This window comes from Drosophila subpulchrella, chromosome 3L (assembly GCF_014743375.2).
Source record: "Drosophila subpulchrella strain 33 F10 #4 breed RU33 chromosome 3L, RU_Dsub_v1.1 Primary Assembly, whole genome shotgun sequence".
Classification (NCBI taxonomy): Eukaryota; Metazoa; Arthropoda; class Insecta; order Diptera; family Drosophilidae; genus Drosophila; species Drosophila subpulchrella.
The window spans coordinates 2,262,274-2,334,362 of record NC_050612.1 but is presented as its reverse complement, the minus strand read 5'-3'; the positions used below and the strand labels follow the sequence as shown (position 1 = coordinate 2,334,362).

At 39.8% G+C, this 72,089-nt stretch overlaps 1 protein-coding gene and 1 long non-coding RNA gene across 2 annotated transcripts; one reads left to right on the top strand and one right to left on the bottom strand.

Annotated features, from left to right (window-relative positions):
- Positions 1 to 20,415: 20,415 nt before the first annotated feature.
- On the bottom strand, positions 20,416 to 62,393 carry LOC119553605. The gene is made up of 2 exons (XM_037864064.1): positions 61,907 to 62,393; positions 20,416 to 20,527 (listed from the first exon to the last, which is right to left on the bottom strand). The coding sequence occupies exons 1-2, from the start codon at positions 62,367 to 62,369 to the stop codon at positions 20,451 to 20,453; spliced, it is 540 nt and encodes a 179-aa protein (XP_037719992.1). The 5' UTR covers positions 62,370 to 62,393; the 3' UTR covers positions 20,416 to 20,450.
- LOC119553606 lies at positions 43,095 to 44,400 on the top strand. Its single transcript, XR_005219774.1, has 3 exons — positions 43,095 to 43,206; positions 43,755 to 43,914; positions 44,021 to 44,400. It is a non-coding gene; the product is annotated as an uncharacterized LOC119553606 (long non-coding RNA).
- Positions 62,394 to 72,089: the final 9,696 nt, after the last annotated feature.

The window sequence follows — 72,089 nt, the reverse complement described above, 5'->3', positions numbered from 1 at the left end:
AATCAAATAATTTACTTTTATAAATCAATATAAGTTGTATATTTTCGATACACAATAATGCTCCTAAAATATTAGGGCATTCACATGTCGCTGCTCCACGAAAATTTTTCCGCCAAAATATTAGTCGCTAGCCGAACATAACGGAGAGACGCGAAAAAAAATAACGGACCGGCCGAAATTTGTCTCTGCGAGCACGGAGTGCAGGCAGATTATAAGACAAGAAAGAGAGGGAAATATCCGAGTATCTGCCTCTCTTTGTTGCACCATCGTTTTCGTGGGCAGTCTTCTACGCTGCGCCGACTGCTCTGCTGACGTCAACAGCGGCACAGCGTTTTAGGCACAAAAAAAAAACAAAAAAAGCTTTTTGCCTTGAGCCATGTCACCGCGTCCCTACTGCAGAACTGAAGGGTTATGATGGCATGTGTGTGCCGACCACTGGATTAAAGCTTTACTGTTCAAAGATCCCCAGATATTTATTTATTTATGACGAAGTATATTTAGCTTATTGCTACTTTTACAATGTTTGTACAGCAAAACTTTAATCAATTTATCTAACATTAGCATTTTATGTGAATAGCACTCATGATTATCATTAATTGTTTAAAAAAAAACCGATTGCATAAAAAAAACAAGGAAGAACGCTATAGTCGAGTACCTCGACTATCAGATACCCGTTACTCAGCTAAATGGACCAAAGGGAAATGGAGATATGCAAGCAGCAAAGCGAGATTGAAATGCGCCACCTATCGGCGGTAGACAGATTTAAGCGTTATGGGCGTTAGAGTGGGCGTGGCAAATTTTTTGTTGGGTCAATCGATAGGCATTGACGAGACCAATACAGTTCAGTTAAACTTTTGTATCTAGCATGAAAATTGTGGGTGCCACAGGCTTGGGCGGTTTGTGGGCGTTAGAGTGGGCGTGGCATATTGGCGTAACAAACTTGCGCTGCGCACAAGGCTACGGAATCTAAATCTGAGATCCCAATTCTCTATCTTTGATAGTTTCCGAGATATCCACGTTCATATTAACGATTTTTTGAAGTTTGTGGGCGGTTTGTGGGCGTAAAAGTGGGCGTGGCAAACTTTTTTTATTATCAATCGATAGGTATTGATGAGAACAATACATTTCAGTTAAAATTTATATTCTAGCATCAAAACTGTAGGAGCCACAGTCTTGGGCGGTTTGTGGGCGTTAGAGTGGGCGTGGCACTCTACTGAAACAAACTTGCGCTGCGTAAGAAGCTCAGAAATCTGCACGCCAATTCTCAATAGTCTAGCTCTCATAGTTTCCGAGATCTCAGCGTTCATCCGGACAGACAGACGGACAGACAGACAGACGGACAGACGGTCACGGCTAGATCGACTCGGCTAGTGATCCTGATCAAGAATATATATACTTTATGGGGTCGGAAACGCTTCCTTTTGCCTGTTACATACTTTTCGATGAATCTAGTATACCCTTTTACTCTACGAGTAACGGGTATAAAAAGTTGTTCCCAGTCGGAGTTGAACTCTGACCTGCAATTCCCGCGGTTGAGCGACTAGACCCGTGGCCTACAGGCCATTGACACCTCACGTTAGTCAAATGCGACATTGAGCCCTTATTGCAGCAGACCACACAAAATGATACACCAACACAACCAAAGAGCTTTACACGGACAACGCACACAAGCAAGATCTAAAATCCACATCGAAAATCCACACCAAAAATTTTGCCGTACATTCCGTTGTATGGCTGTTACTCATCTTGTAGTTTATATTATCTTTGGTATGTTGATGCTGAAATAAAAAAATGCTCTCGGATAGTTCCAAGGTATAAGGCGCAAGAAAGTTTTCTTGCATTACGTTTTCAAGCGACATTTCAGCCATCAGACTATATTAAAGAATCCCCCAATAGTGGAGGACGGCCACGACCAAGCTATGATGAAGGGCATTCTCGATTAAAGCGTAGATTAGCTTGCGCAGTTTCAGCAGAAAATGATAATGATGTCAATCTCCTTGCTCAAGCAACTGCAATCGCTGTCAAGAAAGCGTGCTTGAAGCCCGTGGAGGAAGCAACAACGAAAGCTGAGCTTGTACCATTAACTCCAGAAGAAGCTTTAGATTTTTTCATGGAGAATGGCTTTACCAAAAAACAGTACATGAGCATTAGACTGGAAAGTTAAAAGAGAAATTGTGATAATTACCCAAGCTACAAGCAAATTACACCGGTTTACAAAAAAAAATCGATGAAACCTTTGTTTTCCGGTAAGGTACATCTCCCTGATTTAGAAAAGGGCACTAAAATTTTGGCTATGGTACCAATTTTTTTTTAAAGTTTAAAAAACTCTAACTCGAGTTCTGATGAACCGAATTCGGTCATCAAAGACTCATTTTACAGGTAATAGAATGCCCTTTAACGTTCTTATACTTATCATTAAGTTCCATTCATTAGTTTAGAAGCTACAATTCGCCAAAGTTGGAAAAAATGCGAAAACGCTGGCAAAATGGCTTCTTTAAAAATACACGCCTAAAAACCGAAATTAGTTTTATGTTGCTTTCTTGAAGGCTGAACCTTAACGGAAAATATGCGCCATTGATCACGACAATCCGTTGGTAAATCGATTTTTTACAGAATTTTAAAGGTATATACCCAAGTTCAGTATTCCGGTGCAGCGGCCGTTAAACATTATTTTAAACTTTCAGTGTTGGGGAACGTAAGAATTTGGTGCAAGTTGTAATGCATAACGTCAGTTTCCTTGCTATTAGTGCTGGGCAAGCTAAAAAGTATGCGATTGCAATTTCGAGGAAATCATTTTTATATATTTTTAGCAAGGAAATAGCGAGGAAACTGACGTTATGCATTACAAATTCTTACGTTCCCCAACACTGAAAATTTAAAATAATGTTTAACCGCCGCTGCACCCGAATACTGAACTTGGGTATATACTTTTAAAAATCTGTAAAAAATCGATTTACAATAAAAAATGGTACCATATAAAAAATTTTAAGTGCCCCTTTCTTAATCAGGGAGATGTACCTTACCGCGGAAAACAAAGGTTTCCTTGAAGGTGTATTTTATCAATTTGTATACCCGTTACTCGTAGAGTAAAAGGGTATACTAGATTCGTCGGAAAGTATGTAACAGGCAGAAGGAAGCGTTTCCGACCCCATAAAGTATATATATTCTTGATCAGGATCACTAGCCGAGTCGATCTAGCCATGTTCGTCTGTCCGTCTGTCTGTCCGTCCGGATGAACGCTGAGATCTCGGAAACAATAAGAGCTAGGCTCTTGAGATTAGGCGTGCAGATTCCTGAGCTTCTTACGCAGCGCCAGGTTGTTTCAACAGAGTGCCACGCCCACTCCAACGCCCACAAACCGCCCGAAGCCGTGGCTCCTACAGTTTTCATGCTATAATAAAAATTTTAACTGAAATGTATTGTTGTCATCAATACCTACCGATTGACCCACAAAAAAGTTAACCACGCCCACTTGAACGCCCACAAACCGCCCACAAACTTCGAAAAATCGTAAGTATGAACGCGGATATCTCGGAATATATCAAAGATAGAGAAATGGGATTTCAGATTTAGATTCCGTAGGCTTGAGCACAGTGCGAGTTTGTTACGCAAATATGCCACGCCCACTCTAACGCCCACAAGCCGCCCAAGCCTGTGGCGCCCACAATTTTCATGCTAGATAAAAAATTTTAACTGAAATGTATTGGTCTTGACAATACCTATCGATTGATCCTAAAAAATCTTTGCCGCGCCCACTCTAACGCCCAACGCTTAAATCTGTCTACCGCCGATAGGTGGCGCATTTCAATCTCGCTTTGCTGCTTGCATATCTCCATTTCCCTTTGGTCCCTTTAGCTGAGTAACGGGTATCTGATAGTCGAGGTACTCGACTATAGCGTTCTTCCTTGTTTTTTGTAAACTGGTGTTATCGGTGCAAAAGATAAATGGAGACCTAAAGGTCTATATATTACAGAATCTGTCGCGTCTGTCTCATTACAGATCTTGTTAAACCACCCAGTCGAGCGTATTATGCTGTTATAAAGATATTTCCGGTTTGACATTAATTGCTAGTTATGGATTTGACGGTTCAACTGGACAAAGCCCTTACAAGCAAAATTTCGCACTGGAAGCTAAAGACACATTCGATCAGTCTCTGTTTGTAACAACACTAATTCCGCTTATGTTAGTGGATTCGATAGGTCGAGTTATTTGGATGAATCGATCTCCGCAGTCTGTTCGATTTTGCAGGCCTCTAAAAATTGAAATCATAAAAGAAACACAAAGTCATATCAGAGCAGAAAAAAAACGACTGGACTCGGAAATTAAAAATTTAGCTCCGTTTGGTTTCACAGATGAGAACAACAGCGTTTTACCTATACATTTTGAACTGAAAATGACTAAATGATTAATTGATGGAAAAGTTCTTAATATTTTGACAGAAACCAATTCGACCCATTCGCGCCCAATCTGTGGAGCGAAGCCCCTGGAATTCATGACTGTCGCTGATGTTCAATCGGACAAATTTACGCCGAAGAACTCCCATGTGCTCGAGTATGGAGTAAGTCCTCTACATGCGTAGATTTGTATTATCGATTTTGTTTTAAAAGTGTCATACAGAATTGGTATTGACAAGCCGAAGCTAGAATTTGTTTCATATTATTTTTCCACCAATTTTCCGATCGTTCCTGTGGCAGCTATATGATATAGTCGTCCGATTTTGATAAAATTTGATTCGAAATTCAAAACTAATTAAAAAATGTTATTTCCAAGCTTAGGAGGTTATACGTTAAAAAACACCAAAGATATAATTTTTTTTCTCGATTATTCCTATAGGAGCTATAAGATATAGTTGTCCGATCCGGCTGGTTCCGACTTATATACTACCTGCAAAAGATATACGACTTTTGGGAAAGACTCAGCCCGATAGCTTTAAAACTGAGAGACTAGTTTGCGTAGAAACGGACGGACAGACGGACAGACGGGCAGACGGACATGGCTAGATCGACTCGTCTAGTAATGCTGATCAAGAACATATATACTTTATGGGGTCGGAAACGTCTCCTTCACTGCCTTGCAAACTTCTGACTGAAATCAATATACCCTCTGCATGGGTATAAAAACGCAGCAGTTACCCATTAGAAGTTATTGGTCTTTTAACACCACCAAATATCGATTTCCTAAATAGTTATCCTACTACTGATAACGATGATGAGGATGACTTGGATACATTTGAATGTATCGATGCCTATTCCTTTAATTTAGATGTTGAAATTGATTAAAAATTAATTATGTAAATATATTATAGTTGTTCAAGATGCATTATTTAGCTTGGAAGTTGAAGATTGGCAGGGCGGGAGGGGATATTTACTAAAGTTATTTTATATATATTTAAAATTTATTGGATATATTGGCCCAATTTTCATGGATATTTTGTAAGTTTTTGTCCCAGAGTTCATTGGTTTCTATGGGGCGGAAAGGAAGGCGTGGCCCGATCGGCACAAAATTCAGACTTTGCATATATTATAACTATATAGTGTGCCAAGTTTCAAGTCTGTAGCTTCATTTTTCTAGCTTATGCAAAAATATTGGGCATTGGGACCAGTGTACATTGTCAGAATGCTGGTCGACTTCCTGCAGAATCAAGCGGAACAACCCCGTTCCCAATCCGGCTCCTACTTTCTCAAGGTCCAATATGCCTATTGGGATTCGAAGTTGGACTGCAGATAGCGCGGGATAGATGGCGAAGCATCCGTGGGACGAGAAGGAAGTTTAATACTACTAATTTGCATGAATAAAAACATTCGTTGAACATTCCATTCCATTCTTATTTTAATTTCTTTGTGCACCAGCAGACTCTAATAATTATACCCGTTACTCGTAGAGTCAAAGTAGAGTAACAGGCAGAAGGCGTTTCCGACCCCATAAAGTATATATATTCATGATCAGGATCTCTAGCCGAGTCGATCTAGACATGTCCGTCTGTCCGGATGAACGCTGAGATCTCGGAAACTATGAGAGCTAGGCTATTGAGATTGGGCGTGCAGATTCCTTAGCTTCTTACGCAGCGCAAGTTTGTTTCAGTAGAGTGCCACGCCCACTCTAACGCCCACAAACCGCCCAAAACGGTTACTCCTACAATTTTGATGATAGAATAAAAATTTTAATTTAAATGTATTGTTCTCATCAATACCTATCGATTGCTAAAAAAAAAGTTTTGCACGCCCGGTTTTACGCCCACAAACTTCAAAAAATCGTAGATATGAACGTAAATATCTCGGAAACTATCAAGGATAGAGAATTGGGATCTCAGATTTAGATTCCATAGCCTTGTGCGCAGCGCAAGTTTGTTTCGCAAATATGCCACGCCCACTCTAACGCCCACAAACCGCCAAAGGCTGTGGCGCCCACAATTTCCATGCTAGATACAAAATTTTAACTGAACTGTATTGGTCTCGTCAATACCTATCGATTGACCGAAATTTGCCACGCCCACTCTAACGTCCATAACGCTTAAATCAATTTTAATCTCGCTTTGCTGCTTGCATATCTTCATTTCCTTTTGGTCCCTTTAGCTGAGTAACGGGTATCTAATAGTCGAGGTACTCGACTATAGCGTTCTTCCTTGTTTTTAATTGCTCCAATTGATTTGTTTTCCGTTTGGCAACAAACCCATCTGCTTGACAGTAAGACCATGCTACTTAACTTTGAAAACTTCGGTTACACTATAAAGAATAAGATTGTTCGACTAGTGAAACTTTTAGCCAATCTGAGTACTAGGCTTTATTCTTTGGGCCGCGGTAAACGGCGTTCTTTGAAATTCACTCGGTAAATCTGGTATTTTTTCGGGTATTTCAGTAGCTCATCTAAGTACCGCGCTGAAAAACAGACCCGACGAAAAGCGTAAGCCGCCTATTTGCCTGTTGGTTTCCGTCGCGGTTTTCGTCGATGGGAGTACTAGGCTTAGACGTTGAATTGCTTAATTGTTGAAAATTAAACACAAAATTTCGGCACTTACGTGAACGATACTAAATTATTCCTGTTGAGTTTTTAAAACATGTAATAGTAGAGTAAAAGGATATACTAGATTCATTGGAAAGTATATAACAGGTATTCGGCCAAAGAGCTAGTGGGATGGATTGAAGGGCGCCGAGCTGAAGGGTACCGAACGGGATGCAGGTTGCGGATAGCGAGCGCCCTGGTCCTCCAGGGAAGCTACGAATAAGCGTGGATGTTGGTTCGAGCCGGGAGACGGGCTGTGGCACTGAAAGTTCTGGACAAAAACGCAGTTCCGCCCCCCGACTGCACAGAAGCGGGGTGGTACCAGGGCAACGTAAAGCTGATCGCCTGTTAGGACGAGAGATTGGCAGCACTCTACAAGGCTATCATCGCGAAAGTTGGCGGGGTCTATCCCGAATGCGAGCGCGTCACAAAAACGTGGTTATATTCCTTAACCAGGCATGTCTGGAACCCCTCGAAGCGCAACAGAACCGTTTGAACTATGGGTTCGACAAGGTGCAACTACGCATCTACGACACGGACAAGCAAGCGGCAGACAACCTGGCTGCTTGCGCGTCCTCCGATAACCTGAGGCAATTGTGCACACAGGACACGAGCCGACCGGGGCGCACTGTGCTCCAGGACATAGTGGAGAAATCTACAGATTAATCTGCATCACAGCAAGGCAGCATCTGCTGCCCTCCTCACCCTAGACGTAGTCCTCATCCAAGAGCCATGGATTGTTGGTAGCAACAACCCCCTATACAAGCTATTCCACACCAAGGGTAAGGGTAAGCCCAGGACCTGCATTCTTACTAAAGCACACATTAACGCATTTCTAATTCCACAGTTTAACGAAGACGACCTCACCACGGTCAGGCTGGAGTCAACCTTAACCACTGAAGAGCGGCGCAGGACCTGCTAGCACAGACGGTCATCGAGCAGCAGGCTGAGGTGGCAATACTCAGCGAGCCTGACAAGGACAAGCATGAAGGCGTATGGCAACATAGCTCGGACGGCAGAGCAGTAATATGGAGCTGCGGGCAGCCCCCTGAACACCTATCGCAAAGGGCTTCCAGGACGGGATACAGCAGAGCGAAGATTAAAGGGATAACATTCTACATAGCCCCGAGCGTACACATTAGCGAGTTCAGAACAATAATGCAGGAGATCGCTCACGACGCACGCGGTAGGTCCCCTATCCTCATCGCGGGTGATTTCAACGCATGGTCCACAACTTGGCCAGCGCTAGTACGACGCAGCGGGGAACCATCCTCCTTGAGGCAGTGGCTTCGTTAAACGTATGCCTACTCAACGAAGGTAATAGACCAACCTTCAGCAAGTCAGGTCGGGAGTCAATTATCGACCTGACCTTCGCTAGTGCTGAACTGGCACGTAACTGCGGATGGAGGGTGTCAGACATATACACCCACAGCGACCACGCCCTGGTCATCACCCAGACAAGCCCCAGACTGGCCGCCCCAAGCAGCCGCCAAATGACCTACAAAGCGCATACCCTTAACACAGTGTCCCTCCCAGCACACATGGAAGGCGTCTGCGTTACAGGAGACGCTAACACATGCGCGAGGAACATAGCCGATAGAGTGAAGGAGGCGTGCGGTGCATTTATGGAGAAGGCCACGAAAGGTGGTAACGGGCGAAGACCAGTACTATTGTGGAACGACGAGATAGGCAGCGCGAGGAGAGACTGCCTAGTGGCCCGGCGCAGGTGTCAGAGAAGCAGAGGACGCGGAAACCAGGAGCTAAGGGAAACAACCTATAGAGCCAAGAGAAAGGTGCTGAAGAACTCGATCAAAGCTAGCAAGGCCAGATGCTTCCAGGAGCTGTGCGAAGCGGCGGATGCAGAACCATTCGGGTCAGCATACAGGATGGTCATGGGTAAGTTCAACAGACTGCCGATTCAGCTTGGCCAAGTAGTGTCCACCCTATTCCCCACCCAGCCGCCCCTTACTTGGCAAGCTACCGGGAAGGCGATACTGTTCTTACCAGCGAAACCGAAGTCCTGGCTGCGCTAAGGAAAACCGAAAAAGCACCTGGCCCCGACGGCGTTTCAAGAAACTTACACACTCCACAGACGAACGTACTCAACAGTCAATAATTAGATAGCCTAGTAAATACTTTCACTGACATCTGCAGTGAATCCATAAAAAAGGCTTGACCAAGCAGAACAGTCAAAACAAAGCACAAACCGCCTTGGTGGAACACAACCCTGGCGAATCTTAAAAGCGAGTACTGAATTTACTTCAAAAGAGCTAAGTACAACAACATCGAAGCTTACTGGAACATATACCATACGAAGCTAAGCTTATAAAAAAGGAAATTAGACTATCGAAACGATCTCCTCCAGTAGCAAAGGATCTACCGCGGAGGCATCCAGACTCAGAAGGATCTTAGCGAACTCTCCAAGAAACATTGGCTTCCTTAAAACCACTGCTGACACCTGGGCGGAAAACAGCCAGGAAACCCTTTGACTCCTGCTAAACAACCATTTCCCTAAAAATATCCAAACAGTAGAGGGCCTCTACATAGTGGAGAACCCCGACGATCAGAGCATAGCCAATATCACAAGCACTGACCGTATTAAGTGGGCTATCAACTCTTTTAAGCCCTTAAAATCCCCCGGCCCTGACGGGTTCTTCCCAGCCAAACTATAACGGATAACAACATAACCCTCCCTTGGCTGATAGCCTTCTTCCACAGCTGTCTATCACTAAGCCACCTACCACCCAGATGGCTGGACGTTAAAGTAATACATACCAAAGGCCGGCAAACCCTGGGTTTGGGTATGGGATATATTAGTTAATAAATTCGTATCACTTCTAGAGGAGGCGGGCACCAAAGTGGTAGCCCGGGGACGACGTAGTTATCCTACTACACGGAAATTTCCTCAAACTCTCTGCAACCTGATGGAGTCAGCCCCATCCTCCCTCTCTACAGCGGGATGTGGACTGGGTGATAACCCGGAAAAGACCGAACTAGTTCTATTTATAAGGAAGTATAAGATACCAAGTCTAACTCTCCCAAAACTACACCAAACGCGCCTAACCCTTATCAACCAGGCAAAGTACTTAGGTAAAATAAGAAGCTCAACTGGTCAGACAACATCACAGACCGCACACGGAAAGCGGCCATGCAAAAACTATAGAGAGAAAGTGGGGTTCACTGGCTATACACTGCAAAAGTCAGGCCCATTCTTCTCTACGGAGACATCGTCTGGTGGCTTTCTTTAGAAAAGAATTGCAACCTTACGATTCTGCTCAAGATACAAAGAACCGCAGAGCTCTGCATCAGTGGAGCTCCCCGCACCACCGCCACTGAAGCATTAAATACAATCCTCGACCTTGAACCTCTGGACCAGCTTGCCAAAAGCTGGGCATCAGCAACAGCGCTAGTCAATGCGAAAGATAATCGTTCACACAGAGCCCCACAGGTAAACGTGAAACAAATCCTTCATGATTATTACTTTTCAAAATTATCCAACAAAGTCTTACTGCAAAGTGTGTGCGAAGACCAAATACGAAAGGCACCAAGAAAAAAACAAGAACTAAGGAAAACGCCGATACCCTCTTACCCCGGGGAAATGTTATACACTGACATATTTTCCACCGACAAATATTTTTTTCTAGCCTACATTGACAAATTTTCCAGATTTGCCATGGTGCAACCATAAGCATCTCGAGCTAGAATTGATATAAAAACCCCTCTTCTTCAGTTAGTCAATTTATTTCCCAACGTTAAAACTAAGTATTGCGATAACGAACCTTCATTGAATTCGGAAACAGTCATCTCAGTGTTGAAAAGTCAATTTGACATAGACATTGTATATGAACAACCGCTTCATAGCAGCTTTAATGGTCAGGTGGAGCGCTTCCACAGCACCCTGGCAGTGATTGCTAGGTGCCTAAAAATCGACAAAAACAAGAAAGGAAGTTAACTTCGGCATGCCGAATTTTGTATACCCTTGCAGCTATAATTATTAAATTTTAAGATACAATAAATGATATGCCCAATAGTATAAGATAATATGTCAAAAAACACAGAAGCTATAATTTGTTTCATATTATTATCCCCCCAATTTTCCGATCGTTCCTATGGCAGCTATATGATATAGTCGTCCGATTTTGATAAAATTAAATTAAAAATTCAGAACTAATTAAAAAATGTCATTTCTAAGCGTAGGAGGTTATATGTTGAAAAACACCGAAGTTATAATTTGTTTCATATTATTTTCCCACCGATTTTACGATCGTTCATATCGTTCGTCGTCCGATTTTGATCAAATTAAATTCGAAATTCAGATCTAATTAAAAAATGTTATTTTCAAGCGTAGGAGGTTATATGTTAAGGAACACCGAAGCTATAATTTGTTTCATATTATTTTCCCACCAATTTTACGATCGTTCCTATGGCAGCTATATGATATAGTCGTCCGATCCGGCTGGTTCCGACTTATATACTACCTGCAAAAGATATAAGACTTTTGAGAAAGTTTCAGCCCGATAGCTTTAAAACTGAAAGACTAGTTTGCGTAGAAACGGACGGATAAAAACAAGGAAGGACACTATAGTCGAGTACCTCGGCTATCAGATACCCGTTACTCAGCTAAAGGGACCAAAGGGAGATGGAGATATGCAAGCAGCAAAACGAGATTGTAATGCGTCACCTACCCGCTATCTCAATATATGGTTATGTGGGCGGCGAACAGATTTAAGCGTTATGGGCGTTAGAGTGGGCATGGCAAACTTTTTTTCCGTCAATCGATAGGTATTGATCAGACCAATACATTTCAGTTAAAAATTTTTTTCTAGCATAAAAATTTTGTGGGTGCCAAAGATCTTAGCGGCTTGTGGGCGTGGCACCCTGCTGAAACAAACTTGCGCTGCGCAAGAAGCTCAGGACTCTATATACCAAATTCCAACTATCTAGCTTTTGTAGTTTTCGAGATCTCTGCGTTCATCCGGACGGACAGACACACGGGCGGACAGACAGACGGACAGACAGAAGGAAATGGCTAGATCGACTCGGCTAGTGACCCTGATCAAGAATATATATACTTTATGGTGTCGGAAACGCTTCTTCTACCTGTTACATACTTTCCGACGAATCTAGTATACCCTTTTACTCTACGAGTAACGGGTATAAAAATTAGTAACATAGTTCAAGCAATACTTCCTTGACCACCTGACTTAATTTTTAACACAACTAAACCAGTACTACAGTTAATTAAGGATGCGCTAAAAAACAAGCAACAATACCAGCTTGTAAAATGCAATCCAGATAGGCAATCAGGCTGTTTGATGTAGGCGATAAACTATATCTTAAAGCGAATAAAAGATCATGTTTTTTCCCGTCGTACGCAAGCACACCGCTCTGCAACTTCAAGATAACGTATGTTAATCACGGAATGCAACGATAGAGTCCTGGCCATCACTAACTGCGCTACAAACAACGACGCGATGTTCTGCAAGATAGCCACGCACGATACCTCCGCCCGCGGAGTACACTCAGGTGGGATAGCGAAGTAGATGAGGGGATTATAATCATCAATGATCAACCCTCAAATGCCCTATTATGGCACTAGATGACCTATTTGGTCATCTTCGAGCGCACAGCCATTATCAACAACACAAAATACCCGAACTACAGCTCCATCATAAGCAAGACCCCTCTTGTCGCCGCATCGCCGTTTCTTAATATCATGGGCCATGACCAAGTGCTAAGCGCAATAATGCTGAAGCGGATGAACAATATAAACGTTATCCAGGAACTTAAGGGCGAAGTAACATCAGGCGGAGTCTTCCAGTTGTGGCTAATCATCAGCTAAGCATTAGCCTTAGCTTTTGTGGGTTACTCGTCGCTCATCAGTGCTGGAGGCGCCGACATGCTTCGATAAAAATAAAGCAGACCATCAAGGGAATAATTAACAAGTTAAGTATCAGCCCTCGTGATTATTGAGCACTCTGTATTTAGAGTTGGGAATTCCATCAGGAGTCCAGACACAGCATCGACATTGTTGTGGGCAGTTCCCTACCCACATTACCCAGCAGCGATCGCCTGATTCTTGTGCGTTTACAAAGTCAGAGTTTTCTATAGTACACTATACCGTCCGTATGAACGCTGAGATCTCGGAAACCATAAAAGCTGGAGAGTTGGGATTTGGCGTTTAAACTCTTGACCTTATTGTGCAGCGCAAGTTTGCTTTCAGCAGAGTGCAGTGCCCACTCTAACGCCCACAAAAGCCCAAAACCCTAAAACTCATTTAACACACACTCTTTTTAATATTTAAAAAAAATTTTGTTGTGACGATTCGCACCTGGTCGTTAAAGTTGAGCAGAAGTCTACTCTGGGGGTCTTTCACACACTTCGTAATAAAAACACAGAAATATGTTGAACTTCACCAGTTGTAATTCAGTTGTATACTTTCAATCTTTGACTTAATGCTACTTTTTGTTTTACAAATTAGGGAATATAAAAGCTCGGTTATAAAAATACGATAAGCTTCTCCTTATGTCTTCTTCGTATTGTTGCGCTGCTAACATTAGCAGCAGAATTCTAACATTCGCTGTTAAAAATGCTTCTGTCCACTGCTTCTAAGAGTCGCCAGAAAACAGCTGTCCAGCTTCTCCTAATCGTCAGAAACACCCTTTCATGCCGCCCCCAATACTGGACCCAGTGTTCAAGGCCTTCGACCATGCTGAACGCTGAAAAGGTTGAAGTGTGTTATGGAGTGAATGCGGGTATATTCAAAGGTGCATGGGTTTTTTACTCGGGCTAGACTCTTCAGTGAATCTTGGCAAGGGTAAACGGCAAATCTTTAACACAGACCTCTTGTAAATACCCGTTGAGGTTGTAAGGATGCTTTCTCGGCCGGGGTACAGATCTCAGTCGGATCCAAGAGTCCTTTACAAGAAAATTTGTAAGTCACCGAAACACCGGACTAGAGGGTTCCACTCCACAGGGGAACGGGTAACTTTTAGGGGAGTCTTCACCGGAGGTCCTTATTTCGTCGAGGAAAACGCAGACGACGTTGGTTATGCAGAGTCCAATTCCTGGGCTACGAAGTGGGAAAACTACTGGACCGAGCGGGAAGGGGGTCCGATTCAGGTCCGGTGGTGCTACGGTAATATCTTACTAGGAGCAGGAATACGACCACTGTGGCGAACGGGAAGGGTGTCCGCGTTCAGACCCAAAGCAGCTGTGTGAATGAGGTTAGGTTAGGTTAGACTTAGAACCTGACTACGAAAAGAAAACACACGATCAAGGGGTGCGTTTATATATTCTTCACTATTTATTCAATTCATCCTAACTCGGGTCCGCTACACCGTTTTGAGCACATGAGAACCTGGTCGTACTAACCTCAGCTGACCCGTTTTATATATATCTTTAAAATCACCGGCGAACCACCGCGTAGAACTTGGCTACCTTAAATTGTCGGAACAGGCGCGATCAGAAGGCCGAGAGCGGTCGCGTCAGGCGTCAAGGCTGGCCTGTCCTGCGATTCTCCACCGGCGGAAAAGCTCGATGAGCACACGAAGTTTTCGAAGCCTCGCTAAGCCGTGTCCAAATCACACGTCTTACCCGTTCCGCAATCCCGAGAGAAGAAGAAACGTCACGATCGCTGTGTGAACGCCTTCCCTTTTCCGCCCTTTTCCTGCATTCGGGACTTCTAGTATTTTCCTACTACTGGTATCTTCGCTCCTTTTCTTTTCTAGTATTTAACATGTCTTGGCTAACTATCGGTTGGCGTTGCCACCCCGGGTTCCGAGCTTAGATATAACCTATTTATTCTTAATGTGACTTAATATTTATTGTACTTCACGGTATTTCTCTTAAGGTTATTATAACGGTAGTAATAATGATTGTGGCGTTAGCGCCTTCTAAGCGGGATCGTCACAAGGTCTTAATTGTAGCTACTCGAACGAGCCCATCGGCCCCAGGATGTAAGTCGATGATTCGCCCTAATTTCCAGTCAGAAGGACCAGTTCGATCGTCCTTGATGATGATCATGTCGTTACGCTGAATATTGTCAGTTTCGTGACGCCACTTGGGGCGTGCCTGCAGATGAGAAAGCCAATCTACACTCCATTTTATCCAAAAGATGCGAAACATCCTTTGACCATTCAGGAACTCTGTGTTTAGTGAAGAATCCTTAAGGCTAGGCTCGGGGAGCGACATCATCGAATCACCGATTAAAAAATGTGCCGGGGCGAGAGCTTGCAAATCATCTAAGTCAGACGTTAAGGGACATAATGGCCGAGAGTTCAAGCACGCTTCTATCTGGAGAAGAATAATAGACAGCTGCTCGTACGTCATTCGAAAACCACTAAACGATCGATGAAGATGGGTTTTGACAGCTTTAACGTTGGATTCCCAGAGTCCTCCAAAGTTGGGACTATGTGGAGGATTGAAATGCCACTGATTGTTTTGACGAGAAAGTTCAGGAACTACTGTCTCTTCAATTCCTTGATAGAATTCATTGGTCCACAGCTTTAGAGACTTGTCGGATGAGATAAAGTTGGTTCCACCGTCGCTGTATAGATTTTGACAAAAACCTCTACGGCCGATAAAGCGCTGCAGGGCCACCAGAAACTGCTGTGCCGACATTTCCGTGACCGCTTCCAAATGAATCGCTTTGCTCGCTAAGCAAATGAAAACTGCAATGTATGCTTTATAGCAAGTGTGTCCTCTGAATCTGGATGACTTTATCTCAATCGCACCAGTGTAATCAACTCCAGTTGCTTCGAACGTCCGTTTGGGCGGATTGACACGGTGCGCTGGTGAGTCTCCCATCAGTTGGCTTGATGGTGACTGGCGGTGTTTGAAACAAGTTACGCACTGTCGCAGAATCCTTTTTACTGCCTGTTTACCGTTGATAATAAAGTAACCGTTGTAGATAAAGTTAGTTGCACACCGCCATGTAAGGTGTTGTGATGAGCGTTCCTTGTAACCAAAATCGTCAGGTGGTGTGCCTTTGGAAGGATTATTGGTGTGCGTTGAGACATGGAAAGCTGCAAAGCATTCTTAAGTCTGCCTTTAACTCTCATGAGCCCCTATTCGTCGAGAAACGGTGAAAGCTGGCTGAGTTTTTATGTTTGGATAGAAACTTATTGGATCGTAGTCTTGATAACTCTTCCGAATAGACTTCTTGTTGAACCATCCGCACCAGTGCGAACAAAGCCTGTTGGAATAAATTATAAATTAATCGTTTGACGTAGGCTGTAATGAAATAGAGTTTATTATAGGAGGAATATGGTTCGATAAACGATTGCACTTCTATACAAAAGTGGGCTCCGATATGCTTTAAGGATTGCTCTCCTGAAATAAGTTCTGATTTTGGGGACTGAACTGGATTGCCTGGCCAGTGCTCCTCTGAAAGATGCCATGGATGATCCATCACAAAACATGTGTAGTTGCAAAGTCGAGACATGCCTTAGATCGAGGCCTAACCAACGAGGGATGCGATCTCTTGAATATCGGGGAGCTCTTGAATGATCTGTCGCCACCGCTCGGAGGGTTGATCTGGCACGGGGTCGTCCCAATCTAATGATGCGGGGTCTCATCTTTGCGCTCGATACGAAAACTTCAATCTTCCTCCAACAGGATTTTTGCAGCGACTATCACTGGTGCCAGGTATCCCAACGGATCAAATAAGCGTGCTACTGTGGATGGTATAGAACGTTTAGTGAATATGGGATTGAGAGAAAACTTAAGATTAAAGCCAAAACCATCTTTGTTTGGATGCCAATACAACCCTAAAGTTTTAATGGAGTCCTTATTGTCTATCTCAAATATGTTACTGTTAAAGAGATCTGTAGTTGGGATGCTATCTAAGATATCTGGATGGTTGGATGCCCACTTCTTGAGCTCCATGCCTGCGGATTGCGGAGCTGCGATGATATCATTGCGAATTCTAAGAGTGCTAAGAGTGTGACTAGTCGAAAAATCGTATGCTCTGTAGGGTGTCCAAAGTTTTCATAGTTCACACGCAATGCATGTATCATGGCTTTTCGGTAAAGCAGTTGGATCATTACCCTTCAGTTCTGCAGTAGGAACGGGGTTGATATATCAGAAGGCAAAAACCTTTTTTGTTTTGTCCCTAAATCGCAGTGCCGCTGTTGACGTCAGCAGAGAAGTCGGCGTAGCGTAGAAGGCTGCCGACGAAAACGATCGTGCAACAAAGAGAGGCAGATACTTGGAGGTTCCGACTCTTTCTTTGTCTTTTAATCTGCCTGCACTCGGCACTCTCCGAGACAAATTTCGGCCGGTCCGTTATTTTTTTTGCATCTCTCCGTTATGTTCGGCTAGCGACTAATATTTTAGGAGCATTATGGTATATTGATATAAACAACTAATATTGTTTTATAAAAGTAAATTACTTTATTATAGTAAAATTAAGAAAATTTAATTTACTTATAATGCTATGTTTACGTATAATACATAATTACTAACATTCGCTGTTAAAAATGCTTCTGTCCACTGCTTCTAAGAGTCGCCAGAAAACAGCTGTCCAGCTTCTCCTAATCGTCAGAAACACCCGTTCATGCCGCCCCCAATACTGGACCCAGTTTTCAAGGCCTTCGACCATGCTGAACGCTGAAAAGGTTGAAGTGTGTTATGGAGTGAATGCGGGTATATTCAAAGGTGCATGGGTTTTGTACTCGGGCTAGACTCTTCAGTGAATCTTGACAAGGGTAAACGGCAAATCTTTAACACAGACCTCTTGTAAATACCCGTTGAGGTTGTAAGGATGCTTTCTCGGCCGGGGTACAGATCTCAGTCGGATCCAAGAGTCCTTTACAAGAAAATTTGTAAGTCACCGAAACACCGGATTAGAGGGTTCCACTCCACAGGGGAACGGGTAACTTTTAGGGGAGTCTTCACCGGAGGTCCTTATTTCGTCGAGGAAACGCAGACGACGTTGGTTATGCAGAGTCCAATTCCTGGGCTACGAAGTGGGAGAACTACTGGACCGAACGGGAAGGGGGTCCGATTCAGGTCCGGTGGTGCTACGGTAATATCTTACTAGGAGCAGGAATACGACCACTGTGGCGAACGGGAAGGGTGTCCGCGTTCAGACCCAAAGCAGCTGTGTGAATGAGGTTAGGTTAGGTTAGACTTAGTACCTGACTACGAAAAGAAAACACACGATCAAGAGGTGCGTTTATATATTCTTCACTATTTATTCAATTCATCCTAACTCAGGTCCGCTACACCGTTTTGAGCACATGAGAACCTGGTCGTACTAACCTCAGCTGACCCGTTTTATATATATCTTTAAAATCACCGGCGAACCACCGCGTAGAACTTGGCTACCTTAAATTGTCGGAACAAGGCTGGCCTGTCCTGCGATTCTCCACCGGCGGAAAAGCTCGAGGAGCACACGTGGTTTTCGAAGCCTCGCTAAGCCGTGTCCAAATCACACGTCTTACCCGTTCCGCGATCCCGAGAGAAGAAGAAACGTCACGATCGCTGTGTGACCGCCTTCCCTTTTCCGCCCTTTTCCTGCATTCGGGACTTCTAGTATTTTCCTACTACTGGTATTTTCGCTCCTTTTCTTTTCTAGTATTTAACATGTCTTGGCTAACTATCGTTTGGCGTTGCCACCCCGGGTTCCGAGCTTAGATATAACCTATTTATTCTTAATGTGACTTAATATTTATTGTACTTCACGGTATTTCTCTTAAGGTTATTATTACGGTAGTAATAATGATTGTGGCGTTAGCGCCTTCTAGGCGGGATCGTCACAAGGTCTTAATTGTAGCTACTCGAACGAGCCCATCAGCCCCAGGATGTAAGTCGATGATTCGCCCTAATTTCCAGTCAGAAGGACCAGTTCGATCGTCCTTGATGATGATCATGTCGTTACGCTGAATATTGTCAGTTTCGTGACGCCACTTGGGGCGTGCCTGCAGATGAGAAAGCCAATCTACACTCCATTTTATCCAAAAGATGCGAAACATCCTTTGACCATTCAGGAACTCTGTGTTTAGTGAAGAATCCTTAAGGCTAGGCTCGGGGAGCGACATCATCGAATCACCGATTAAAAAATGTGCCGGGGCGAGAGCTTGCAAATCATCTAAGTCAGACGTTAAGGGACATAATGGCCGAGAGTTCAAGCACGCTTCTATCTGGAGAAGAATAATAGACAGCTGCTCGTACGTCATTCGAAAACCACTAAACGATCGATGAAGATGGGTTTTGACAGCTTTAACGTTGGATTCCCAGAGTCCTCCAAAGTTGGGACTATGTGGAGGATTGAAATGCCACTGATTGTTTTGACGAGAAAGTTCAGGAACTACTGTCTCTTCAATTCCTTGATAGAATTCATTGGTCCACAGCTTTAGAGACTTGTCGGATGAGATAAAGTTGGTTCCACCGTCGCTGTATAGATTTTGACAAAAACCTCTACGGCCGATAAAGCGCTGCAGGGCCACCAGAAACTGCTGTGCCGACATTTCCGTGACCGCTTCCAAATGAATCGCTTTGCTCGCTAAGCAAATGAAAACTGCAATGTATGCTTTATAGCAAGTGTGTCCTCTGAATCTGGATGACTTTATCTCAATCGCACCAGTGTAATCAACTCCAGTTGCTTCGAACGTCCGTTTGGGCGGATTGACACGGTGCGCTGGTGAGTCTCCCATCAGTTGGCTTGATGGTGACTGGCGGTGTTTGAAACAAGTTACGCACTGTCGCAGAATCCTTTTTACTGCCTGTTTACCGTTGATAATAAAGTAACCGTTGTAGATAAAGTTAGTTGCACACCGCCATGTAAGGTGTTGTGATGAGCGTTCCTTGTAACCAAAATCGTCAGGTGGTGTGCCTTTGGAAGGATTATTGGTGTGCGTTGAGACATGGAGAGCTGCAAAGCATTCTTAAGTCTGCCTTTAACTCTCATGAGCCCCTATTCGTCGAGAAACGGTGAAAGCTGGCTGAGTTTTTATGTTTGGATAGAAACTTATTGGATCGTAGTCTTGATAACTCTTCCGAATAGACTTCTTGTTGAACCATCCGCACCAGTGCGAACAAAGCCTGTTGGAATAAATTATAAATTAATCGTTTGACGTAGGCTGTAATGAAATAGAGTTTATTATAGGAGGAATATGGTTCGATAAACGATTGCACTTCTATACAAAAGTGGGCTCCGATATGCTTTAAGGATTGCTCTCCTGAAATAAGTTCTGATTTTGGGGACTGAACTGGATTGCCTGGCCAGTGCTCCTCTGAAAGATGCCATGGATGATCCATCACAAAACATGTGTAGTTGCAAAGTCGAGACATGCCTTAGATCGAGGCCTAACCAACGAGGGATGCGATCTCTTGAATATCGGGGAGCTCTTGAATGATCTGTCGCCACCGCTCGGAGGGTTGATCTGGCACGGGGTCGTCCCAATCTAATGATGCGGGGTCTCATCTTTGCGCTCGATACGAAAACTTCAATCTTCCTTCAACAGGATTTTTGCAGCGACTATCACTGGTGCCAGGTATCCCAACGGATCAAATAAGCGTGCTACTGTGGATGGTATAGAACGTTTAGTGAATATGGGACTGAGAGAAAACTTAAGATTAAAGCCAAAACCATCTTTGTTTGGATGCCAATACAACCCTAAAGTTTTAATGGAGTCCTTATTGTCTATCTCAAATATGTTACTGTTAAAGAGATCTGTAGTTGGGATGCTATCTAAGATATCTGGATGGTTGGATGCCCACTTCTTGAGCTCCATGCCTGCGGATTGCGGAGCTGCGATGATATCATTGCGAATTCTAAGAGTGCTAAGAGTGTGACTAGTCGAAAAATCGTATGCTCTGTAGGGTGACCAAAGTTTTCATAGTTCACACGCAATGCATGTATCATGGCTTTTCTGTAAAGCAGTTGGATCATTACCCTTCAGTTCTGCAGTAGGAACGGGGTGACATATCAGAAGGCAAAAACCTTTTTTGTTTTGTCCCTAAATCGCAGTGCCGCTGTTGACGTCAGCAGAGAAGTCGGCGTAGCGTAGAAGGCTGCCGACGAAAACGATCGTGCAACAAAGAGAGGCAGATATTTGGAGGTTCCGACTCTTTCTTTGTCTTTTAATCTGCCTGCACTCGGCACTCTCCGAGACAAGTTTCGGCCGGTCCGTTATTTTTATACCCGTTACTCGTAGAGTAAAAGGGTATACTAGATTTGTCGGAAAGTATGTAACAGGCAGAAGGAAGCGTTTCCGACCCCATAAAGTATATATATTCTTGATCAGGATCACTAGCCGAGTCGATCTAGCCATGTCCGTCTGTCCGTCTGTCCGTCTGTCTGTCCGGATGAACGCTGAGATCTCGGAAACTATGAGAGCTAGGCTATTGAGATTTGGCGTGCAGATTCCTGAGCTTCTTACGCAGCGCAAGTTTGTTTCAGTAGAGTGCCACGCCCACTCTAACGCCCACAAACCAGCCAAAACTGTGGCTCCTACAGATTTGATGCTAGAATACAAATTTTAACTGAAATGTATTGTTCTCATCAATACCTATCGATTGATAAAAAAAAAAGTTTGCCACGCCCACTTTTACGCCCACAAACCGCCCACAAATTTCAAAAAATCGTAAATATGAACGTGGATATCTCGGAAACTATCAAGGATAGAGAATTGGGATCTCATATTTAGATTTCGTAGCCTTGTACGCAGCGCAAGTTTGTTACGCAAATATGCCACGCCCACTCTAACGCCCACAAACCGCCCAAGCCTGTGGCGCCCACAATTTTCATGCTAGATACAAAATTTTAACTGAACTGTATTGGGCTCGTCAATACCTATCGATTGACCCAAAAAAAATTTTGCCACGCCCACTCTAACGCCCATAACGCTTAAATCTGCTTTCCGCCGATAGGTGGCGCATTTAAATCTTGCTTTGCTGCTTGCATATCTCCATTTCCCTTTGGTCCCTTAAGCTGAGTAACGGGTATCTGATAGTCGAGGAACTCGACTATAGCGTTCTCCCTTGTTTTTGTATCTCTCCGTTATGTTCGGCTAGCGACTAATATTTTAGGAGCATTATGGTATATTGATATAAACAACTAATATTGTTTTATAAAAGTAAATTAATTTATTATAGTAAAATTAAGAAAATTGAATTTACTTATAATGCTATGTTTACGTAAAATACATAATTATTATAATATAATTTTTTGGTTTAATTATAGATATTAGGTCCGTTAAAATTGATTTAAATATTAAAAACATTTTAATATTAACATTTTTAAAAAGTTCGTATTGTATTTCTTACTCAAGAAGAAATATTATATAGTCGGATATTTTTCGCTTTAGAAACGGTATAGTGGCACGCGCAAAACAGCGAAGAGCAAACTTGGTTCATTCATTTGAGTTATTGAAAGGGAAGCAAGCCATTTAAATTATGCACAGCAGATTTACTTTTTTCGTTTCTTAAGCCTAGTACTCACATCGACGAAAACCTCGAGCTATCTAACGGAGTGAGCGAGAGGCAAATACGCGGCAAAAGCATTTCGTCGGGTGTGTTTTTAAGCGCGGTACTCAGATAATCTAAGGAAATACCAAAAAAAATACCAGATCTAGCGAGTGAATTGCAATGAACGCCGTTAGCCGCGTCCCAAGAAATAAGAAATTTAATCTTTGGCGGTGTTCGTGAAAAAGCGGTGTGGACGCCTGCAGGACGTCAGTGAGGATGAAAAAGGACGCCGAAAACAAGCTGTTGCCCATTATTAAGGGATGGTACCGACAATGCAATTCCGCAGAATAGTTGAAGGAGATCGACAAGAAGATCTCAGTGGGAAGAACATGCCGAGGGACTTCGCTTCCTACATTGACATCCTGCCGGGCGTGTCCTCACAAAGAAAGTAGGTTCTGGCTTCTACAGGGTGGAGGAAAAAAGGACGCCCGCCAAGGAACAGCTGGAGGAGCCATACCAGCCATTTCCGGGATGCTGGTCGACTTCCTGCAGCATCAACGGAAAAACCCCGTTCCCAATCCGGCTCCTACTTCCTCAAGGTCCAATATGCCTATTGGGATTCGAGACTGGACTGCAGATGGCGCGGGAAAGATGGCGAAGCATTCGTGGGACGAGAAGAAAGATTTATACAACTTATTTACATAAATTAAAACATTCGTTAAACATTCCATTTATGTTTATTTAAATTTCATTGTTCTGCACTAGCAGACTCTTCTTGGATTCAGTCAGAAGTTTCAGTCAGAAGTTTGCAATGCAGTGAAGGAGACGTTTCCGACCCCATAAAGTATATATATTCTTGATCAGCATCACTAGACGAGTCGATCTAGCAATGTCCGTCTGTCCGTCCGATTCTACGCAAACTAGTCTCTCAGTTTTAAAGATATCGGGCTGAAACTTTCCCAAAAGTCTTAGATCTTTTGCAGGTAGTATATAAGTCGGAACCAGCCGGATCGGACAACTATATCTTATAGCTCCCATAGGAATAATCGGACAAAAAATTTAAAAAAACTATATCTTTGGTGTTTTTTAGCATATAACCTCATAAGCTTGGAAATAACATTTTTTAATTAGTTCTGAATTTTGAATTTAATTTTATCAAAATCGGACGACTATATCATATAGCTGCCATAGGGACGATCGGAAAATTAATATGAAACAAATTATAGCTTCGGTGTTCCTTAATATATAACCTCCTACGCTTGGAAATAACATTTTTTAATTAGTTCTGAATTTCGAATTTAATTTTATCAAAATCGGACGACTATATCATATAGTTGCCATAGGAACGATCGGAAAATTGGTAGGAAAATAATATGAAACAAATTATAGCTTCGGTGTTTTTTGACATATTATCTTATACTGTTGGGAATATCATTTTTTGTGTTTTTAAATTTTATAATTATAGCTGCAAGGGTATATAAGCTAACTTTCTTTCTTGTTTTAAGATAAAACCTCTTAAGCTTGGAAATGACATTCTTATACCCTTGCAGAGGGTACAATGATTTGAGTCAGAAGTTTGCAACGCAGTGAAGGAGACGCTTCCGACCCCATAAAGTATATATATTCTTGATCAGCATCACTAGACGAGTCGATCTAGCCATGTCCGTCTGTCCGTCTATCCGTCTGTCCATCTGTCCGTCTGTCCGTCCGTTTCTACGCAAACTAGTCTCTCAGTTTTAAAGCTATCGGGCTGAAACTTTCCCAAAAGTCTTATATCTTTTGCAGGTAGTATTTAAGTCAGAACCAGCCGGATCGGACAACTATGTCTTATAGCTCCTATAGGAATAATCGGACAAAAAATTTAAAAAAATTATATCTTTGGTGTTTTTTAGCATATAACATCATAAGCTTGGAAATAAAATTTTTTAATTAGTTTTGAATTTTGAATTAAATTTTATCGAAATCGGACGACTATATCATATAGCTGCCATAGGAACGATCGAAACGAAACTTTCCCAAAAGACTAATATCTTTTCCAGGTAGAATATAAGTCGGAACCAGCCGGATCGGACAACTATATATTATAGCTCCCATAGGAATAATCGGAAAAAAAATTATAAAAAATTATATCTTTGGTGTTTTTTAACATATTACCTCCTTTCCTTGGAAATAACATTTTTTAATATGTTTAGAATTTCGAATTAAATTTTATCAAATTCGGAAGACTATATCATATAGCTGCCATAGGAACGATCGTAAAATTGGTGGGAAAATAATATGAAACAAATTATAGCTTCGGTGTTCCTTAACATATAACCTCCTACGCTTGGTAATAACATTTTTTAATTAGTTCTGAATTTCGAATTCAATTTTATCAAAATCGGACGAGTATATCATATAGCTGCCATAGGGACGATCGGAAAATTGGTGGGAAAATAATCTGAAACAAGTTATAGCTTCGGTGTTTTTTTTTACATAAAACTTCTTAAGCTTGGAAATGACATTTTTATACCCTTGCAGAGGGTATAATGATTTCAGTCAGAAGTTTGCAACGCAGTGAAGGAGACGTTTCCGACCCCATAAAGTATATATATTCTTGATCAGCATCACTAGACGAGTCGATCTAGCCATGTCCGTCTGTCCGTCTGTCCGTCCGTTTCTACGCACGATAGACACTCAGTTTTTGAATTTCGACTTAAATTTTATCAAAATCGGAAGACTATATCATATAGCTGCCATAGGAACGATCGTAAAATTGGTGGGAAAATAATATGAAACAAATTATAGCTTCGGTGTTCCTTAACATATAACCTCCTACGCTTAAAAATAACATTTTTCAATTAGTTCTGAGTTTCGAATTTAATTTTATCAAAATCGGACGACTATATCATATAGCTGCCATAGGCACGATCGTAAAATTGGTGGGAAAATAATATGAAACAAATTATAGCTTCGGTGTTCCTTAACATATAACCTCCTACGCTTGGAAATAACATTTTTTAATTAGTTCTGAATTTCGAATTTAATTTGATCAAAATCGGACGACTATATCATATAGCTGCCATAGGAACGATCGTAAAATCGGTGGGAAAATAATATGAAACAAATTATAACTTCGGTGTTTTTTAACGTACAACCTCCTACGCTTGGAAATAACATTTTTTAATTCATTCTGAATTTCGAATTTAATTTTATCAAAATCGGACGACTATATCATATTGCTGCCCAAGGAACGATCGTAAAATTGGTGGGAAAAATAATATGAAACAAATTATAGCTTCGGTGTTTTTAAACCCTTGCAGAGGGTATAACGATTTCAGTCAGAAGTTTGCAACACAGTGAAGGAGACGTTTCCGACCCCATAAAGTATATATATTCTTGATCAGCATCACTATACGAGTCGATCTAGCTATGTCCGTCTGTCCGTCTGTCCATCTGTCCGTCTGTCCGTCCGTTTCTACGCAAACTAGTCTCTCAGTTTTAAAGCTATCGGGCTGAAACTTTCCCAAAAGTCGTATATCTTTTGCAGGTAGTATATAAGTCGGAACCAGCGGGATCGGACAACTATATATCATAGCTCCCATAGGAATAATCGAAAAAAAAATGTTAAAAAATTATATCTTTGGTGTTTTTTAACATATTACCTCCTTTCCTTGGAAATAACATTTTTTAATTAGTTTTGAATTTCGAGTTAAATTTTATCAAAATCGGAAGACTATATCATATAGCTGGCATAGGAACGATCGTAATATTGGTGGGAAAATAATATGAAACAAATTATAGCTTCGGTGTTCCTTAACATATAACCTCCTACGCTTGGGAATAACATTTTTCAATTAGTTCTGAATTTCGATTTTAATTTTATCAAATTCGGACGACTATATCATATAGCTGCCATAGGAACGATCGTAAAATTGGTGGGGAAATAATATGAAACAAATTATAGCTTCGGTGTTCCTTAACATATAACCTCCTACGCTTGGGAATAACATTTTTCAATTAGTTCTAAATTTCGAATTTAATTTTATCAAAATCGGACGACTATATCATATAGCTGCCATAGGAACGATCGTAAAATCGGTGGGAAAATAATATGAATCAAATTATAACTTCGGTGTTTTTTAACATATAACCTCCTACGCTTGGAAATAACATTTTTTAATTCATTCTGAATTTCGAATTGAATTTTATCAAATCCGGACGATCGTAAAATTGGTGGGAAAATAATATGAAACAAATTATAGCTTCGGTGTTTTTTAACATATAACCTTCTAAGCTTGGAAATAAAATTTTTAATAAGTTCTGAATTTTGAATTTAGTTTTATCAAAATCGGACGACTATATCATATAGCTGCCATAGGGACGATCGGAAAATTGGTGGGAAAATAAAAACAAATTATAGCTTCGGTGTTTTTTTATACCCTTGCAGAGGGAATATTGATTTTAGTCAGATGTTTGCAACGCAGTGAAGGAGACGTTTCCTACCCCATAAAGTATATATATTCTTGATCAGCATGACTAGACGAGTCGATCTAGCCATGTCCGTCTGTCCGTCTGTCCGTCCATTTCTACGCAAACTAGTCTCTCAGTTTAAAAGCTATCGGGCTGAAACTTTAACAAAAGTCCTGTATCTTTTAAAAGTAGTATATAAGTCGGAACCAGCCGGATCGGACAACTATATCTTATAGCTCCCATATTAATAACCGGACAAAAAAATTAAAAAATGTTATATCTTTGGTGTTTTTTAGCATATAACCTCATAAGCTTGGAATTAACATTTTTTAATAAGTTTTGAATTTTGAATTAAATTTTATCGAAATCGGACGACTATATCATATAGCTGCCATAGGAACGATCGGAAAATTGGTGGAAAAATAATATGAAAAAAATTATAGCTTCGGTGTTTTTCAACATATTAGTTCTGAGTTTCGAATTTAATTTTATCAAAATCGGACGACTATATCATATAGCTGCCATAGGAACGATCGTAAAATTGGTGGGAAAATAATATGAAACAAATTATAGTTTCGGTGTTCTTTAACATATAACCTCCCACGCTTAGAAATAACAATTTTTAATTAGTTCTGAATTTCGAATTTAATTTTATCAAAATCGGACGACTATATCATATAGCTGCCATAGGAACGATCGTAAAATTGGTGGGAAAATAATATGAAACAAATTATAGCTTCGGTGTTCTTTAACATATAACCTCCAACGCTTGGAAATAACATTTTTTAATTAGTTCTGAATTTTCAATTTAATTTTATTAAAATCGGACGACTATAGCATATTGCTGCCAAAGGAACGATCGTAAAATTGGTGGGAAAAATAATATGAAACAAATTATAGCTTCGGTGTTTTTATACCCTTGCAGTCAGAAGTTTGCAACGCAGTGAAGGAGACGTTTCCGACCCCAAAAATTATATATATTCTTGATCAGCATTTTCCAGGTAGAATATAAGTCGGAACCAGCCGGATCGGACAACTATATATTATAGCTCCCATAGGAATAATCGGAAAAAAAATTATAAAAAATTATATCTTTGGTGTTTTTTAACATATTACCTCCTTTCCTTGGAAATAAAATTTTTTAATAAGTTTTGAATTTCGAATTAAATTTTATCAAATTCGGAAGACTATATCATATAGCTGCCATAGGAACGATCGTAAAATTGGTGGGAAAATAATATGAAACAAATTATAGCTTCGGTGTTCCTTAACATATAACCTCCTACGCTTGGTAATAACATTTTTTAATTAGTTCTGAATTTCGAATTCAATTTTATCAAAATCGGACGAGTATATCATATAGCTGCCATAGGGACGATCGGAAAATTGGTGGGAAAATAATCTGAAACAAGTTATAGCTTCGGTGTTTTTTTTTACATAAAACTTCTTAAGCTTGGAAATGACATTTTTATACCCTTGCAGAGGGTATAATGATTTCAGTCAGAAGTTTGCAACGCAGTGAAGGAGACGTTTCCGACCCCATAAAGTATATATATTCTTGATCAGCATCACTAGACGAGTCGATCTAGCCATGTCCGTCTGTCCGTCTGCCCGTCCGTTTCTACGCACGATAGACACTCAGTTTTTGAATTTCGACTTAAATTTTATCAAAATCGGAAGACTATATCATATAGCTGCCATAGGAACGATCGTAAAATTGGTGGGAAAATAATATGAAACAAATTATAGCTTCGGTGTTCCTTAACATATAACCTCCTACGCTTAGAAATAACATTTTTCAATTAGTTCTGAGTTTCGAATTTAATTTTATCAAAATCGGACGACTATATCATATAGCTGCCATAGGCACGATCGTAAAATTGGTGGGAAAATAATATGAAACAAATTATAGCTTCGGTGTTCCTTAACATATAACCTCCTACGCTTGGAAATAACATTTTTTAATTAGTTCTGAATTTCGAATTTAATTTGATCAAAATCGGACGACTATATAATATAGCTGCCATAGGAACGATCGTAAAATCGGTGGGAAAATAATATGAAACAAATTATAACTTCGGTGTTTTTTAACGTACAACCTCCTACGCTTGGAAATAACATTTTTTAATTCATTCTGAATTTCGAATTTAATTTTATCAAAATCGGACGACTATATCATATTGCTGCCCAAGGAACGATCGTAAAATTGGTGGGAAAATAATATGAAACAAATTATAGCTTCGGTGTTCCTTAACATATAACCTCCTACGCTTGGTAATAACATTTTTTAATTAGTTCTGAATTTCGAATTCAATTTTATCAAAATCGGACGAGTATATCATATAGCTGCCATAGGGACGATCGGAAAATTGGTGGGAAAATAATCTGAAACAAGTTATAGCTTCGGTGTTTTTTTTTACATAAAACTTCTTAAGCTTGGAAATGACATTTTTATACCCTTGCAGAGGGTATAATGATTTCAGTCAGAAGTTTGCAACGCAGTGAAGGAGACGTTTCCGACCCCATAAAGTATATATATTCTTGATCAGCATCACTAGACGAGTCGATCCAGCCATGTCCGTCTGTCCGTCTGTCCGTCCGTTTCTACGCACGATAGACACTCAGTTTTTGAATTTCGACTTAAATTTTATCAAAATCGGAAGACTATATCATATAGCTGCCATAGGAACGATCGTAAAATTGGTGGGAAAATAATATGAAACAAATTATAGCTTCGGTGTTCCTTAACATATAACCTCCTACGCTTAGAAATAACATTTTTCAATTAGTTCTGAATTTCGAATTTAATTTTATCAAAATCGGACGACTATATCATATAGCTGCCATAGGAACGATCGTAAAATCGGTGGGAAAATAATATGAAACAAATTATAATTTCGGTGTTTTTTAACGTACAACCTCCTACGCTTGGAAATAACATTTTTTAATTCATTCTGAATTTCGAATTTAATTTTATCAAAATCGGACGACTATATCATATTGCTGCCCAAGGAACGATCGTAAAATTGGTGGGAAAAATAATATGAAACAAATTATAGCTTCGGTGTTTTTATACCCTTGCAGAGGGTATAACGATTTCAGTCAGAAGTTTGCAACACAGTGAAGGAGACTTTTCCGACCCCATAAAGTATATATATTCTTGATCAGCATCACTAGACGAGTCGATCTAGCCATGTCCGTCTGTCCGTCTGTCCGTCCGTTTCTACGCAAACGAAACACTCAGTTTTAAAGGTATCGGGCTGAAACTTTCCCAAAAGTCTTATATCTTTTGCATGTAGTATATAAGTCGGAACCAGCCGGATCGGACAACTATATATTATAGCTCCCATAGGAATAATCGGAAAAAAAAAATGTTAAAAAATTATATCTTTGGTGTTTTTTAACATACTACATCCTTTCCTTGGATTTAACATTTTTTAATTAGTTTTGAATTTCGAATTAAATTTTATCAAAATCGGAAGACTATATCATATAGCTGCCATAGGAACGATCGTAAAATTGGTGGGAAAATAATATGAAACAAATTATAGCTTCGGTGTTTTTCAACATATAACCCCCAACGCTTGGAAATAACATTTTTTAATTAGTTCTGAATTTCGATTTTAATTTTATCAAAATCGGAAGACTATATCATATAGCTGCCATAGGAACGATCGGAAAATTGGTAGGAAAATAATATGAAACAAATTATAGCTTCGGTGTTTTGTGACATATTATCCTGTACTATTGGGAATACCATTTTTTGTGTTTTTAAATTTAATAATTATAGCTGCCAGGGTATATAGGCTTCAGCTTGCCGAAGCTAACTTCCTTTCTTGTTTAAATTGCTCCAACTGATTTGTTTTCCGTTTGTCAACAAACCCGGCTGCTTGACTGTAAGACCATGCCACTATATAAAAAATTTTTCGTGTGTGTGGCAATCTGCTGGAATGGCTAACGGATGTGGAATGCATTCAAAACAGCTGCCCAGTGTATTGTGTGGCAACCGTACCTTCGTAGGCAAAACGCCAGAACGGACAAATACGGACCACCAATAAACTCAAGTACACCAAAATAAAAAGAAAACACAAATTTAAAAACGCACAACGAATCAAAAGAAAATTACCATACATATTTTTTTTAATAAACAAAAATGAAACATATACTAATTCCAATTTTATTTCAGAATAATACTCCTGTCGAAGTAATCCTGTATAAAATAAGATCGGATCAACATCGAAAAAACATAAGCAAAACCGAGGAGGAAATTACGAGGGGTGAGTGAAACGATTCTGTGTACATTTCCCTAAATATAAAAGAAAGAGAGAATAATTTAGAAATTCCAAAAGAAAACTGTACTAATTTGCAATATTCGAACGTTGGCGAGTGCAGACGTGCATTTATTTCTCTTGTGCTCCGGAAGACAATCGTTGAAAAGGAAAAACCGATATAAAATAAAAATAAACGGCGAAAAGACGCTTATTGCGATGAAAAGTCGCAAGTTACTATTATTTTGTGTTTTTAATTAGTGCTTCTAGTTTAAAATACAAATTAAAGCAAAAACCAAACAAATAAGGTGATGAACCCAAACGAAGTTCGTGCGCAGCGCCAACGTAATCAAGACGAGCGTCGGCTTTCGCTGCAAAAGAGCAATGCATACTTTCTCGACAGCCGAAGCAGCAACCACAAAAGCTTCTACAGTAGTCGATCCACCGCGATCGTTAACCCCAACACCTTCCAACGAACTCAAGCCTATTCACAACGAAAGGGCGCACTCTCTCTCTCCGTCTATGTCAGCGACGCTGCAAAGCTGGGTAAGCGATAAATGCATTTCCCCTCTTCCTGGCCCTGCCTCACCCCAACTGCCCACATGCCTGGCCACGGTTACCAGCACAGTGACGTCATTAGCAACTGTAAATGCAATGACAACAACAACAACATCAGTTTCGTCTGTTTGCCCGACAAAGTCGATTGTTCTACCTGCTGTGGCAGCGGACTTATCAACTGCAGCTAGCGCAGCACCGACAGATGCTTCAATTAAAAAGCTTCTTCGATGTTGATCCGTTCTTATATTATACAGCATTACTTATACAGGATTATTATTCTGAAATTAAATTGGAATTAGTATATGTTTCATTTTTTTGTATTAAAAAAAATTTGTATGATAATTTTCTTTTGGGGCGTTGTGTGTTTTTAAATTTGTGTTTTCTTTTTATTTTGGTGTACTTGACTTTATTGGTGGTCCGTATTTGTCCGTTTTGGCGTTTTGCCTTCGAAGGTACGGTTGCCACACAATACACTGGGCAGCTGCTTTGAATGCATTCCACATCCGTTAGCCATTACAGCAGATTGCCACACACACGAAAATTTTTTTATATAGTGGCATGGTCTTACAGTTAAGCAGCCGGGTTTGTTGACAAACGGAAAACAAATCAGTTGGAGCAATTTAAAAAAGAAGAGTCTGCTAGTGCAGAACAATGAAATTTAAATAAACATAAATGGAATGTTTAACGAATGTTTTTTATTTATATAAATAAGTTGTATAAAGCTTCCTTCTCGTCCCACGAATGCTTCGCCATCTTTCCCGCGCCATCTGCAGTTCAGCTTCGAGTCCCAATAGGCATATTGGACCTTGAGGAAGTAGGAGCCGGACTGGGAACGGTGGTTTTCCGTTGATGCTGCAGGAAGTCGACCAGCATCCCGGCAATGGCTGGTATGGCTACTCCAGCTGTCCCTTAGCGGGCGTACTTTTTTCCTCCACCCTGTAGAAGCAAGAACTTACTTTCTTTGTAAGGACTCGCCCGGGAGGATGTCCATGTAGGAAGCGAAGTCCCACTCGGCATGTTCTTCCCACTGGGATCCTTTTGTCGATCTCCTTCAACTATTCTGCGGAATTGCCCTGTCGGTAACGTCCCTTAATAATGGGCAACAGCTTGTTTTCGGCGTCCTTTTTTATCCTCACTCACGTCCTGCAGGCGTTTTGGAGTTTTTCTACCATTTTTTATTTTTTGTTTCCACACCGCTTTTTTACGAAAACCGCCAAAGATTAAATTTCTTATTTTTTGGGACGCGGCTAACGGCGTTCATTGAAATTCACTCGCTAGATCTGGTATTTTTTCTGGTATTTCCTTAGATTATCTGAGTACCGCGCTGAAAAACACACCCGACGATATGCTTTTGCCGCGTATTTGCCTCTCGCTCACGCCTTTAGATAGCTCGAGGTTTTCGTCGATGTGAGTACTAGGCTTAAGAAACGAAAAAAGTAAGTCTGCTGTGCACAATTTAAATGGCTTGCTTCCCTTTCAATAACTCAAATGAATGCACCAAGTCTTCCTCTCACCCCTTTTTTTTAATTTCGTTTGTTTGCTCTTCGCTGTTGGTGCGTGCCACTATAGCGTTTCTAAAGCGAAAAATATCCGACTATATAATATTTCTTCTTGAGTAAGAAATACGAGTAGTATGGAAACGCGGATTCTGGGACAATTTGGATATTAATGGCCCCCGCCCCCTTACTAATTAGCATATTAATGACCCCCGCCTCTCACTAATTAACATATTAATGGCCCCCGCCTCCTCATTAATGTATGCGGGTTCTGGGACAATTAGCTTAATCCATAAATTATCTGATTTTAAAAGGTTTAGATGCCATACAAATGTTACGATCATATCCATAAACAGTATACTTAATTGCCCCCACCCCCACACCACCATGTGACAACACTGATCACGTGACCTTTTTCCCCTTTATAAGCAATTAATATTCAGCAGGTGTTGCTGTGCACGTGAGAAAGGTCGCAAACCCAAAACATCTAAAGATGGCCTTAGAGGGACATGTCCAATCATGTTGGGGAATAACGTTTGCTATGATTGTCAAACTAATTTAGAAATCAAGACAACACCAATAAAATAAATCTCACAAGTTAATGATTCTCAGATGTCGAATATTTTCAAACAGACATATATTTTTTTTTTCGCCCCAGAATGTTTAACTGGTAAATTTTCCAAGATCTCTCCTTTCCACAAACGGGTCATAAACATATCAAACAAGAAAGGAAGTTAACTTTGGCAAGCCGAAGCTTGTATACCCTTGCAGCTATAATTATTAAATTTAAAAACACATAAAATGATATTCCCAATATCAAAAAACACCGAGCTATAATTTGTTTCATATTATTTTCCCACCAATTTTCCGATTGTTCCTATGTCAGCTATATATAGTCGTCCGATATTGATAAAATTAAATTCGAAATTCAGAACTAACTTCCACTAATTTTCCGATCGTTCCTATGGCAGCTATATAAAATAATCGTCCGATTTCGATTAAATTTAATTTGAAATTCAAAACTAATTAAAAAATGTTATTTCCAAGCTTAGGAGGTTATATGCTAAAAAACAGCAAAGATATCATTAAAAAAAAAATTTTTTTTCTGATAATTCCTATGGGAGCTATAAGATATAGTTGTCTGATCCGGCTGGTTCCGACTTATATACTACCTGCAAAAGATATAAGACTTTTGGGAAAGTTTCAGCCCGAGAGCTTTAAAACTGAGAGACTAGTTTGCGTAGAAACGGACGGACAGACGGACATGGCTAGATCGACTCGTCTAGTCATGCTGATCAAGAATATATATACTTTATTTATACTTCTGACTGAAATCAATATACCCTCTGTAAGGGCATAAAAAGGGATTCAAGCAAGAGCTACCCGAACATGCACACCTGTCTATTACCTGACCGGAATAAAAGGGACACATGCACAAGTCTGAAGGCGCTCGCCCATTGACAAGATCATGGGCCTCACGCCAACGATCACACGGCTGACTGCTAGCTCTAATACGTTCCCATAATAGGGGTTGAAATCACGACCACGCAACAACTCGCAAGTAGCCGACATATCTCACTCAAGGAAATATTTTCCATTCTCCGTACCTGTAATTATACCCGTACTAGATTCGTCGGAAAGTTTTTAACAGGCAGAAGGAAGCGTTTCCGACCCCATAAAGTATATATATTCTTGATCAGGATCACTAGCCGAGTCGATCTAGCCATGTCCGTCTGTCCGTCTGTCCGTATGAACGCTGAGATCTCGGAAACTATAAGAGCTAAAATACTGGGATTAGGCCTGCAGATTCCTGAGATTCCTGCGCAGCGCAAGTTTGTTTCAGCAGAGTGCCACGCCCACTCTAACGCCCACAAACCGCCCAAAAACAAAAATAAAAATTTCAACTGAAATGTATTGTTCTCATCAATACCTATCGATTGACCCAGTTCGCCACGCCCACAAACTTCAAAAAATCGTTAGTATGAACGTGGATATCTCGGAAACTATCAAAGATAGAGAATCGGGATCTCAGATTTAGACTCCGTAGCTTTGTACGCAGCGTAATTTTGTAACGCGAATATGCCACGCCCACTATAACGCCCACAAACCGTCCACACCTGTGGCGACCACTATTTTCATGGTAGATAAACAATTTTAGCTGAAATGTATTGGTCTCGTCAATACCCATCGATTGATCCAAAAAAAAAATTTGCCACGCCTACCCTAACGCCCACAACGATTAAATCTGTCTTCCACCGGTAGGTGGCGCACTTAAATCTCGCTTTGCTGCTTGCATATCTCCAGTTTCCTTTGTTCCCTTAAGCTGAGTAACGGGTATCTGATAGTCGAGGTACTCGACTATAGCGTTCTCCCTTGTTTTAACTCGAAACAAGAAAGGAAGTTAGCTTCGGCAAGCCGAAGCTTACATACCCTTGCAGCTATAATTATTAAATTTAAAAACACAAAAAATGATATTCCCAATAGAATCAGATAATATGTCAAAAAACACCGAAGCTGTAATTTGTTTCATATTATTTTCCTACCATTTTCCGGTCGGTCCTATGGCAGCTATATGATATAGTCTTCCGATTTTGATAAAATTAAATTCGAAACTAAGAACTAATTAAAAAATGTTATTTCCAAGCGTTGGAGGTTATATGTTAAAAAACACCGAAGCTATAATTTGTTTCATATTATTTTCCTACCAATTTTACGATCGTTCCTATGGCAGCTATATGATATAGTCGTCCGATTTTGATAAAATTAAATTCGAAATTCAGAACTAATTATAAAATGTTATTTCCAAGCGTTGGAGGTTATATGTTGAAAAACGCCGAAGCTATTGTTTGTATAATATTACTTTTCCACCAATTTTCCGATCGTTCCTATTGCAGCTATATGATACAGTCGTCCGATTTCGATAAAATTTAATTCAAAACTTATAACTAATTAAACAAGAAAGGAAGTTAGCTTCGGCAAGCCGAAGCTTATATACCCTTGCAGCTATAATTATTAAATTTAAAAACACAAAAAATGATATTCCCAATAGTATAAGATAATATGTCGAAAAACACCGAAGCTATAGTTTGTTTCATATTATTTTCCTACCAATTTTCCGATCGTTCCTATGGCAGCTATATGACATAGTCGTCCGATTTTGATAAAATGTAATTCGAAATTCAGAACTAATTAAAAAATGTTATTTCCAAGCGTTGGAGGTTATATGTTAAAAAACACCGAAGCTATAATTTTTTTCATATTATTTTTCCACAAATTTTCCGATCGTTCCTATGGCAGCTATATGATATAGTCGTCCGATTTCGATAAAATTTAATTCAAAATTCAAAACTTATTAAAAAATGTTAATTCCAAGCTTATGAGGTTATATGCTAAAAAACACCAAAGATATAACATTTTTTAATTTTTTTGTCCGGTTATTAATATGGGAGCTATAAGATATAGTTGTCCGATCCGGCTGGTTCCGACTTATATACTACTTTTAAAAGATACAGGACTTTTGTTAAAGTTTCAGCCCGATAGCTTTTAAACTGAGAGACTAGTTTGCGTAGAAATGGACGGACAGACGGACAGACGGACATGGCTAGATCGACTCGTCTAGTCATGCTGATCAAGAATATATATACTTTATGGGGTCGGAAACTTCTCCTTCACTGCGTTGCAAACTTTTGACTGAAATCAATATACCCTCTGCAAGGGTATAAAAAGGTTATTTCCAAGCTTAGGAAGTTATATGCTTAAAAACACCAAAGATATAATTTTTAAAAAATTTTGTTCCGATTATTCCTATTGGAGCTATAAGATATAGTTGTTCGATCCGGCTGGTTCCGACTTATATACTACCTGCAAAAGATATAAGAGTTTTGGGAAAGTTTCAGCCTGATAGCTAGTTTACGTAGAAACGGACGGACAGACGGACAGACGGACATGGCTAAATCGACTCGTCTAGTCATGCTGATCAAGAATATATACACTTTATGGGGTCGGAAACGTCTCCTTCACTGCGTTGCAAACTCTGACTGAAATCAATATACCCTCTGCAAGGGTATAATAAAAGGTCATGTTTACGTCAAAAGGGCGTTTAATTTCAGAAGGCAGTGTCGAGCGGCAGTTTTATCCAGATGTCTACATCTCGCACGCTCGCACTGCCGTCCGCTCTCCCTCTCCATCTCTCCCCTAAGTCTTCGCTCCGCTCTGGAGCGCTTAAGTTAAGTTAGGCTTAAGGAGCTCTTATTTCATAGTGTACCCCCGTGTTTTTTTGCATACCCTTCGTTCTCGTTCTCTCAAGCCACCCGCCCCAACATTTTGGTCCAGTCGAAGCCGGATTTTCAAAATCTTTGGATTTTCCTCTCCTAGAGTTTTCTTTGATTTTTCCCAGCAGGCTTGAACCGCTCGAGATAAGTTCCACTTACTATATTTTGCAGGTCATACAGTCAGTTTTTTGAACCCCATTTCGACTAACTTTCTGTTTGATATATTGTCTAAATCCAAAAGTGATTAATTCGACGCAACGGCAATAAATATATGTATTTCACTTCTGTTATTTGTTCCCGACAATATTCCAGTTTATTTTGCCCACAATTGTACACTTGAAGCAATTCCAGTAAATATTTCAGTGCTACTATTTAACTAAAATAATTCTCAAATATATTTTCAATTCCAATTGTGTGTAAAATATAACTCAGCCACAGTAAAAAATTTCCGATCATAAAATTTTTCTTTAAGATTTGCACTCCTTATTTTTTACTGTGTTCCAGCTGCGTGTGTATATTTACATAAATATTCTAGTACAGTCCACTCTAACTACTCTTTCTAATACAGTCCACTACTTTTCTCGACCTACAAATACGGCTAAATTATTTCTAAAATTAAAAACAAAGTTGCAATATCCACAAATTTACTCCAGCAAATAAATCGTCTGCAATTTAGTTTTGATGGTGACAAACAAACGCATAAGCGAATTCTTTACAATTCCCGCAGCGTTATTCCGCTATTCGCACCCCACATATGTACATATGTACAGTGTACATATTTACGTATATCGATATTTTTGCTAGTGCCCAGTGGGTCAAAGGCTCACAATAATTCTTCCTTTCAAACAAACAAAATTAAAGTCCGTAATTCTTTACATAAGTCCGACCATCCGATATAATAAATATTTATTGACTTTGCCTATCCGACAGTGTGACCGTATATATTTACAATCCTGATTGGTTCCTAAATTCCAATTGGATTCTAGCCCGTTTCCTTACTTCTGAATTACAAATTTTAAATTATTTTACGTCATGGCAACATCAGTTAAATCCGCTTTAACCCGATTTATGGCCACAGCTGACTGTCTGATCCACTTTGTGGCCACTGTGAACGCTCCAGGTGCTCCTACCCCAACGTTATCCGCCTGTAAAATCCGTCGCGATCACTTCAATTCCTTGTGCCAAACGGTAAAGGCAGCTTACGACATATGCTCCGACTGCATTATAGCTGCAGGCGAGGGCGCCGCAGACACGAAATCCATACTAAAATTCAAGTATTACCAAACGTACTTCACCTATGAAATGTTTGCCGCGCAGCTCATGGAACAAATCCAAAAAGGCTCCTCCCAAATACCTCAAGCTCCAGTAACTCCGTCCCGAAATTCCACGTCGTATGGCTGTCGACTCCCTGCTATCGACACAGAGGTTTTCTCTGGCGATTATCTTCGCTGGCCAACTTTCCGGGACCTTTTCACGGCAATATACATAGACAATCCGAGTCTAACGCCCGTTGAAAAATTTTTCCACTTAAATTCAAAAACAAGTGGCGAAGCTCATTCCATAGTTTCAAGATCCCCACTCACCAATGATGGCTTTCGCTCAGCCTGGAAAAACCTAACTGAGCGTTTCGAAAATAAGCGATTGCAGGTGAACAGTTACCTAAAAACACTTTTCAATGTGCAATCCATAGCACAGGAGTCGGGGGCAGCCTTAAAGCAACTTCAACGCACTTTTCAAGGTTGCTTAACTTTCTTAAAACTTTCCGGTGTTAATATTGAGAATTGGGACCCTATCCTGGTTTATATGTGCTCGACAAAACTACCAAAGCTCACCCTCTCATTATGGGAGCAATCCATCCAAAATAAAGCCGAAATTCCTACGTGGCTTGAGCTTGATTCCTATTTGACGGAGCGCCATCGAACTCTTGAGGCCGACGATAGTTTCCGATCTGCCAATGTCCAAAGACACAAATCGAGTGGCAGAATTTCCAAAAATAAATTCCTTCAACACCAGGGTAGTTCCGATACCCAAAGGCAGCGATCTGTGTTCGAAGAAGAACCATCCAGTGCGTATATGTCCACGCTTCCTACAAATGACGGTAAACGATCGCCTAGCCTATATTCAAAGGAAGCAGTTGTGCTCCAATTGCTTTGCAAGTAGCCATCAATTCCGGGATTGCACAAGCAATCACTGCCAAGATCGGCATCACACATTGCTGCATCGAAACAGCGGTCCTACTACTCTGCCGATTCCATCCGACCCTCCAAGGCCAGTATCCGCCTCAGTTTTAAACACCATTTCGTCCTTTTCAACGCAAGTTTCCGTACAAAAAGTTCCACCTAAAAATACTCCATCCGAATATTGGGTTCCATACCCTGCCTTGGATGGCAGACGTACTCGAGGTATTAAATCCTACCAATGCCGAGTCTGCCAAAATATCCATCGTCTACGGAAGTGCCACCACTTTCTAGGGCTAAGCCCCCAGAATCGGCTCCAGGAAGTACATATCCAGAAGTACTGCTCCAATTGCTTGGCTCACAATCATTCCAAGGACTCCTGCCGCAGTGGTCATCACTGCCACAAGTGTGAAAAGGGCCACCACACTCTTCTACATACGGACGACCGATCTTCACTTCAAACATATTCCTGAGCCTACTATCCTGAGGTTCTTGCTACGGGTGTCCTCGCAAGGGGGGGAGAATGTATACGTCAAAAGGGCGTTTAATTTCAGGAGGCAGTGTCGAGCGGCAGTTTTATCCAGATGTCTACATCTCGCACGCTCGCACTGCCGTCCGCTCTCCCTCTCCATCTCTCCCCTAAGTCTCCGCTCCGCTCTGGAGCGCTTAAGTTAAGTTAGGCTTAAGGAGTTCTTATTTCATAATGTACTAATAAACACCTATGCCCGTCGCGCAAAAACCCCAAATTACCCCTGTGTTTTTTGCGTACCCTTCGTTCCCGGGACTTTATCTATTTCAGCGATCAAGCCACCCCGCCCCAACAGTTCAAAAGTTTATTTTGTAGCATAATAATACATTTATTAATTTATTTTGGTATTGCGAACATGTTTTATTGTGTATTGAAATTAGTTTTCTGGCTTCGTTCCGGCGATTTGCATAGAAGAGGCAGGCGCACGTTTCCGACCTCAATTCAGGATTACAAAATGTAATGTGTTCACCAAAATTTGAGTTTTCAGAGCATGTCCACCTCAATTCATGAATATACTTTTTTGTGTTTAGAAGGTATTGAAAATGCTGACCAGTTATCTGTCCTTTAAATTATTTAATAAATTGGTCAATTTTCTCATGAAACCTTATTTGGTTAATTTTGTTTTCTTGCACATCTTTACACATCTAGTCTCAACTTCAAAAAATGTATAAAAATTATTTTATTGTTTTGAAGCTACTTTTAAAAAAGTCAAAATAATGTATGCATTGTTAAGAGCACAAACCCCTCCCTTAAGGTGTGTTTCACAATAGGGAAACCGGTTTCCTTTAAACCTATTTAATGACGGACAGCCCATTTCCTCGATATTAATGAGCTGACGACTCCAAAAAAAGTCTGTAGAAATCGTTTCTTTTCCACACCTCTACAAATAATTTGTTTTCCGCTTGTAATTGTCCTTAGATACTTTCGAGTTTGTGGAAAACAATTTTCTCCATCGTTCCAAACAATTTTGTGATGTGTATTGGTTAACCAAATTAAATACAAAATCTCGAAAGACAGCGATTTTGTATTTAGCAAAGTAAAATCATATGGTGGTTCTATTAAAAAACTATTATTCAAGCTTGGATCTTTTTCGAATACAATTCCAATTTCCTTTAGAATAAAATTATTATTATTATCAAAGAAACCTTGAACATCAATCGAAACAGCATCTTTCAACATTTTTCTAATGTTAAACAACTCGTTGTACTAGTCCGTTTAATGGTTTATATTCAACTAAACGGTCATGTATGAGGAGACAGTAAGCTTGGGTATTTACATGACTTGGTGTCTTCAGTTCTATTGAAATTCTCACATCATTAGGACCAGTTTTCACTGAATCGATTTTATATGAAAGATCAACCACAATAATAGGGGTCTTCAATTTAAATTTATTTGGGGTCAATAATGGTTGTGATTATAGTAACTAGATTAAAATCTTTTATACATTTCATATAGGTGAGCATACTGATTCTTACTTAAATCAACATTCAGATTATCATATGGATATGACTCAGAATTCAAGTGAACTTTCAAGTTTGAGTAGTTATTTGTGATAAGTTCTCCATTTAGTGTAAATCCAATTATGGCAAACCTTGGTTTTTCGCGGTTAGCCGACACTTTCACATTTCAGCTGTACCCCAATTTGAGGTTAACATATGAATCCCAACTCTGGAATGCGATTGGTAGGTTTACACAACTTTTAATAATATCGTACATCTTAATTTTTGCAAAATCGCTCAGAGTTACATGGGGAATTTTCCAGGTTTTATTCGTAATTTCCAGTTTAAAAGTTTGTTCATTTCTGGTTTGTTTAGGATTCACCAAGATTCTTAGTTAGCATCAACACTAGTTCGTGTTTACAATTTAACAAACCTTTTTTATAATCCTCAGTCAATCCCAACAAATTTTTTAATGGTACAGAAAATTTGAAGTGGGGTCCCGTAGAAATTTCGTCTTCACTGCTCCATCCAGAATTTAATATATATTGACTTTGAAGATTATCCAGAGATATACAATTGTTTAGGGTAGTAGTCATACCGACATAGACTTGACTTAGACTTGACTTGGAAACGTTGTATTTAATTGTTACCTAGCAGTATTGTGATGGTTATTCATAGTATACTGATGGTTTTTTATATTTCGAGTAAATACTTTTTCCATTTGTTCGGAACTTGAACTCTTTTATTTTGAATAAGGAACGTTTTCACAATTTGTATTTGACCAAATAATAGTAAATTAGAAATCAAATTACATATATGTACATATGTGTTAAATTTGTGACCCATATACGCAACATAATTTAAATTATTAATAATTTGCAAAAGAAAAACAGTTTTAATATTTAAAGAATAGGGTTTTAGTTGAGGCTGCCCAACCACCGGCAGCCTCTTTCTATTTCCATGACAATTATCAAAAGATTTGTCTTTGTAATTTACTATTAAAAGTAAAAAAACATGCTTAGCCAGAGAAAAAATGTGCGTGCATTGTAAACGCTGGGCCGTAACCAAAAACTAAAACCAACGGCACAATGTGCATACTTACATACATTCAGACAAATTAGAGATAAATATGAACAGGCAAAACGGCAAACGCAAGCGCGTCTCCTTCTTCCATTCGAATTTGTACATTGGTGGTCAAGAAAATATGTATGTGCATAAGAACATAAATATTTCTTGTGTATCGATGTTTTGACAATAAGATATGTTCTTATAATATATAAATATAATAAAATAAAATAAATATTACTAAATTGACATATACAAGTTATTAAACTTAAGGACTTATTTGTACACATTTTCTTATTTTCTTTCCCATTACTTTGACCTCTATTGTAAAGTAACGGCACGCGACAGATTTTGTCCGTCCTTTTTGCACACATGCATATGTATGTATATATATACGAAATATTTTGACACCGCTTTGTAGCGAATCCCGCGATCACTTCGAAGCAAGCGGTTCTCCTGATCGGATGTAAAAGTGATTAATAGAGCTCGGTAGACATTCATTTAAGTGGAATAAAAAAGTGAAAAGTACAGAAAAAAGGTGAGTCAAATTAAAATACAATAATTACTTAATATTAAGGCATGTTTTCGCATTTTTCATTTTTATGTTTCTTCTTTGTTGTGCGCGTTATTATTTCGTGAAAATTTAGATGATACATTTAACGAAATAAACAAAGCTTAAAAGAAAATTACATTTAAAAACAATAGAGTATATACGATTGGGTAATAAACATGAAGTGGATAAAAAATATGCGAAAGAAATGAAGAATATGAAAGGAAATTAAGTGAAAACCCGCGCAAACAAGATAAAAGGAGTAGAATGCACAGGAAGGAAAACACTAAAAAAGCGCAAAAAAGACGCTTTGCTGCCGTTGCATTCGGCTCTGTGGCGTCGCAGTCGTTTCACCTATTTCTTTATAATATTTTTTTGTTCTTACACGTGATTTTTGTCTAAATCTAACTAATTTTGAAATTTTTAAAAAATAAAAACGAAATAAACTTAAACAATATTTTGGTCTTATTTAAATCCCTTTATATAAAAAAACTACTCGAAACTTATTAATAAACCAATTAGCTTTTTCTTTATAGATACAAATTTTTTTCAACATATTGTACCCTGAGAAAGAAGCAATTTTATCTAGTAAATGGGACACATTTAAGGAAAAGGTTTTTTGCTTTTACGAAGGGCAAATACAAAACAAAGAGCGACTTAAACTATTAAAGACAGTTCAGAAAACTGTATCACTTGGTAATGTATAATTTTTTTTACATTTCTAAATTTTATCTTATGATAAGCTTGACTTTTTCTAAATTATGCCATTACCAAAAATCTAATAACATATTCTTATTCACAGATTACAAGGACTACATTTACACAGTATTGCTCACATCTGTCATCTTAAATAATTCGTGGACCGTCATTAAAGGAACCAACAAGCGAAAGTAATTATTACTACTGGAACTCGCAGGAAAGTTTTGTACGCACATGCAGGCGTACGAATGTGGCAAAACACAAAAATGTGTGATTATAAAAAACATTGAACGCTTTACTAGCTGCTCTATGCATACATCACTGTGGACGGCAGTACACGTAGTGGCGAAGCGCGCAAGAGAGCGTGCGAAGACAACTACTATATATAGTATGTATCATATAAATTCTAAGAGTTACGTTAAGTACAAATGTATTTAAAACAAAAGTAATGATGACGTGTTAGCATGGTAAAAATAGAGTTTAAGCAGAACAATTGTTTGGATTATATGTTTACGTTTTTTTTCAATAAAAACACATACTCATTTGGTTCTTTATTAAATATAAATCACGCTTGTTTTAAACTACAGATTGGTTTAAATTAATAAATAAATAATACATTTAAATCAAACATAAAGTACAGTTCTTTTAACGGGGATTATATTTAATTTAAATAAATTTGTATTTATATTAAAGTTCATCCCAGTCTGATTTAAATATGAGAATTATTTAATCCAAATAAAAATATGCTGAGTTTGAGGGCGGGCTATAATTATTTTAACTATAAAAACCATTCAAATGAAATATTCTATTTACTGGAACTAAATATGAAAATATTTAAAATAAATATAAATATATAATACTTTTTCTATGGAACATATTTAATTTAATTATTTGGTACTATTTTAACATATTTCATCGAAATTAAAAAAACGTTGGACTTACTACGAGATTATTCAAAAAATAATTAACTATTTAACGTTTTCGATTTTACGATTTTCATGTTAGGATCTAAACCGCTGGGAAAAATAGTTGAAACGTTGGCGAAATAGTGACATTTACGATGTTTTTTTTTACCAATGTATGAATGTCAAAAAACGATTTAAAACTAACTATAATTGGGAAAGTAATTGAAATCGCTCCGGCGTAATACAGTAAAAACAAAAACACTGTGATTATCCCATTTTCTATCACCATAACCAATGTGTATACCCACACTTAAATGTATCCTTTGTCCAAAATGTCTGGGACTTTCACTTATAAATTTGTCACCGATAATTTAAATCCCATTAAGGAAACCACCCATTGCTAACCGTACCATAACCCCAGAGACAAATTGGTTACCTACAATAAACATAGGTGGTGGTGTAAAGGATTGCTAAAATGCCTCGACGCAGGCGCAAAGGTTAAGGTAATGGAACAAATTCATGGAATATTATCCCTTCATAAAACAGGTCATAAAAATATAATTGGGAAAGTATTTGTTTCTTTGCGAACCATTTGTAACTGTTACCAACAACACAAATAGTTGTGATGCAAAGGATTGCTGAAATACCTCGACGCAGGCGCAAAGGTCAAGGTAATCGAAAAAATTCATGGAATATTATCCCTTCATAAAAAGGTCATAAAAATATAATTGGGAAAGTATTTTTTTATTTGCGAACCATTTGTAACTGTTACCAACAACACAAATAGTTATGATACGAAGGATTGCTAAAATACCTCGACGCAGGCGCAAAGGTTAAGGTAATGGAACAAATTCATAGAAATATTATCCCTTCATAAAAAAGGTCATACAAAATATAATTAGGAAAAAAATTTTTTTTGCGAACCATTTACACCTATTACCAACAACACAAATAGTTATGTTACAAAGGATTGCTAAAATGCCTCGACGCAGGCGCAAAGGGCAAGGTATTGGAAAAAATTCATGAAATATTATCTGTTCATAAAAGAGGTCATAAAATATATAATAAGGAAAGTATTTTTTACTTGCGAACAATTTATAACTGTTACCAACAACACAAAAAGTTATGTTACAAAGGATTGCTAAAATGCCTCGCAAAGGTCAAGGTAATGGAAAAATTCATGGAATATTATCCTTTGACCAAAAACAAAAAATTTCTTCTATTTGGATAGCTCGTTGCCCGGTATGGCCGCCAGTATGCCGGTGCAAGCCTTTTGAATGGCCTCTACGTCTGCAGAGCGCTCTCCTTTCATCGGCAAATGCATTTTTCCGAATAGGTAGAAGTCGCACGGTGTCATATCAGGTGAATACGGGGAGTGGTTGATGGTTAAAATGTGATTTTTGGTCAAATAGTCGGACACAAGCGCCGATCGATGAGACGGCGCATTATCGTGCAACAAACGCCAACTTCCATCTTCGCGATATTCGGGCCGAACACGTCGAATACGTCGCACCAAACGTTTCAAAACTCCAAGGTAGAATACCGCGTTAACGTTTTGGCCGGGTGGAACAAATTCTTTGTGGACAATACCCTTGGAATCATAAAAACAAATCAGCGTTGTCTTCACTTTTGAATTCTCCAGGCGCGATTTTTTGGGTTTCGGCTCGTCCGTCATTTATGTCCTCACGACCACTTTGTAAACGTTGAAACCACTCGTGCACTCTGCTACGGGATAGGCAATCATCGCCATAAACTTGTTTCATCAATTGAAACGTTTACCAATTTTAAATTTTACCAATTTTAAAACAAAATTTAATGTTGGCTCTTTGTTCGAAGCTCATTTTCGCACCGATGACAAAAACATACTGACACTTTAAACGCAATAACCTCACTTCCAATAGATGAAATATCATGAAATTTTTACTGGAAGTCGATAAGCGATAGCAGATTCTAACGCACCAGTTGACATATAGATGGCACCACTAGAGGGCGCTAGATTCAAAAAGTCCTGTTTACTTTGGAACTCACCTTGTATATTAATTCAATTCTTTGATTTTTCCATCAAAATGCTTGATAAATCTAGTTGTTTGGTATTCTCTAACTAATTGAGTAATAAGTTTTCATGTGTCTATTTAATTTACCAAAAACAGTATTAGTCTTCTCTCATGAAATTGATCTTTTGGATCCCTCCAATTCCAAACCGGTGAAATATATGTTCCTCATATTTAATAATGATGGTTTGTCAACCCCGACTAACCTCCGCAACATAGATGGGTACTTCTTATTCATATTTAAGATATTTACATCCTTCTCTAACTAATATCCTTTTATCCATCATGTAAACAGGTTTAGAATTGTATTGCATGCTTCAACCCCTAGCCACACCCACCACTGTTACAGATTTGACTTTTCCAATGGCTGCCCCAGCTACCTAAACTGTACATTTCTTTTGATTTTCTCTTTTCCTTTCTTAGCAATGTACACAATTTTTAAACGGGTTCTGACCTCCCTCTTTAATGGAACCTCTACTTTATTTTATATTTCTGATATTTTCCTAACAGTAGGTTGTTAAACTTTTATCATTTAATGGGATTATTGAGCACCCGAAATCCCAGATATAAACTCATAATATGTAACTAGCAGAATATAGTCTAAGATATCAGACTCTAAAAAAACAAGATTTACCTATAATTCAATTTACCATCTACAATCCCTGGAGAACAGTTTAGTACTTGCAGTTTCATTTTCTAATTTATTGATTTCACAGATTCCCGCTGGTGAATACCAATTTTTAACAAATGGCTGCCAACTCCTTACCATTCAGACACTGGTTTACAACCTCGTAGAACTGACTCTCAAGGTATCTGTAATGCGCAATATATTTCCCTCTCTTTCCTTCTAATCAATATTAAAAAATTTCGAAAACTGGTTTTGAAGTTCATTTTATTCTTACAATTACATTATTAAAAATTATTAAGCCAACTGAGATAATAATGTTTTTGTGATAATATCCCATGAATAATACATAATTATTTTTTGAATATTTTCAAACTTATTTATTTCAGAAAATTATTCATTAATCGCATTCAAATAATTTTCATAATATATCTTACAATTTTTTAGATTTATTAATAGAGTTTCCAAATTATTAATAATAAATGATATTGCATCATATCTATTTTTAAGCCTACCTCTTCCCCACCCTGGACTAAGGTGTCACTCGTACCGTGCCGAGAGTCAATCTGGCTGGGAGCCCGAGTCAACAAATAACTCAGTCTCGAACGGTGTGCGCAGACAAGTGGCGATTGCCGGTTCTAAGTCACCCTTACTCGGGTACAGCGGATCTCTGCCCGAATGGACGTGTCCTTTCTCCCCAGCTCGTGGGAGTCACTATGGAAGATACAAATTAAGTTAATAATACAACCCGACACTTTCAAAAAGTCAGAAGTCGGAAGTCGCAACCAGCGACGACCAGAAGAGCGTGGGTATCTCACTGAAAGCCCGCATTCAAGCAACCTCGACACCAGCCAAGGCCGGCGAACAACGCAGCCGACTAGCTCCGATACCCCGCAAAGACCAGCCCAAACCACCCACCAGTGTAGGGGCGGCAAGCCAGCCAATCCAACGCTGATCTGTGGTAAGCACCAGGGGCAAGGAGTTTAAGAGGACACCACCCAACCAAGCAGGACCTCTGAAACGAAAGAAGCGTACCGCAGAGAGCTCAATGTTTGTAGCGCAACCAGCGAGCAAGAAGGCTAAGTCAACCAACCGCGGCACATGGTATAGATCCTTTGCGGAAGTTGAAAAGGATCAGAAGATCATTAGCGTCATCGACCAAGAAGCCAATGGGGTCGGGTTAGACGGGCACTTGCGGCTGTGGCACTGAAAGTTCTGGACAAAAACGCAGGACCGCCCCCCGACTGCACAGAAGCGGGGTGGTACCAGGGCAACGTGAAGCTGATCGCCTGTTAGGACGAGAGATCGGCAGCACTCTACAAGGCTACCATCGCCAAGGTTGACGAGGTCTATCCCGGGGCCAAGTTGACCGCATGCGAGGCTGCCGATATCCCGTCCAAACCAAGGGCGAGGGTGTGGCTACCGTCCGAACCCTCTGAGCCCGAGGCTATTCTTAGCCTCTTGACAAGGTTTAACCTGGTTAAGGTAGAAAAAACCGAGCGCGTCACAATGAACGTGGTTTTATTCCTTAACCATGCATGTCTGGAACCCCTCGAAGCGCAACAGAACCGTTTGAACTATGGGTTCGACAAGGTGCAACTACGCATCTACGACACGGACAAGCAAGCGGCAGACAACCTGGCTGCTTGCGCGTCCTCCGATAACCTGAGGCAGTTGTGCACACAGGACACGAGCCGACCGGGGCGCACTGTGCCTCTGGACATAGTGGAGAAATCTACAGATTAATCTACATCACAGCAAGGCAGCATCTGCTGCCCTCCTTACCCTAGACGTAGTCCTCATCCAAGAGCCATGAATTATTGGTAACAACAACCCCCTATACAAGCTATTCCACACCAATGGTAAGGGTAAGCCCAGGACCTGCACACATTAACGCATTTCTAATTCCACAGTCTAGCGAAGGCGACCTCACCACGGTCAGGCTGGAGCTAAACACACACACACATCACACCATAGCATCATTTTATCTGGCTCACGACCACGACGGGCCATAACCAAACATAATAACACAACAACTTATACATGCGCACTCATCTAAGGAACTCATCCTGGGAGGGGACGCTAACTCACAGCACACACAATGGGGAAGTACAATCACAAACGAAACGGGTCAGTTACTCTATGACTAACTTCTTCAATCAAACTACTCATTTGCAATAAAGGTAATGACCATACTTTCATCATTAGAAATAGGATGGAAGTCTTAGACATTACCCTAATATCTTATCCCCAACTTATAATCAACTTGAAGCGTGGAAGGTGGGGGTCGAACACTTATTCTCAGACACAGAATTTACCATAACTCTAGAATGCCCTCCCGCCGAAAACATTACAAATCTAAGACTAAACAACTGGGGTTAGTACAACCGTTACAAGAAACTTACACAATTCACAGACGAACGTACTCAACAGTCAATAATTAGATAGCCTAGTAAATACTTTCACTGACATCTGCAGTGAAACCATAAAAAAGGGTTGCCCAAGCTGAACAGTCAAAACAAAGCACAAACCGCCTTGGTGGAACACAACCCTGGCGAATCTTAAAAGCGAGTACTGAACTTACTTCAAAAGAGCTAAGTACAACAACAGCGAAGCTTCCTGGAACATATACCATACGAAGCTATGCTTATAAAAAAAGGAAATTAGACTATCGAAACGAACTCTCCAGGAAACATTGGCTTCCTTAAAACCACTGCTGACACCTGGACGGAAAACAGCCAGGAAACCCTTTGACTCCTGCTAAACAACCATTTCCCTAATAATATCCAAACAGTAGAGGGCCTCTACATAGTGGAGAACCTCGACGATCAGAGCATAGCCAATATCAGAAGCACTGACCGTATTAAGTGGGCTATCAACTCTTTTAAACCCTTAAAATCCCCCGACCCTGACGGGTTCTTTCCAGCCTAACTACAACAGACAACAACACAACCCTCCCTTGGCTGACAGCCTTCTTCCACAGCTGTCTAGCACTAAGCCACATACCACTCAGATGGCTGGACGTCAAAGTAATATATACCAAAGGCCGGCAAACCCTGGGTTTGGGTATGGGTTATATTAGTTAATAAATTCCCATCACTTCTAGAGAAGGCGGGCACGAAAGTGGTAGCCCAGAACGACGCAGTTATCCTACTACACGGAAATTTCCTCAAACTCTCTGCACCCTGATGGATCAGCCCCATCCTCCCTCTCTACAGCGGGATGTGGACTGGGTGATAACCCAGAAAAGACCGAACTAGTTCTATTTACAAGGAAGTATAAGATACCAAGTCTAACTCTCCCAAAACTACACCAAACGCGCCTAACCCTTATCAACCATGCAAAGTACTTAGGTAAAATAAAAAGCTCAACTGGTCAGACAACATCACAGACCGCACACGAAAGCGGCCATGCAAAAACTATAGAGAGAAAGTGGGGTTCACTGGCCATACACTGCAATAGTCAGACCCATTCTTCTCTATGGAGACATCGTCTGGTGGCTTTCTTTATAAAAGAATTGCAACCTTACGATTCTGCTCAAGATACAAAGAAGCGCAGAGCTCTGCATCAGTGGAGCTCCCCGCACCACCGCCACTGAAGCATTAAATACAATCCTCGACCTTGAACCTCTGGACCAGCTTGCCAAAAGCTGGGCATCAGCAACAGCGCTAGTCAATGCGAAAGATAATCGTTCACACAGAGCCCCACAGGTAAACGTGAAACAAATCCTTCATGATTATTACTTTTCAAAATTATCCAACAAAGTCTTACTGCAAAGTGTGTGCGAAGACCAAATACGAAAGGCACCAAGAAAAAAACAAGAACTAAGGAAAACGCCGATACCCTCTTACCCCGGGGAAATGTTATACACTGACATATTTTCCACCGACAAATATTTTTTTCTAGCCTACATTGACAAATTTTCCAGATTTGCCATGGTGCAACCATAAGCATCTCGAGCTAGAATTGATATAAAAAACCCCTCTTCTTCACTTAGTCAATTTATTTCCCAACGTTAAAACTAAGTATTGCGATAACGAACCTTCATTCAACTCAGAAACAGTCATCTCAGTGTTGAAAAGTCAATTTGACATAGACATTGTATATGAACAACCGCTTCATAGCAGCTCTAATGGTCAGGTGGAGCGCTTCCACAGCACCCTGGCAGTAATTGACAGGTGCCTAAAAATCGACAAAAACAAGAAAGGAAGTTAACTTCGGCATGCCGAAGTTTGTATACCCTTGCAGCTATAACTATTAAATCTTAAGATACAAAAAATGATATGCCCAATAGTATAAGATAATATGTCAAAAAACACAGAAGCTATTATTTGTTTCATATTATTATCCCCCCAATTTTCCGATCGTTCCTATGGCAGCTATATGATATAGTCGTCCGATTTTGATAAAATTAAATTCGAAATTCAGAACTAATTAAAAAATGTCATTTCCAAGCGTAGGAGGTTATATGTTGAAAAACACCGAAGCTATAATTTGTTTCATATTATTTTTCCACCAATTTTCCGATCGTTCCTATGGCAGCTATATGATATAGTCGTCCGATTTCGATGAAATTTAATTCAAAACTCAAAACTAATTAAAAAATGTTATTTCCAAGCGTAGGAGGTTATATGTTAAAAAACACCGAAGCTATAACTTGTTTCATATTATTTTCCACCGATTTTACGATCGTTCCTATGGCAGCTATATGATATAGTCGTCCGATTTCGATAAAATTTAATTCGAAAATCAAAACTAATTAAAAAATGTTATTTCCAAGCCTTGGAGGTTAAAGCTAAAAAACACCAAAGACATAATTAAAAAAAAAATTTTTTCCTATTATTCATATAGGAGCTATAAGATATACTTGTATGTTAGTTGTCCGATCCGGCTGGTTCCGACTTATATACTACCTGCAATAGATATAACCCTTTTGGGAAAGTTTTAGCCCGATAGCTTTAAAACAGAGAGACTAGTTTGCGTAGAAACGGACGGACAGACGGACAGACGGACATGGCTAGATCGACTCGTCTAGTCATGCTGATCAAGAATATATTTACTTTATGGGGTCGGAAACGTCTCCTTCATTGCGTTGCAAACTTCTGACTGAAATCAATATACCCTCTGCAAGGGTATAAAAACAAGGAAGAACTCTATAGTCGAGTACCTCGGCTATCAGATACCCTTTACTCAGCTAAAGGGACCAAAGGGAGATGGAGATATGCAAGCAGCAAAACGAGATTGTAATGCGTCACCTACCCGCTATCTCAATATATGGTTATGTGGGCGGCAAACAGATTTATGCGTTATGGGCGTTAGAGTGGGCATGGCAAACTTTTTTTCCGTCAATCAATAGGTATTGATCAGACCAATACATTTCAGTTAAAAATTTTTTTCTAGCATAAAAATTTTGTGGGTGCCAAAGATCTTAGCGGCTTGTGGGCGTTAGAGTGGGCGTGGCACCCTGCTGAAACAAACTTGCGCTGCGCAAGAAGCTCAGGACTCTATATACCAAATTCCAACTATCTAGCTTTTGTAGTTTACGAGATCTCTGCGTTCATCCGGACGGACAGACACACGGACGGACAGACAGACGGACAGACAGAAGGAAATGGCTAGATCGACTCGGCTAGTGACCCTGATCAAGAATAGATATACTTTATGGTGTCGGAAACGCTTCTTCTACCTGTTACATACTTTCCGACGAATCTAGTATACCCTTTTACTCTACGAGTAACGGGTATAAAAATTAGTAACATAGTTCAAGCAATACTTCCTTGACCACCTGACTTAATTTTTAACACAACTAAACCAGTACTACAGTTAATTAAGGATGCGCTAAAAAACAAGCAACAATACCAGCTTGTAAAATGCAATCCAGATAGGCAATCAGGCTGTTTGATGTAGGCGATAAACTATATCTTAAAGCGAATAAAAGATCATGGTTTTTCCCGTCGTACGCAAGCACACCGCTCTGCAACTTCAAGATAACGTATGTTAATCACGGAATGCAACGATAGAGTCCTGGCCATCGCTAACTGCGCTACAAACAACGACGCGATGTTCTGCAAGATAGCCACGCACGATACCTCCGCCCGCGGAGTACACTCAGGTGGGATAGCGAAGTAGATGAGGGGATTATAATCATCAATGATCAACCCTCAAATGCCCTATTATGGCACTAGATGACCTATTTGGTCATCTTCGAGCGCACAGCCTTTATCAACAACACAAAATACCCGAACTACAGCTCCATCATAAGCAAGACCCCTCTTGTCGCCGCATCGCCGTTTCTTAATATCATGGGCCATGACCAAGTGCTAAGCCCAATAATGCTGAAGCGGATAAACAATATAAACGTTATCCAGGAACTTAAGGGTGAAGTAACATCAGGCGGAGTCTTCCAGTTGTGGCTAATCATCAGCTAAGCATTAGCCTTAGCTTTTGTGGGTTACTCGTCGCTCATCAGTGCTGGAGGCGCCGACATGCTTCGATAAAAATAAAGCAGACCATCAAGGGAATAATTAACAAGTTAAGTATCAGCCCTCGTGATTATTGAGCACCCTGTATTTAGAGTTGGGAATTCCATCAGGAGTCCAGACACAGCATCGACATTGTTGTGGGCAGTTCCCTACGCACATTACCCAGCAGCGATCGCCTGATTCTTGTGCGTTTACAAAGTCAGAGTTTTCTATAGTACACTATACCGTCCGTATGAACGCTGAGATCTCGGAAACCATAAAAGCTGGAGAGTTGGGATTTGGCGTTTCAACTCTTGACCTTATTGTGCAGCGCAAGTTTGCTTTCAGCAGAGTGCAGTGCCTACTCTTGTAATAATCGTTGATATGCAGATTATTAATGATTTTGTAAGACGTGTATTGAAGCGTGTCTTTATTGATGCCACTTTTAAAACGGAAGAGCGCTTGTCCAGTGTGACCGTCTCTAACGAACATACGTACATTCAATATGAGCTTATACATTATTAACACTTACTACCTAATTATGAGAATACTGCATTCTCACTATTATTACACGCTTTCTTTTTTTTTTTTTTTAATTTAACAGTTCTTCCTGATCGTGATACTGTTGGTTCTACCTCTTCTTCTGAACTGAAACTTCCAGGGGTTTCATAGTCCACTGAGGTATCAATGTTACTTAAATTTACAAAGGTGCTATTACTTAAGGGATCTATGTTTTCTTTTATGTTAACATTGTCAGTTTGATTTAGATCAAAATTTTCAGTTTCTTCGACTACTGGTTCTTCGCTTATATTAACAGTCTCTTCATTGCTTTTTTCAGTTTCTTCTGGTTCGTTTTCTCTTAAGTTAACAGTTCCATTTTCACTTAAATTAACAATTTCATTGTCATACATATTAACAGTTTCAGTATCATACATATTAACAGTTTCATCATTATAATAAATATTATTGCCGTTTTGTGTCTTATTAATGAGTCTTCTATTTCTTCTAAAAAAATTATTGAAGTAATCTTTTATAATGTACGATCTTTCATTTACTTTTTGTTTTATGATTCCATATTCCCACTCATTGGCATTTTTTCTAAATTGGACTTTATCTCCTATATTTAAAGGACGCAGAGTTTTTGAGTGCATATTATAATAGGCCTTTTGTTTCGCCTTTTTATGACCGAATCTTTTAATAATCTTTTCCTCCTCAATGTGATTTCTCAACAGCTCCGATTTCTTAATTGGCATTTTTGTCTTACACATTCGTCCAAAGAACAGTTCGCATGGAGCAAGACCTAAACTAGCTACGGGAGTAGCATTGTACTCAAGGATTCTATACTGGTAATTAGTTGCTTTAGAGCAACGTTTTAAAATATTCTTCGCAATCGCCACCCCTTTTTCTGCTAGTCCGTTGCTTTGTGGGTACCTAGGACTCGAAAACTGCAATAATGTATTACATTCATTAGCAAAGTTTCTAAACGAAAATGAATTAAAGGGATTGTTATCACAATTGAGCTTTGGTGGGTACCCATAATTATCAAATGTTTTTCTTAGTTCTTCAATGACATTTGCAACTGATTTCCCTTTTAGCCGACTAACAATCAAGAAATTAGAATATGCGTCAAAGATTGACAAAAAATTGTTTCCCCTGTAATCAAAAATATCCATTCCTGCCATATGAAATGGATATTCTGGTGTTTCATCATCTATTAGCGGTTCCTTTTGATTGTTTCTTCTGAACTTTTCACATACCTCGCAAGAGTGCACCAATTCCTTAATTTTTACGCTCATGTCTGGCCAGTAGTAAAGTTTTCGTGCTCGAGCTAAAGTTTTCTCCACACCTAAATGGGACTCATGAACTTGGTTTGAGATTGATTTCTGTAACTTGGACGGGATCACCAGCCTACCAGCACGAAATAGAAGACCGTTTTCAAAGTGTAATTCCGATTTGAATTTATAGAAGTTTTGACAAAATTGGTTTAATTTATGGAATGATGGCCACCCATTTTTAACAAATTCAGCTATTTTCCAATAATTTTCATCGTTTTCCAAAACCCTAAGATAGCATTCATAATTTTCTTGCGAGAAACAGGCTGCTTGGCTTATTATATGAATTACATTGGCCAGTTCCGGGATGACTGATTCATCTGGTAGTTGAGCTCGAGATAAACAGTCTGCAACTAACATGTCTCTTCCAGGTTTATATTTTACGGACATTTTTGGGTATTTTAGAAGATATAGCAGCATTCGCTGTAATCGCATTGTTACTGAGTCAATGTCACGGCTTAATAAGACTGCCAGAGGCTTGTGGTCACTTTCTACTAAAAATTCTCTACCGTAGACATAGTAGTGAAACCTTTCACACGCAAAAACAATTGCTAAAAGCTCTTTTTCAATGTGAGCCCACTTTTGTTCACTCTTTGTAAGCGTACGTGACGCAAAACTGATTGGATGTCCGTTTTGTAGAATAACACAACCGAGACCGTTTTTTTAGGCATCGGTTTGAATGACAACAGGCTTAGCGCTGTCATAAACGGCTAAAATCGGATCACTTGTTATAGTTCTAAGCAAGTCATTGAGTTCGTTTTGATGTTGTACAGTCCACTCAAACGAAGTATCATTCCTAGTCAGATTTCTCAGGTTTGTAGTTCTAGAAGATAAGTCTTGGATAAACTTGGCTAAATATTTAAAAAGTCCAAGAATACGTAGCACTCCCGCTTAATCTTCTGGGATTTTAATATTCTGAATGGCTTCTAAATGCTTTCTTTGAGGTTTTATTTGCCCTTCTGATAAAATATGACTCATAAATTCAGCTTCTTGTTTCCTATAGTTCCTCAAACTAAAATGAGATGTTTTCGAAAATGTGACTATAAAAAACTTAACGATATGATTTCTCAATATAATTGGACTGACTTGTACAATTGTATGGATATTGAAAGTGCCACTAAACTATTCTATATAGTGTTAAATACTTTTTTTAATGAATGCGTTCCTGATAGGCTTCCTTCAAAGCTAAACAGGCCTCCTTGGTTTACCAATGCGCTTCAAAGACTTAAAAACCTTAAAACAAACACCTATAAAAAGTATACAAAATCGGGTAAGCCATCTGATTTTTCGAAATATGTGGTGGCTCGATCGGACTTTAATGTTCTCAAAAGTCATTGCTATTCTATGTATTTAAGTCGACGTAAATTCGAATTTTCAAATGATCCGAAGCAGTTTTATAACTTTGTTAATGCCAAGCGTAAGTCGTCGGCATTGCCTTCATCTGTACGTTTTAACTCAATGGAGGCATCGACGGATTCTGAAATTGCTGATTTATTTGCCGAGTTTTTCCAAACTACTTATAGTTCGGTTGCTTGGTCAAATTCTAACTACCCTAATCCCTTAAATAGGGCAAACTGTATTTTTACCCCTGAAATTACGGAGAGTTCTCTCATAAGAGACTTAGCAACAACAACGCCAACTTATTCTCCCGGTCCAGATGGACTCCCCGGGTGTGTGCTTAAGTTTTGTGCGTCAACCATATGTAAACCGAATCTTAAACTTTTAAATTTGTCTATTTCATCATCAGTTTTTCCTACTATCTGGAAGGACTCTTTTATCATTCCACTTCACAAAAAGGGTGCGAAGGCGGATGCCCAGAATTATTGAGGTATTTCCAAATTGTCGGCAATTCCTAAAGCATTTGAACGTATTATTACTTCTCAATTGCAGCATTTTTGTTCCTCGCTAATATCACCGTGTCAGCATGGTTTTGTTAAGCGAAGATCGACCACCACCAACCTTCTTGAATTGTCATCTATTGTAATAAATGGATTTAAGAAAAAAATGCAGACTGACGTTATATATACAGATTTTAGTAAGGCCTTTGACTCTGTCAACCACTCTCTTCTATTATTCAAATTAAATCAGCTTGGGTTTCCATGTAAGCTATTAACTTGGATTTCAAGTTATTTGAATGGTAGGACTCAGAGGGTTATATTCAAGAACGCTGTTTCAAAATTGATCTACGTGACATCTGGAGTGCCTCAGGGTAGTCATTTGGGTCCTTTGCTGTTTACTTTGTTTATTAACGATCTTCCCTCTACCAAAAAACATTCTCGTGTACTAATGTATGTTGATGATGTTAAGCTTTGTTTATCATATAACGATATAGCGTCGGGTTTCAACTTACAGTCAGATATTGATTGTTTTCAGGGATGGTGTGAGTATAACCTTTTAAATTTGAACTGCCTTAAATGCAACGTTATGACTTTTTATAGGGGTACTCCTACTTTTGTTAGTTACTCTCTTCAAAATACGTCACTCGACCGTATATATTCCGTTAATGACTTAGGCGTTCTTCTGGACCCAAAACTTAAATTTGACTGCCACATAATGTCCACTGTCAACAAGGCCATGAGTGTTCTTGGGTTTATAAAGCGTTGGTCAAAAGAATTTGATGACCCTTATACAACCAAATTATTATTTACCTCCCTTGTCCGCCCTATTTTGGAATATTGTTCTTCGGTTTGGAGTCCACAATATCAAGTGCACATTGACCGTATTGAGTCGGTACAAAAAAAATTTCTTCTTTTTGCCCTTCGTAGTTTGAACTGGGATCAAAACGTAAGGCTACCTTCCTATCAGAGTAGATTACTATTGCTTAATTTACCTACACTTGTAAATCGTAGAACATTGCTTGGTATTATTTTTATGCAAAATCTTATTAGAGGTGATATTGATTCTGTAGAACTTGTAAACCGCCTAACTTTCAGTGTCCCTGCTAGACTAACACGAAACTATTATCCCCTAAATTTGCCGCGATGTACATCAAATTTTTGTCTGCACGAGCCCTTTCGCGTTCTATGTAATAATTATAACAATCTTTACCATTTAATTTGCACATCATCTTCTATCCCGGTATTAAAAACTAATATTTTAACTTATTTGCTTCATTCTTAGTTGCTTCTTTTATTTTCATTTGTGTCCCGTCTCTATTTGTTTTTTGTATCTTCCTCGCGAACTCGCATTTTTGCTCAAATTTATAGAAGGGCCCCGCGCGTAACAAGCACGTGCTTGGTGTCGTTGGGCCACTTGTTTGTACTGCTCGTAGTGCATCAACGTCCATCATATAATATATTGAACTTTGTCCGGGTTAAAACGTATTCCATTTTCTTGAGCCCGCTGAAGTACTTGTAACAACGTGTTATCATGATCTTCAAGATTTTCCCTTAATATTCCTATGTCATCAAAGTAAACTATTACATTTGGTATGCCTCCAAAAATTTGAACCATATTTCGTTGAAACATTTCAGGAGCGCTATTGATTCCAAATGGAACCCGGTTAAATTTAAATGGAGTCCCGAATGGAGTCATGAATGTCGTTAAATCTGAACTAGCTTCATCCAGCTCCATTTGCCAGAATCCATGGGACAGATCCAGGATAGTATAAACCTTTTTCCGAGTTAATTGTATCATAAAATCATCTATTGTTGGTATAAGGTAATGTTCTCTTTTAATTGCGTTATTTAACGGCTTAGGGTCTAAACAAAGTCTGAGTTTTCCGTTTGATTTTTCCACTACTTGCAAATTGTTCACCCAACTAGTCGGGTATGTTACTGGGGAGATTATCTTTTCCTTTACCATAGTATTTAACTCTTGCTCCAATGACCCTAACAAACTTTGTGGGAACCTTTTTTTGTAACGCAGCACAGGCTGAGCACCTTCCTTCAAAATAATTGATTGTTTCTTTGGCAGCTTACCGAGTCCCTGAAATAATTGACTAAATTTTTCCACAAATTCCTCCCTGGTTTGAGGTAATCTACATATTGAATCAATATTTATATGTTTAATGAGTTTTAATTCTACAGAGGACTTAAGACCTAATAGTGGTTCACATTTCGCATCAACAACTAAAAATTCAATACATTTTGCTGTTTCTGAATTCAGATCATAACAGTTTGCTTTAACTTTTCCAAAATTATTAACTTTAACATTATTATAGTCAAAAATTAGAATGTTTTCTTTTTTAACTTCAAGTTTTAATTCTTTAACTAAATCACTTGGGATGCAGTTAACATCAGCGCCTGTGTCCACTATAAACGTAACATTTTTTCCATTTATAATACCCGTTACTCGTAGAGTAAAAGGGTATACTAGATTCGTCGGAAAGTATGTAACAGGCAGAAGGAAGCGTTTCCGACCCCATAAAGTATATATATTCTTGATCAGGATCACTAGCCGAGTCGATCTAGCCATGTCCGTCTGTCCGTCTGTCCGTCTGTCCGTCTGTCTGTCCGGATGAACGCTGAGATCTTGGAAACTATGAGAGCTAGGCTATTGAGATTTGGCTTGCAGATTCCTGAGCTTCTTACGCAGCGCAAGTTTGTTTCAGTAGAGTGCCACGCCCACTTTTACGCCCACAAACCGCCCAAAACTGTGGCTCCTACAGTTTTGATGCTAGAATAAAAATTTTAACTGAAATGTATTGTTCTCATCAATACCTATCGATTGATTCAAAAAAAAGTTTGCCACGCCCACTTTATCGCCCACAAACCGCCCCCAAACTTCAAAAAATCGTAAATATGAACGTGGATATCTCGGAAACTATCAAAGATATAGAATCAGGATTTCAGATTTAGATTCCGTAGCTTTGTACGCAGCGCAATTTTGATACGCGAATATGCCACGCCCACTCTAACGCCCACAAACCGCCCAAGCCTGTGGCGCCCACAATTTTCATGCTAGATACAAAATTTTAACTGAACTGTATCGGTCTCGTCAATACCTATCGATTGACCAAATAAAAATTTGCCACGCCCACCCTAACGCCCATAACGCTTAAATCTGTCTACCGCCGGTAGGTGGCGCATTTCAGTCTTGCTTTGCTGCTTGCTTATTTCCATTTCCCTTTGGTCCCTTTAGCTGAGTAACGGGTATCTGATAGTCGAGGCACTCGACTATAGCGTTCTTTCTTGTTATACCCGTTACTCGTAGAGTAAAAGGGTATACTAGATTCGTCGGAAAGTATGTAACAGGCAGAAGGAAGCGTTTCCGACCCCATAAAGTATATATATTCTTGATCAGGATCACTAGCCGAGTCGATCTAGCCATGTCCGTCTGTCCGTCTGTCCGTCTGTCCGTCTGTCCGTCTGTCCGTCTGTCTGTCCGGATGAACGCTGAGATCTTGGAAACTATGAGAGCTAGGCTATTGAGATTTGGCGTGCAGATTCCTGATCTTCTTACGCAGCGCATGTTTGTTTCAGTAGAGTGCCACGCCCACTTTTTCGCCCACAAACCGCCCAAAACTGTTGCTCCTACAGTTTTGATGCTAGAATAAAAATTTTAACTGAAATGTATTGTTCTCATCAATACCTATCGATTGACTTAAAAAAAAGTTTGCCACGCCCACTTTATCGCCCACAAACCGCCCCCAAACTTCAAAAAATCGTAAATATGAACGTGGATATCTCGGAAACTATCAAAGATATAGAATCAGGATTTCAGATTTAGATTCCGAACCTTTGTACGCAGCGCAATTTTGATACGCGAGTATGCCACGCCCACTCTAACGCCCACAAACCGCCCAAGCATGTGGCGCCCACAATTTTCATGCTAGATACAAAATTTTAACTGAACTGTATCGGTCTCGTCAATACCTATCGATTGACCAAAAAAAAAATTTTCCACGCCCACCCTAACGCCCATAACGCTTAAATCTGTCTACCGCCGGTAGGTGGCGCATTTCAGTCTTGCTTTGCTGCTTGCTTATTTCCATTTCCCTTTGGTCCCTTTAGCTGAGTAACGGGTATCTGATAGTCGAGGCACTCGACTATAGCGTTCTTTCTTGTTTTATATGTTTTCGTCCATCTTACCCTGTTTAGCCCTCACTCGCTTATTCTAAAGTTACTTTCATTAATGTAAGCCTCTGATTTAAATACTCTTTCCTTACTTTTACCTGATTCTATCCAATTAATAACTGCTCCGGCTGTTTGCTTGCGATCCACATCTATCTGCTTGCTTTTGTAGTTGTTGTTATCCACTCGTTTGTTGCTGATGTTGTTGTTATCCACTCGTCTATTACTGCTGCTGTAGTTGTTGTTATCCACTCGTTTCTTCTGCTGCTTGCAGTACTTGGAAAAATGTCCAATTTTTCCGCAATAGTAACATGCCATTTCCTTTGCACGGCACTCGGAAAGATGATTCGGGTTGAAAATTGCTCCGAAATTATAGCAGCGACGGACAACTGCGTCAACGGACTTTTCATAATGGGGATTCCGTAGAAATTCATTGTTTTTTGCGGCCGCTTCAAAGGCTTTGCACTCAGTGATGATCTCCTCGAGTTTCTTGTTTTTTGATTCAAGGAGTTTAAGCTGCAGCCTTTTATCTTGAATGCCAATTATGAAGCGGTCTAGCAACATACGTTCTTCGTATGTTCGGCCACAGTCACATTTGTAGTCACATAACTGTACCTGCTTGCGGAGTTGCGTCTCAAACTCTATGAAATGTTGTTGAATTTGTAGGATTCCATTGTGATGTTTCGGAACGGGATGCTGTAGTCATCGAATGCCTTTAGTACGTCCTCCAGTGTACGGCTGACGACCGCGGCAGAGGTAGACGGGTCGGAAGACGTCACCATGGTGCCGACCATGCCATGTGCGGTTCCATCGTTGGGAAACAATGTACTGTATATTTCCGTGACCTTTGATCCAGCCAACCATAGGAATGTGGCAATCTTTTTGGCTTTTGGCTCTGAGTCTTTGCCTGACGCCATCATGTACATGATAAACGACCTCTTCCATTTTGGCCACTCATATGCCAGCATTGAGCAGTCGATTTCTTGTAGAACTCGCTCCATTTTGTTCCTTTTTTAGTTTGCAATTTATATTTTTACTTCTGACACCATGTAATAATCGTTGATATGCAGATTATTAATGATTTTGTAAGACGTGTATTGAAGCGTGTCTTTATTGATGCCACTTTTGAAATGGAAGAGCGCTTGTCCAGTGTGACCGTCTCTAACGAACATACGTACATTCAATATGAGCTTATACATTATTAACACTTACTACCTAATTATGAGAATACTGCATTCTCACTATTATTACAACTCTAACGCCCACAAAAGCCCAAAACGCTAAAACTCATTTAACACACACTCCTTTTAATATTTAAAACAAATTTTGTTGTGACGATTCGCACCTGATCGTTAAAGTTGAGCAGAAGTCTACTCTAGGGGTCTTTCACACACTTCGTAATAAAAACACAGAAATATGATGAACTTCACCAGTTGTATTCAGTTGTATACTTTCAATCTTTGACTTAATGCTATTTTTTGTTTTACAAATTAGGGAATATAAAAGCTCGGTTATAAAAACTCTACAAGCTTCTCCTTATGTCTTCTTCGAATTGTTGCACTGCTAACATTAGCAGCAGAATTCTAACATTCGCTGTTAAAAATGCTTCTGTCCACTGCTTCTCAGAGTCGCCAGAAAACAGCTGTCCAGCTTCTCCTAATCGTCAGAAACACCCGTTCATGCCGCCCCCAATACTGGACCCAGTGTTCAAGGCCTTCGACCATGCTGAACGCTGAAAAGGTTGAAGTGTGTTATGAAGTGAATGCGGGTATATTCAAAGGTGCATGGGTTTTGTACTGGGGCTAGACTCTTCAGTGAATCTTGGCAAGGGTAAACGGCAAATCTTTAACACAGACCTCTTGTAAATACCCGTTGAGGTTGTAAGGATGCTTTCTCGGCCGGGGTACAGATCTCAGTCGGATCCAAGAGTCCTTTACAAGAAAATTTGTAAGTCACCAAAACACCGGACTAGAGGGTTCCACTCCACAGGGGAACGGGTAACTTTTAGGGGAGTCTTCACCGGAGGTCCTTATTTCGTCGAGGAAAACGCAGACGACGTTGGTTATGCAGAGTCCAATTCCTGGGCTACGAAGTGGGAGAACTACTGGACCGAACGGGAAGGGGGTCCGATTCAGGTCCGGTGGTGCTACGGTAATATCGTACTAGAAGCAGGAATACGACCACTGTGGCGAACGGGAAGGGTGTCCGCGTTCAGACCCAAAGCAGCTGTGTGAATGAGGTTAGGTTAGGTTAGACTTAGTACCTGACTACGAAAAGAAAACACACGATCAAGAGGTGCGGTTTTATATTCTTCACTATTTATTCAATTCATCCTAACTCGGGTCCGCTACACCGTTTTGAGCACATGAGAACCTGGTCGTACTAACCTCAGCTGACCCGTTTTATATATATCTTTAAAATCACCGGCAAACCACCGCGTAGAACTTGGCTACCTTAAATTGTCGGAACACGCGCGAGAGCGGTCGCGTCAGGCGTCAAGGCTGGCCTGTCCTGCGATTCTCCACCGGCGGAAAAGCTCGAGGAGCACACGTGGTTTTCGAAACCTCGCTAAGCCGTGTCCAAATCACACGTCTTAAGAAACGTCACGATCGCTGTGTGACCGCCTTCCCTTTTCCGCCCTTTTCCTGCATTCGGGACTTCTAGTATTTTCCTACTACTGGTATTTTCGCTTCTTTGCTTTTCTAGTATTTAACATGACTTGGCTAACTATCGGTTGGCGTTGCCACCCCAGGTTCCGAACTTAGATATAACCTATTTGTTCTTAATGTGACTTAATATTTGTTGTACTTCACGGTATTTCTCTTAATGCTATTATAACGGTAGTAATAATGATTGTGGCGTATGCAGCCACTTGGGGCGCGCCAGCAGATGAGATAGCCAATCTACACTCCATTTTCTTCAAAAGAGGCGAAACATCCTTTGACCATTCAGGAACTCTGTGTTTAGTGAAGAATCCTTAAGGCTAGGCTCAGGGAGCGACATCATCGAATCTCCGATTAAAAACTGTGCCGGGGTGAGAGCTTGCAAATCATCTAAGTCAGACGTTAAGGGACATAATGGCCGAGAGTTCAAGCACGCTTCTATCTGGACGAGAATAATAGACAGCTGCTCGTACGTCATTCGAAAACCACTAGACGATCGATGAAGATGGGTTTTGACAGCCTTAACGTTGGATTCCCAGAGTCCTCCATCCAAGAGGATTGAAATGCCACTGAATGTTTTGACAAGAAAGTTCAGGAACTACTGTCTCTTCAATCCCTTGATAGAATTCATTGGTCAACAGCTTTAGAGACTTGTCGAATGAGATAAAGTTGGTTCCACAGTCGCTGTATAGATTTTGACAAAAACCTCTACGGCCGATAAAGCGCTGCAGAGCCCACAGAAAATGCTGTGCCGACATTTCCGTGACCGCTTCCAAATAAATCGCTTTGCTCGCTAAGCAAATGAAAACTGCAATGTATGCTTTATAGCAAGTGTGTCCTCTGAATCTGGATGACTTTATCTCAATCGCACCAGTGTAATCAACTCCAGTTGCTTTGAACGCCCGTTTAGGCGGATTGACACGGTGCTCTGGTAAATCTTCCATCAGTTGGCTTGATGGTGTCGGGCAGTGTTTGAAACACGTTACGCACTGTCGCAGAATCCTTTTTACTGCCTGTTTACCATTGACGATCCAGAAAACTTGATGAACTGTAGATAAAGTTAGTTGCACACCGCCATGTAAGGTGTTGTGATGAGCGTTCCTTATAACCAAAATCGTCAGGTGGTATGCCCTCGGAAGGATTATTGGTGTGCGTTGAGACATGGAGAGCTGTAAAGCATTCTTAAGTCTGCCTTTAACTCTCATGATCCCCTGATCGTCGAGAAACGGTGAAAGCTGGCTGAGTTTGTTATGTTTGGATAGAAATTTATTGGATAGTAGTCTTGATAACTCTTCCGAATAGACTTCTTGTTGAACCATCCGCACCAGTGCGAACAAAGCCTTTTGGAATTCAGATACCTGAATAGGGCCGGTGAGTCTATCCGCTTTTAAATGACGAGTATTAAAAATGAATCGTTTGACGTAGGCTGTAATGAATAAGAGTTTATTATAGGAGGAATATGATTCGATAAACGGTTGCACTTCTATACAAATGTGTGCTCCGATATGCTTTAAGGATTGCTCTCCTGAAATAAGTTCTGATTTTGGGGACTGAACTGGATTGACTGGCTAGTGCTCCTCTGAAAAATGCAGGCAATATGTTTCAGCTGGGAAGGGGTGATGCCGGCACAATCTGCCGGGTTTTCTTGCGTAAGAACATGTCTCCACTGCGATGGCGAACTTGCCTCCAGGATTGCTCCAATTCTATTCGACACAAATGTCTTCCAACGTTTGGGGTCACCGCTGATCCAATACAGCACTATCATTGCATCCGACCAGTAGTGTACGGATATGGTGTGATGTGATGCTTGAAGTTGATTGATAATCCACTCGACTTATTGTGTACACAGCATAGCTCCGGATAACTCAAATCTCGGAATTGTTAGCGGCTTAACAGGTGTGACTCGACTGCGGGCGGCTAATAAGTTAACCTGCACGGAACCATCCGTACAACTTGCTCGGAGATAAGCGCATGCAGCTTACGCCATGGATGATCCATCACAAAACATGTGTAGTTGCAAAGTCGAGACATGCCTTAGATCGAAGCCTAACCAACGAGGAATGCGATCTCTTGAATATCGGGGAGCTCTTGAATGATCTGTCGCCACCGCTCGGAGAGTTGATCTGGCACGGGGTCGTCCCAATCTAATGATGCGGGGGCTCATCTTTGCGCTAGTTATCAATAAGTAGTTAGTCCGTGTTGGTTTTCAGGGGAGCTTCCCAAATAATTACAAGTGCCCAGCAGTGTGTTCTTTGATCATCAATCGCAAGCTCCATTCTTTATTTAAATATACGTCTTACAATGGTTGAATGTTTACTTGTACTTATGCTGACCTAGCGGAATGGACTCGAAATTGGAGCGGATGCATGTGTGGGGTTTGGATCCGCAGTGGCCCCGAAGTTTGTGTTTGGTTGGCAACTTGTTGTCAACAATGTTTTTGTCTGCCGTAGGGGTTTCGGTGGGGCCGCCGAGGGTAAGTGCTGAGGCGGTAACTTAATGTTTGGCTGCCGTAGGGGTTTCGGTGGGGGACCGCCGAAGCTAAGTACTGAGGCGGTAACTCCTCCCCCCTCTTACTGAACTACCGACCATAATGGAGCGATGGTAGGTGTGAAGGTGGCAGTTGGAGCAATAGATGGGGTGAACGTCGAAAGTGGTGTATCTGGTGTGAAGGTAGTCGTCCTTCTTGAAAAACAGGCCACGGTCAACACCACCATCAGTAACACGTTTAACATTGTATACGTCGCTGTTGTGTGTATTGATGTTCCCGTTTGTACTCTGTTGATCTGTAGCTTCGTTTCGATATTATCCATCTTTAGCTCGTGTATTCCCAATTCTTGGGTTGTTCTATTCTTATTGATAGTTTCGATTTGAGGTATCTCCAGTTTTAGCTTTGCAGTGCCAAGCTTCTGTACCACCTCATACTGGACGTTGTTCACCATGGTTTTGCATTCGTTAAATGTGATTAATGCCGATCCATTCACCGTTCTCTCTTGTCCACAGTCCGTTTGCAACTTTACATTTTCTCCGATGAAAATTGCTATATATTCCTCTTCTGGTTCAAAAATCCTGGTTATGAGCCCTGCATCTCTTGTCTCGCAGTCCGCCTCCTTTCCGCTGATCAGTTTTTTAAGACAATTTTCATTAATCTGGTTTACAATTTTGTCGTTCTTACATAAATATAAATTTCCAATTTTTTGACATTTGTTCTTATAACATTTCTTCGTTATTAATTACCACGTATTCTGGTGCTATTACAAATTCTGTCCTATTCATAGGCAGTGATATAATTCTATGTAAGGAATACGTTCCTTTTTTAAAAATGGGTAATTTTATTGCAAATATTAAATCTGTCTTATTCATGATCGCTTTAAGTTCTAGAAACTCGTACATGTGTTCTTCTGATAGTATACCCTGATCTTCTAGTTCTTGTACGCATTTAGTTGTTTCTTGTTTGTCGAATATAAATTTTGATATTAATCCCATCTTCGCCAATAACAAACTTTCAGCTACATCGTTTAAATTGAATCCGATCATATCTATTGTTACTGAAATTCTGTCGATGTATTCTAGCCTATAAATCCTTGTATCTTTTTCTAAAAACGTTTTGCTTATTCGTTCCTGTAATTATTTATAAACGTGGTTACACTTCTTTGCTCCTCATTTATAAATTTTGTCAAATTCTTAAACATTATGCTGAACTTACTGCCTGTCCTTTCCTGTGAATTCATGGCCTCTTTCAATCTCCTCTCTTCTTCTTGCATCTTCCTTAATTCTTCTTCTGACCTTACTGCATCTTCTGCGTCTAGCTTTCCTGTTATGGACTTGACAACTTAACCATTAATTAACCCTCTTGCTTTCCTTCTCTTGAGACATATCGCTTCTAAACTTGTTCTAATCATTTGTAACTTGTTCTGCAGTGCTTTAACGAGGTCCTTTGTCTCTGCATCCTCCACTACACTACTAAGTGTTTGTTCTTTGTTCTCTATCGCTTCCTGATATTCTTTTAGTCTTACTATATGTATGAGTGTTTTGTGTGTCTGGATTATTTTTGCTGTGCCTAAGTTTATTTGTGCTAATGGTTCATCTCCTTGTAATGGCCGAATCTCGATTATCCTTTCCGCGGCCATGGTCATTGACCACCTGCAATTATTATTGTTCATTAGGTTTAGTTAGTCTTCTTATCTTTTCCTTGTGAATTTTCTGGGGTTTAGTTGATGTTAGTGTTAAGCCCTTGTCCTCCAACACCTTATGTTTTGAGAATGGAGGAGTAGGCTTGTGTCTCCTGTTCTCTTTTCTGAATATTGTATGTCCTGCTTCAACCGGGTTTGGGTCTTGCCTATCTTCATTCGCTGCTTTTATTCTTTTACTTTTCTGTTGTTCTACCCTTTCTTTTATCTTTGGATATAATTCGGCTTGGAACGCATTGATTTTCTGTAAGTAATCGTGTTCATTATTAAATGATACGTTATTCAGAAAATTGTGCGTTCTGCCCGTGAACAACTCCTGTGGTGTTAGTTTTGTGGCTGAATGAATAGCGTTGTTGTATGTTATGAATGCCTCATTCAGTACTTCTTCATGTCTGATTTCTAGTTTGTTTGTTTTCTTTGCTTCGCTTATTAGTCTGAATATCTCTGTTATCGTGGAATGTAACTGTTGAAAGGAAGTTGTATGCAGATCCAATTCGCACTGCCTAAAAAAATCCTTAAGCAAGTTGGAAGAGAATTCCACCCCTTGATCGCAGATTATCTTTTTAGGTACCCCAAACAAAGCCATGAAGCTTTTTATCGCTTTGACTATGTTCAATTGCTAATTGTTTGTGTTAGTGCCTGTTTCATATGCGGAAAGAACACCTTTCTTTTCAGGTGTGCTAAGGTCTCATCTATTACCCTATGATTGTTTCTTTCATGATATTCCCTAATGACTCGTTCTTGTTCGTTTTTCTCTGTTATATCTGGCAATAAGACTGTACATCTTATCGCTTTATATAATTTGCTATAAGCAAAATACTTGCAGTAAACCTCTTGGATTTTTATTACCAAGTCCTCTGGTATTAATAATGCTATCGATCTTTTGGGTTTTAAAATTTCCTTCAATCTACGGGCAATTGCTTCTTCATCAAACTTGTTTTCTGTCCAGATTATTCTTAGTTTATTCCTAAATGGAATTTGTTTCGATACTCTTGGTACTCTTCCTTCTTTTAGTGGTTTTTCCGACATCGGGAATCAAAGCTGTAAGTCTTCCCCCGCGGAGTGAACCGTCTCTCCGTTAGTTGCTACTTCCGAGGAATTCTCCAGCACGTTAGGCTCTGGTTGGATTCTGCTTAACGCGTCCGCTACTACGTTCAAAGAACCTTTCTTAAACACTGTACTCCAACATTTCAAGTCTCCATCTTACAAGTTTAGAATCGGGCTCCTTGACACTTATTAGCCAAGTTAATGGCCTATGATCTGTGACTATTCTGAATATAGTGCCAAACACGTAGTGCCTAAAATGCTTAATTGCCCAAACAATGGCAAGCATTTCCTTTCCTATAGTCGCGTAATTTACTTCTGCTCCCGACAGAGTCCTACTGGCATATGCTATTGGCCTGTCTGTTCCCACATTTCCCTGGGATAAGACGGCTCCAATCGCATAATTGCTGGCATCCGTAGTAAGGATGAAAGGTTTTACATAGTAAGGTTTTGCATACCTCGAATGTATCTGTGTACTCCTGATCTATCTGTACGGCCTTCTTCCCTTTTAGTTGTGTTGTCATGGGCTTTGTTATAGCCGCGAAATCTCTTATGAACTTTCTGTAGTACCCTAATAAGCCTAAGAAGGACTGAATCTGTTTCCTAGTCTTGGGAATCTCGAATCTCTTTATGGCTTCGATTTTCCCCGGGTTAGGTTTAATCCCCTGCTGAGTTACTACGTGTCCTAAATATTCCACCTCTTTCATTAAAAATTTTTTCTTGTCTAATTGCAACTTGAAGTTGACTTCCGTAAGTTTTTTAAAAACTTTTTCTAAGTCTGTGATGTGCTCTTGCAACTATGTTGAGAACACCATGATATCGTCCATGTAAATATGGCAACATTTCCCCAGTAATTCTTCGAAAATGTTGTTCATCAACCTTTGGAATGTCGCGGGAGCGTTGTCTAATCCGAATGGCATCCGCACATATTTCTGCAGAAAAAGCTGTTTTCCAAATGTCCTCTTCTTTTACCTCGATTTGGTGATATCCACTCGCCAAGTCTAAGGTTGAGAAGTATTTCGCTCTTCCTAAGCTATCCAACACATCGTTAATTAGTGGTAAGGGATATCTATCCTTTATCACCTTTTCGTTCAATTTCCTATAGTCCACCACCATTCTCCATTTCCTTTCACCGGAGGCATCCTTCTTTTAAGGTACTAGCCAAACCGGTGCACTCCATGGTGATTGGCTGTGTCTAATGATCTTTTGATCGAGTAATTTTTATACCCTTGCAGAGGGTATATTGATTTCAGTCAGAAGTTTGCAACGCAGTGAAGGAGACGTTTCCGACCCCATAAAGTATATATATTCTTGATCAGCATGACTAGACGAGTCGATCTAGCCATGTCCGTCTGTCCGTCTGTCCGTCTGTCCGTCCGTTTCTACGCAAACTAGTCTCTCAGTTTTAAAGCTATCGGGCTGAAACTTTCCCAAAAGTCTTATATCTTTTGCAGGTAGTATATAAGTCGGAACCAGCCGGATCGGACAACTATATCTTATAGCTCCCATAGGAATAATCGGACAAAAAAATGAAAAAAAAATTATATCTTTGGTGTTTTTTAGCATATAACCTCCAAAGCTTGGAAATAACAATTTTTAAATAATTTTGAGTTTTGAATTAAATTTTATCGAAATCGGACGACTATATCATATAGCTGCCATAGGAACGATCGGAAAATTTGTGGAAAAATAATATGAAACAAGAAAGGAAGTTAGCTTCGGCAAGCCGATGCTTATATACCCTTGCAGCTATAATTATTAAATTTAAAAACACAAAAAATTATATTCCCAATAGTATAAGATAATATGTCAAAAAACACCGAAGCTATAATTTGTTTCATATTATTTTCCTACCAATTTTCCAATCGTTCCTATGGCAGCTATATGACATAGTCGTCCGATTTTGATAAAATTTAATTCGAAACTCAGAACTAAATAAAAAATGTTATTTCCAAGCGTTAGAGGTTATATGTTGAAAAACACCGAAGCTATAATTTTTTTCATATTATTTTTCCACAAATTTTCCGATCGTTCCTATGGCAGCTATATGATATAGTCGTCCGATTTCGATAAAATTTAATTCAAAATTATTTAAAAATTGTTATTTCCAAGCTTAGAAGGTTATATGCTAAAAAACACCAAAGATATAATTTTTTTTCATTTATTTGTCCGATTATTCCTATGGGAGCTATAAGTTATAGTTGTCCGATCCGGCTGGTTCCGACTTATATACTACCTGCAAAAGATATAATACTTTTGGGAAAGTTTCAGCCCGATAGCTTTAAAACTGAGAGACTAGTTTGCGTAGAAGCGGACGGACAGACGGACATGGCTAGATCGACTCGTCTAGTCATGCTGATCAAGAATATATATACTTTATGGGGCCGGAA

Excerpts from the sequence above, each read along its gene's own strand:
- LOC119553605 (XM_037864064.1), bottom strand. The coding sequence starts at position 62,369 with ATGTTGCTAGACCGCTTCATAATTGGCATTCAAGATAAAAGGCTGCAG. Across the intron at positions 20,528-61,906 it reads TATTAATTGGATAGAATCAG|TAGCACGCTTATTTGATCCG; the intron begins GTAAAAGTAAGG and ends TACCATCCACAG.